Source organism: Ricinus communis, chromosome 1 (assembly GCF_019578655.1).
Source record: "Ricinus communis isolate WT05 ecotype wild-type chromosome 1, ASM1957865v1, whole genome shotgun sequence".
Lineage (NCBI taxonomy): Eukaryota > Viridiplantae > Streptophyta > Magnoliopsida > Malpighiales > Euphorbiaceae > Ricinus > Ricinus communis.
The window spans coordinates 23,718,014-23,790,102 of NC_063256.1; the positions used below are offsets into that span (position 1 = coordinate 23,718,014).

The 72,089-nt window shown below is 36.2% G+C and overlaps 1 protein-coding gene and 3 non-coding genes across 4 annotated transcripts; 1 reads left to right on the forward strand and 3 right to left on the reverse strand.

Annotated features, from left to right (window-relative positions):
* Positions 1–32,239: 32,239 nt before the first annotated feature.
* Positions 32,240–32,899, reverse strand: LOC125369886. Its single transcript, XM_048373191.1, has 2 exons — positions 32,519–32,899; positions 32,240–32,437 (listed from the first exon to the last, which is right to left on the reverse strand). Exons 1-2 carry the CDS (start codon positions 32,897–32,899, stop codon positions 32,240–32,242), a joined length of 579 nt encoding a protein of 192 aa, XP_048229148.1.
* Positions 32,900–33,491: 592 nt separating this feature from the next.
* Positions 33,492–33,598, forward strand: LOC112536331. The gene has a single exon (XR_003080372.1). It is a non-coding gene; the product is annotated as a small nucleolar RNA R71 (small nucleolar RNA).
* Positions 33,599–44,789: 11,191 nt separating this feature from the next.
* On the reverse strand, positions 44,790–44,895 carry LOC112536330. The gene has a single exon (XR_003080371.2). It is a non-coding gene; the product is annotated as a small nucleolar RNA R71 (small nucleolar RNA).
* A 1,611-nt stretch (positions 44,896–46,506) lies between these two features.
* Positions 46,507–46,612, reverse strand: LOC112536332. The gene has a single exon (XR_003080373.1). It is a non-coding gene; the product is annotated as a small nucleolar RNA R71 (small nucleolar RNA).
* Between the last annotated feature and the right edge of the window lie 25,477 nt (positions 46,613–72,089).

The window sequence follows — 72,089 nt, forward strand, 5'->3', positions numbered from 1 at the left end:
TTGACATTGTTGAACCAACATATAGGGAGTTGATCATGGAGTTTGCCAAGACTTTCTTTCTCGCAAAGCCGCCATGGACTTCCAACAACCGGATGCGATCGGGTTTCGGATTAGCAAGGCAAACTTTCACGATGAGTGTACAGCAGTTTGGGGTACACTTAGGCTTGTGGACCGAGGAGGATGCAATTTGGAGAGGTTTATAGTCGTTGTATACACACGCTGGTGTGTCATATCCGCAGATGTGGGCTGAGATTTCCGATGACACCGAGGGTTACAGTGCCGGCCACCCAAGGCATCTAACTTGCCCGAGGGATCATGACTTGCATGCATTCGGCTAGGACCATCAACGGCAGGGGGAGATAGTGGTGGTGTAGTTACCCATCCGGACTGTTTATACTTTACAAGCATGCACGAGCACCACCGGTCGACATGGGGTACTTATTGGCCAAACAGACTGCCTTCGCAACAACTCAAAGAAGGTATTTTTCCCGTTTTGGGACTTACATTACTCGACCGGCTAGGAGCTTAGGAGTTTTGGAGGAAGCGATACCACATTTGACAGAGCTCGGGGGTGATGGAAACGTTGGGACTTCCCGGATGGTTAGTATGGGGATGGTGACTGTAGTGTGGTCTGCTAGGACCAGAGTATAGACTGAGGAATGCTCTCTTGGCAAAGACTCGGAGAGGAGCCGACCGCCCCACGAGCCCATGGTACATGGGATGTCCCACCTTCTTCCGATATTCCGTAGTCTTCCTCCGCACTGCCTACTTCAGCTCCTTCTGGGTCTTCTTCAGCTGTTTTAGGAGTCTCCCTAATTGAGTTTAGAGAGCTACAGCTTAGATGCAGAGGTTGGCAGAGGAGCAGCAGCAGCATTTCATTCGACAAGAGGCTTTTCAACAGGACCTTTTACAGCGTCAAGCTGAGTTTCAGAGCCAGATGATGGCTCAGTTTGAGAGGCAGAGGGCTATGCTTCAAGCCCTGATTGAGCAGGGAGGTAGGTTAGAGGCCTCTATGGCTAATGACATGTTTGATGATATTTTTGCTACAGACTTTGCACCTGCCTGTCCACAGAGCCGGGTTCCAGAGCAGAGCCATTTTGACATCCCTCTAGCGGATGATCCAGCTGGCCCTCCCTCTCCAACTGAGCACCCTTCAACACAGCGACTGATGAGCCTCCTATTGATGCCGCTCCTCGATCCACCAGCTCCTCGCATGTGACACTACTTCCCGATCCTCGGAGAGCGTGCCCACTCCTCCACCATGCACCGCAAGGTTCTCGATATACTGCTGATGCACCTCTTTTCACTTGGAGCCATAATCGTATGATTAGTTTCTTTTTCCTTTTTCATTTCATATATTTTGTACACTGAGGATAGTGTGTCCTTCAAGTGTGGGGTGGGTGATATTTATCCCATCTTAGTTATTTGTTTATTCTTTGTGCAATTTTTTGTAAAATTTTGAAAATTTTTCACCTTGTGTCGATGCTCTTACTGTTGACTTGCTTTTGAAATCCTGTTTATGTCCATGTGATCGGGTAAAACCGATAGTGTTGAGTCTTGCGGAAGAATGTAAGATAATTAGTTTGAGTTTTGCACTAAGTTGCTTTGGTTTATTTAATTCTGTTTTGATGATTTTTGTTTGGAACCTACTCAAAAGCACACTTGTGAGAAATTGAGCCTAAATTGTAAGCATACACTTTATGTGCTTGTATTTAGTTCTTCTTGAGAGTGCCAAGTACTGTTTTTACTTTTAGAACTTGCTCGGTAATGCTTATGAGGGCCACAAGGAGAGTTTAACACTTTGGTATGATAGAGGCACTTAGGTTTTTCATTCTAACCAAATAGCCTTCATTCGTTTATTGATTCTGTAGATAACCCTTTCTTTCACCATTTCTTTTATCATATTCTATTACCACTTAGTTTTATTCTGCTTTGGGTTATGATTTTGCACATGAGTTATTTTTATTGGGAACTTTTGTCTTGGGAATAACTTTAGAATCTTGTAGCAGCTTACTTCAATCCAAAAAGAAATTCACTCTATTATGTGAATGTTCTTCCCTTATGAAAAAAAAAGAAGAAAAAAAAATATAGAAATAGAAGAATAAGAGGGAAAGGTGATGAAAAGAAAGAAAGTAAGTGAGCCAAACATTTGGACTTGATTCCTATTTCCCACCTTGGACTACTGTTCATTGTTTATCCCTTATAATTTTTGTGGCTTGTGTGCAGTCATGTAATTCATTCGCGAACACCATAGGTTCAACTCTGACCAAATTTACCTACCCCTACCTAATCCCCATTACAACCCTTATAAAGACCTCTTGACATGGTTGTTGACTCTCCATAAGTGGTAGGAGTAGGATTTAAGAGCAAGCATATAGTAAGTAAGGCAGTAGTTGATGCATTGAGCAATTAAACACTACCCTTTAAACACTTTGTGTGATTTAGAGTGAATTTGGTGAGGAGTTGGTTCTGAATAATTTTGTTGAGACAGTATTTTGTGAATTATTGGCATCTTGGTTGTGATACTTGAATTGATTGCTTCGTTTCTTTTTGTTTGACTTGTGCTTGTTAAGGATATGTGCAGGAACTCTCTAGCTTGTTTGTCAGTTTAAGTATTGTTCCTTAGTGGTTTATTTTCCTTATTTTACTTTCGATTGCTTGAGGATAAGCAATGAGCTAAGTGTGGGGTTATTTCTACCTAATAACATTCCAACACAAATACTTCATGATATGCTTCTCAAACATCAAAATGCTTGAATTTCTGCTTGTATTACGCTTGGATTAACAAGAAACAACATGATTTCTCCTTTACACGGATGGAATTATGTCTCGTCCTGCTTGATCATTAAGCTAAGTCCCAATGTCACCTGTTAAACTTGTTAATTATGTTCCTATGATTTCTTATGCCAATCCCAATGTCACCTGTTAAACTTGTTAATTATGTTCCCATGATTTCTTATGCCAATCCCTGTGTCATCAATAGTCCTTGGGCCTAAAGGAGGCAGAAATGATGCAGATCCCAATGGTGCAAATCCTGAACCAGATTTTTTGGGCATGCCTCGATTCTCGTCATTCCCTCTTTGCTCCAAAAGATTCATCCACAATCTTTCTTTGCGTTTGTCCAAGCATTGGATCGGTATATATGATTACTGCTTCCATGCACTTTCACTGAATACTCATATTTTTTCTCCCCAAATAAAACCAAACCATCATACTAGATAGAGATTAGAAAAAAAGACACAAAAGAAACGAATAAAAAGAGAAAATAGGTAGATTTTAGATTTAATAAGGAAAGAAATCATAAGTTCTTTGTTCTCTTCCATACGGCTAAGTACAAGGATCAAATATAATTGTTATAAACATAAGATTAGCCAAAGAACACAAAAGAAAGGAAGGACGTGAGGTATAAATCTATGTTCGCTAGCGCGAGTCTTGATAAGTCTGCAAAGTTCTTAAAAGATTCCATAGCTTGATCTCCCAAAAGGTAGAAAATTGAAATAATATACTCACAAGCCTCGAGTATTCGATTGCATGCGGTTTTTATAGCATGAAAGCCCTTATTCCATAAGAATGAGAAACTAGAAGCTAACTATGAATAAATAAATAGAGAAATATGAATAAACTAAACTCATATCAAGAATGAGAGAAGAGTTGGCTGACTGGTCAACAACTCTCATATTCCCAAATTTTAAAAGTTAGCTTAACAAAAATAATAGAAAATTTGCATGGGCTACATAATAACACTCCAACCCAAATTACTTCATTATATGAGTTCCAAACATTAAAATGCAATATTAAAGAAAAGAAACGAAAGTAACCGAGATTTTCAGAGAGAACTTCTAAAATGTTTAAACCAAGCACATCTCTAAAATATAGGATCTCACTCTACAAACACTCAACTAGCCGAATTCCAATCAAACTAGAATTTTTAATTCAACAATTTTAATAAAAATAGGAATGCTATATGAAGATCTAATTTGAGATATACTGAAATTATTTCTAAACAAGGAATATATCTCCAAATCCAACTAGGATTTTGATGTTTTTTGTAATGCAAATCCGAATCTTCCTTGACAATAACCCTTTGTTTTATATGATTACCACAATGGCCAAACTTTGTTTTATATGATTGAAAACCAACAAGACTAAATTTGAATTTTAATGGAAAAGAACAGATTCAATGACAAACTAAATAACAAAACAAGACCAAAAAAATCAAAGAGTAAGTAAAAACAAGAAAAAAGCAAAGATAAGTAAAGGATACACCTGATTTTAGAGCCAAAGCTCTGATACCAAATGTTATAGTTTTGTTTGGACTTTAAAAATTATTTTAGAATCTTAGAAAATATTATTACTATTAGTTTTTAATTATATATAATTTAATTTAATTAGATTTAATTAATTATAACTTAGTTATAAATATTATAAATAAATTAGTATGGTTAATTATTGTTATATTTTGTGATAGATCTGGTTATAAATAAGTTCCATCTTCACAAAGAAAATTCGTTTTAGGCTTTATAAGTCTCAAAACCGTAATCCTAGATTGCTTAGGAAAAATATCTAAAAAAGGATTGAGATAATTCTCCTAACTAAAAGAGATAACTAAAGATAATTCCTAATTAAGCTAAAACACATAAGCAGCCACCCATATGAAGCTATGAAACCCTAAATTAAAACAAGGTATATACATGGGCCTTATTTAAGTATGAGGTAACTAGGCCTAATTAAAGACCAAGAATGGCTTGCAGAACTAGCCCATCTTGTTCTTGGACTTGTAATATATTAAAAGAGATGTGATCCACATTATCTTGTCTCAAATAATCTCCTTGGTCCGCCCACATGTGGAATGCTAAGGCTTGGATATGCTTTGTTAAGGCTTCTTGATACTTCTTAGCTCTTAATTTAGTAATAGGGCCCGCGATAAGGCTATTGAATCCTTGTCCCATTACACTTCTAGTCTTGGCCGAAATTCACCATGTGCTTGCTCATCTTAATCAACTTCATGAATTCCATGTGATGGTAACTAGTCCATATCAAGTCAACTCCTCTCTAGTTCTTGATTTGAGTTTAGTTTATTTATCTTTCTTTATTTATTTATTCATATTTAGTTTCTAGTTTCTTCTTCTTATGGTTGAGGCTAATGAGTATATTATTTTAGTTTTCTATCTTGCGGGAAATCCAATTATGGGTTCTTTCAAGAACTTTGTGGACTTATCAACACTTGCAATAGCGAGCATAGACTTACTGCTCACGTCCTTCCTTTCTTTTGATTGAGTATTGATATCATTCTTTGAATGATCATGAAGGAATCTTTTAAAGGAAAGAGGGAATGACGAGAATCGAGGCGCACCCAAATATTCTTATTCATGAATTGCACCATTGGGATCTCCACCATTCTTTGTTTCTTTGGACACGAGGGCACCTGATGGCATTAAGGCTCAGCTTGTTGATCAAGGAGGATGAGACCTAAATCCACTCACATAAGCGAGAAATCATGTTATTATCAATTAATCCAACCATAATACAATTGAGAATGTGAGCCTTTTGATGTTTAGGATTCATATAATGATGTAATTTCGTTCGAAGTGTTATTAGGTAAGCCCACATGAATTTACCCTTGTATTCGTTAAGCTAATTCTTACATTTTGGGACAATGAGAGTTGTTGACCAGTCAACTCCTCTCTAATTCTTGATTTGAGTTTAGTTTATTTATCTTTCTTTATTTATTTATTCATGTTTAGCTTATAGTTTCTTCTTCTTATATAATGAGGGCTTTCACACTACAAAAACCACATGTAATCGAATACTTGCGGCCAATGAGCATATTATTTTAGTTTTTCTACCTTGTGGAAAATCAAGTTATTGGTTCTTTCAAGAACTTTGCGGACTTATCAACACTTGCGATAGTGAGCATAGACTTATCGCTCACATCCTTTCTTTCTTTTGATCGAGTATTGATATCATTCTTCGAATGATCATGAAGGAATCTTTTGAAAGAAAGAGGGAACGACGAGAATCGAGGCATGCCTAAATATTCTTATTAACTAATTGCATCATTGGGATCTCTATCATTCCTTGTTCCTTTAGGCACAAGGGCACCTGGTAACAAGCTTAATTGACAAGCTTAACTAGTGGCACCGTGGCTCAGCTTGTTGATAAAGTAGGATGAGACGTAAATCCACTCGCGTAAGGGAGAAATCATGTTGTTATCAATTAATCTAAGCATAATACAATCAGGAATGTGAGCCTTTTAATGTTTGGGATGCATATAATGATGTAATTTCATTCAAAGTGTTGTTAGGTAGGCCTACGCGAATTTACCCTTGTATTCATTAAGCTGGTTCTTATAACTTAGGACAACGAGAGTTGTTGACCAGTCAACTTCTATCTAATTCTTGATTTGACTTTAGTTTATTTATCTTTATTTATTTATTTATTCATACATAGCTTTTAGTTTCTTCTTCTTATGGAATGAGGGCTTTCGTATTTTAAAAGCTGCATGTAATCATTTACTTGACGCTAATGAGAATATTATTTTAGTTTTCTACCTTATGAGGGATCAAGTTATAGGTTCTTTCAAGAACATTGCAGTCTTATCAACACTCGCGCTAGCGAGCATAGATTTATCGCTCATGTCCTTCCTTTTTTTATTTTCTTTTTCTACCCTTGTATTTAAATCAATCTGATTTAATCCTTATGTTAGCCATATGGAAGAGAATAAATAACTTGTGATCTCTTTCCTTATTGGATAAGGAACCCTACCTATAATCTCATTTTGATCGTTTCTATTTTGCCTCTCTATCTAATCTCTATCTAGTATGATGGTTTGGTTTTATTTGGGGAGCATAAACACAAGTGTTGAGTGAAAGCGCGTGGAAGCAGTAATCATAAGGACTGATTCAATGCTTGGACAAATACAAAGAAAGAAAATTAGTTGATCGAGTATTGATATAGTTCTTCGAGTGATCGCAGACGAATCTTTTGAAGTAAAGAGAGAACGATGAGAGTCGAGGCATGCCTAAATATTCTAATTTAGGATTTGCACCATTAGGATCTCCATCATTCCTTGTTCCTCTAAGCATGAGGACACTTGATGACACAAGGATTGGCGTAAGGAACCATGAAAATGCAATTAATAAGCATGACCGATGGCATTATGGATTAGCTTGATGATTAAGCAAGACGAGAGGTAAATCCACGTGCGTAAGGGAGAAATCATGTTGTTTTCAATTAATCCAAGCGTAATATAATAAGGAATTCGAGCATTTTGATGTTTGGGATGCATATAATGAAGTAATTTGGGTTGGAGTGTTATTAGGTAGGCCCATGCAAATTTTCTCTTGTTTTGTTAAGCTAGCTTATAAAATTTAGGACTACTAGAGTTGTAGACTAGTCAACTCATATTTAACCCAAATTACATCATTATATGCATCCTAAACATCAAAAGACTCGCATTTCCGATTGTATTACACTTGGATTATTTGAAAATAACATGATTTATCCCTTACGCGCATGGATTTATGTCTCATCCTACATGATCATCAAGCTCAGCCCTAATGCCAATAGTCAAGCTTGTCAATTGCGGTCCCATAATTCCTTATGCCAATCCTTGTGTCATCGGGTGCCCTCGTGCCTAGAGGAACGAGGAATGATGGAGATCCCAATTGTGCAATTCCTGATATGGACCTTGGCAACTTGTGATAAGACCCAACACGTAGAATTTGAATAAGATTCCTAAGAAAGCTAAATCTAAACTTTGATAACCTTGACCCAAAGATAACCTGTAGCTTGAACCTTCGTATAAGAAAGATTATGGACGCCACACTCAAGAAAGGTAGAAGATGAGTAATAAGTCGATGTTGAATGCCACAATATCAAGTTCTTAATAAGTTCACAGTTCTTCCAAATAACCAAGTAAGAATAATACTCACAAATATGTTTAACTCAAGAATATTCATTAACCTTGAATAATGTGGTTACACTTAGTTTATACAGTGAGAGAAATAAATCTAATCCCTAAATAGCATAAAGGAAATGAACTAATTAGGAATTATCTAAAAGATTTGCTAAATAAAAGTTTCCTGAATAATAGAATAGGCAATAGTCAATCTTTAGTAAATAAGAATTAACTAAACAATCAGGCAAAACTTCCTAAACAATGAAGTGTGCGGCTGCTTCCTTATTTCCTAATAAAGAACACTCCAATCTTGCAAAAGAGGAAGCTAAAACGTGCTCCCATGCTTCCTATTTGATTTGACACGTCCCTTTAGCTAAATAGGAAGCTAAAGCGGTGTTTCCCTTATTCTCAAAGTATTAAGCTCTCCCCCTTGTTCACACATATTCAGCCTATGCTTGGTTTCATTAAGCCCATCATATTGAATTAAATTAACAAGGCTAGAAGCCTTAATTAAATCTAACTCTCCATGGGTTAATATATCCTTGGCCCAAATCTCTTGAATGAGTCCATTAAGAGCTTCCTTCCTGCATTTGGCCTTAGATCTTGTAATTGGCCCACTTTGAATGTGTAAAGGATCCCTTGAGCATGGTGTAGGCTTCGGCCCTATGCTTGGCTTGGTTCATTACTAGAGTCTTGAAGCTTGGTATTGTGATTTGCATCAATTCCTAAATCAAAATATTTGGGTGTGTCTTGATTCTCATTGTTCCCTCTTTCATCTGAAAGATTTATTTGTGATCATTCAGAGAATGATATCAATACTCTATCATTATGAGAATGATATCAATACTCGATCAAAAGAAAGGAAAGATGTGAGCACGATTTTGATAAGTCGGCAAAGTTTTTGAAAGAAACCATAACTTGATTTCCCGGAAGGTAGAAAATTGAAATACTATCTTCACTAGCCTTGAGTATTCAGTTGCATGCATTTTTATAGAGTGAAATATCTCATTCCATAAGAAGAAGAAACTAGAGGTAAATGCCACTAGTCAACCTTGTTAATTGCGTTCCCGTGATTCCTTATGCCAATCCTTGTATCATCAACTGCCATCGTGCCTGCAAGAAGAAGGAATGATTGAGATCTTAATGTTGTAAATCTTGAATCATAATATTTAGGCGTGCCTCGATTCTTGTCATTCCCTCTTTCCTCTAAAAGATTCATCCGCGATCATTCGAAGAATGATATCAATACTCAATCAACTAATTTTCTTTCTTTGCATTCATCCAAGCATTAGATTGGTGCTTATAACTACCGCTTCCATGCGCTTTCACTCAATACTCGTGTTTATACTCCTCAAATGAAAACAAACCATACTAGACAAAGATTATAAAGAGAGACATAAAAGAAACAGACAAAATGACATTATAGATAGGATTTCATATCCGATAAGGAAATAAATCACAAATTCTTTATTTTCTTTCATACGGCTAAGCGTAAGGATCAAATCAAATTGATTTAAATATAAAGGTAGATAAAGAACACAAAAGAAAGGAAGGACATGAGCGACAAGTCTATGCTCGCTAGCACGAGTGTTGATAAGTCTGCGATAAGTCTATGTTCTCTTTTTATTCATTTCTTTTATGCCTCATTGTCTAGTATAATGGTTTGGTTTTATTTCAGAGCAGAAATATGAGTGTGGATTGAAAGCATATGGAAGCAGCGATCAGAGGCACCGATCCAATGCTTAGACGAATAGGAAGAAAGAAAATCAGTTAATCAAGTATGGATATCATTCTCCGAATGATTGATGGTTCGCTAAACACGACTAGCAATCTACAGGCAAGTGCACCTATCGAATATAATCTAGCTATGGCAAGTATCAATGTCGTATCCCATGGGAACTGAGAAGCTACTGCTACTACGCTATTCCTATTATCTAACTAATTAAAAGGTAGTAAAGATCATTAACTAAAATTAAATGAGAATGCAAATGAAAACTAAGTTTTAATAAAGAGAATGAAAGTTTGGAAAAGATAATGAGATGAGTTAACCCAATTGGGGTTCCTTTTAGCTAGGCGGCTTAAAAACAATAAATTATGAATTGATTGATTAAGAATTGCGATCTGTGGATAATTTCTCAAATGAATTGACCTCTCTCTCACGTTAACTAATTCCTAATCCTAAAGATCTAAAGTTGGAATCTCTTCCTAACAATTAATTTTAGAATAGCATTAATCTCTAAATTACCACTAATAAGAATGTCTAGTTCTTATTCCAATAAGTTATTACACTAATCTCTAACATGCAAATCACTTAATCATACAAGCAATTGTCCAAACTCAATTAAATTTCTCAATTACAAAGGAGTTCTCAAATCGATTCAACAATGAGGAAGAACAATAGATTTTATTATACTTGAATGAAAACTACAATCATAAATCAACAATCCAATCACTTAAGCATAAAACAAGCCTAGCATGGCTAAAGATCACCCCCAAATGGGTTTAATACGATTAGTTACACATGTTCATGATTAAATTAATACAAGAATCAAATACAAAGTAAACAAGTATCGAGAAGAACATGAACACCCTTTTCTCAAATGGTGACATGTTACCCCCTCTTGAATAACTCTGGATCCAATCTCTGCAGCTCAAGATCTCCTTCTTCTTTCCTTTGAATCTTCAAACCAATCCTTAAGAACAACTATCTGGATGATGTTGAAGTGGAATTCATCTTCGTTTTCCTCTTCTTGATCATCTAGAAGGTTGCTCTCAAGGTTTGTCTTGAATACCTAAAGTTCTCTCTCTATGTCTCTCTTGCCTTCTCTTTCTTTTTCTTTTCTTTGAAATTAGGTTTCAGGATCTAACATGGGTTGAATTTGGGCCGTGCTACTCAACATGGGCATGCTCCTAGCCCTTGTCACTCTCGAAAACTGTGTTGCAAATTGCTTCTTCTCTCTATGAGTAAGGCATTTCAGCACGCCTTTTGACCCTAACCGTGCTCCTCAGCACGAGTGTGTTGACAGGGAGTGTTGAATAGTCTAACGCACCCGATTCATCCGTTTCTTCCCGATTTTGATCCGATTGCTCTCTAGCGTTGATGATGTACCTAGTAAAACACCTAAGACACAAAGGAAACTAAAACAGGGTGATTCTAATACAAAAATAGATAATTTGTCCTAAAAACAACTTAACATCTAGCATGCAAATATGTGTAATAACAAGGATATCAAATCACCCCACGCTTAAGCTTTTGCTTGTTCTCAAGCAATCAATAGTTTAGATCATAAACATGCAATTAACCCTCCTTAAAATTCATGCATTGGATTACAATTAAGCAACATTCAATCTATCCCAAATTGAAACTCAACCAAAAACTAAACTAGCAATCTAAACAAGTGTAATTATCATGTTAGTGTATGAAGAAATTAAATAGTACATTAAACATCAAATATTCAAGAAACCATATGCCTCACAAGGGATCACTTTATGCACTCGGTGTTTAAAAGATAGTCATTAATCCCTCAAAGCAATTATATTCAACTTATTTACCGTAGGCTTGCTCAGAAATCCCATCTCCACTACTGCAAACAATCAAATATCACAATTAAATGATCTATACAAGGGTTGTAATGAGGCTTAGGTTTAGGTATGGAAATTTGGAAGGGAGGTGTAAATTTATAGACTTCTGCAATGCCTTACCCATAATTTCAGCTCAAAAAGGACTAAATGCCAAACAAAGATAATTAAATTCACTATAGTTCCTAAGTCTCTAAAATAAGATGCTCAAAGAGTGAAAAATGAATGAACACTCAATAAAGGACTATTTGTTTATTTTTTTTAGAAGAAACATTATAACAGAATTACTTTGGATTGAAGGGAGCATCTAAACCAAATTTTTAAAGGACTTCGTGAATTCAAAGTACAAATAAAACCAGCATTTTATCCAACAACTCAATGAACTCATTGCAAAAATTTCAAAAATAGGGTAGGCATTAACAAACAAAAGGATTAACAAAGTGTGATGATGAAGCAAAACGGTAAAAATGAAGAAAGTGGATAGGCTCAAACTTGGCTAACTAATGGAAAATATTCACAGATTGGCTTTTGGCTACAATGGTGAATCCTAAGTGCCTTATCATTTCATAACATTTGATTGTTCATGTGACCTCAACAAGTATTATCGAGCAAGTTCTAGAAATAAGAAGAATACAATGCATACTCAAATAAGAAGAAAGGAGAATTTATGATGTATGCTCAATTAGGTTCAAAAACTCACATTTTATGTGTGTACATTTGCATAAGCTGTCCAAATACCATCAATCAAATCATAATTTAATTCATTCATACACAAAACACAACAACTAATCAAATCCAAATTAAATAACTTAAAGAATGGTCAAGTTACATTGGTTTAACCTAGCCACTATGATAAACAGAAATTGCTCAATAATATTCCAAAAGCAACAAATAAGAAGGAAGAAAAAATCATATGCTCATAATCATAACTATCAATCTTTTGAAGATAATTAAAAAGTTAATAAACGTCCTAGGTATCTTAAATATATACATCATCAATAATACAATAAATAATAATAAAAAAAATATAAGAAAAGGAAAAGCCAAAACAATGACTTACCCACCCTACATTTGAAGAACACATTATCCATAGTGTATAAAGGAGTTGGGAAGCAACATAATAAGTACAAAAAAAAAAAAGAAAAGAGAAAAATACAAAGAGATACTACCCTACTCATCTTGCTAGGCTGGTGGCAGTGGTGGAGGTGGTGGTGCTGGAGGAGGAGCATCATCAGCTGCTAGAGGTGGAAAATACTCGTCAAAGTTAGCGAAGTCAAAATCATCCATCCTATTCTACTGCAAGGCTGCCTCTATCCTATCCCCCTGGGCCAACTACCTCTGTAGCAAATCCAGAATTTGCCTCTACATAGCATTAAAGTGTTGGAACTGTGCTCTAGATGGCCGAGGAGCATATGAGGATGAAGGTCGGGAGGGGCCAGGAATATCTGCGGTCTGGGGTGCTCCCCCTGCTCCTCCCGAGCTGCTCGGAGCTATCGCACGAATAAGTTTGTACTCTAGTCCCAAGGGACCTGTCCTTCGGGAGACCATCCTCTTTGCTGCATAGTAGAGAGGCCAGCGAGGGTCATCTTGCCAACAAGCGTCAACTCATCCATTAAAGCTCTATCTAGTAGCTTTATCCTCCTAGCCATCCTGGTCATATAAGGTCTGAAATAGATAAAAGTGTTCTTCGTGGTTCTATAATGATAAGGAAATAAATAATAATAAGATTAGGAATAAAACTCTTAAACTAAAAAGATAACTTAAAACAAGATTCATAACTATTAAAATACTTCTGTAAATGAACAAATACTCATAAAATTCATCCAACCCTAGCCCATTTAATAAACATGACAGTGGGCTTAAGTAACATGTAATCAGCGGCCCATTCTTATATATTGGACTCCAAATAGGTTGACTTGATTATCTTGTCCCTATTTTGACTTATTCATGCCTCCATATATTGAATTAAGTTGATAAGAGTATCTTGAGGCCCATTATCTTAATTAAGCCCAACGTCACTTAGACTTTGGATCTAACTAGGGCACGTAATTGGATTAGGATTCCTAGTGGAAATAGGATATTTTTTTGTCGCTTGAACTACTAATGTCATTTGGACTCTTTATTGGATTAGGATTCCTAGTGGAATTAGAATTCCTTATTGAAGTAGGATTCCTTGAGCAAGTAGGATTTGCATAATTAGGATTCCTTATCGGAGTAGGATACCTTGTGCAACATGGGTTGTAACGCCTGCATTTTCTCATCATCCATGTTATGTGCATTTACATTTAATCATTGGGCATATGATGGTATATCAATGATATTTTTATTTTATGAGAAAATATATATATTAATTATAAGTAGAGAATAAGAAGCATGATATTAGATTATTAATTTAGATAAGTTGATTAAGTACTTGGGTTATGTGTATTAAGCCTTAAGACTTAATTGAACCAATAGTTGAAGGTTGGGTAAATAGATTGGACTTAAAAGATACAATTAAAAGTTAGTACCTATATATGGTTAGTAAGAATTAATTTAGGGTGATAAAAATAGTTTAGTAGGTGGTGGCATTAAGAGAGGAATATTGGAAATTGGAACCATGAGTAAGCTCATTTTACCTCTTCATTTCTCTAAAATTCGTACATGGCCAAAAACACAAAATTTGGAATAAGAGAGAGGAGTGGAATACCTAGAAAAACTTAAGATTAAGATAGGATTTTGCCAACTATTGAAGGAGCCAAGCTAAAGCTAAAGGATTTAAGCATATTAGCAACCCAAAAGCTGAAATTGGTAAGTTGTTACTTGAGTGTTATTAATTTGTCATTAGGGTTCTTGATTACAAATTGGAAAAACTTCATTTGATGCTCTCATTGATTAATTAAAGGTCTGATTATTATGAATTATTAGAGTATTGAATGATTGCATAAAGATTAAGCTTGATTTAAGTTTAAGTATGTTAAGATAGAAAACTGTCAAAATTCCAGCAACCTTGATGTTCTGTATTTTAGGCATAACATGGGTTATATAAGTCCAAATTAAGCTTAATTGGTGTCTATGGAAAGTTTAAAGAGTCCTCTATAACTTTGTAGTTTTGTGATGTTGCTATTTTTGCCGTTTTGGTTGCTTAAATTGAGCAAACAGATTGCTGCTCGGGTATAACTAGCTGTATGACCCTTGCTCAGTAATTTGAAAATAATTAAATCTATAGAAGTCGGAATTGAGTAATTCTTCTTGGAGATGAAACTAGACGCATAAATGGATATGTCTATTTAATATGAGATTTTTTTATTAAGCCAATTTTGCCCAGCAATAAATATACGTTGGTACTAAATTCTGTCTAGAAAACAGAAATGTTGGAGATTAGTTTTATGCAATTTATTGATGTTAATTTGAGTTAAATTGGTATTTAACTAGATGGGAAATGTTTATAGGATATTAAAACAGTAATTGAGAGTCTTAGAGGAAGAGTTAGACCTATGAATTAGAGAGGGGATGATCTTGTAGTGCATTAGAACTCGCATTTACATGAATATTTGTAATATGCATAAAATGTGAATTGGTGAATGTGTTGACAGGTACTCAAAGGCCTGGAAAGGAAGTTGTGGAGAAAGGAGGTTCTTATTTGCTAAAGGAATAAGTATATTTTGAGTAAGTAAATAGTTAATATTTGCTATGTTCATATATTTAATCAAATGTTCCGCAAATGGTTGCGTTTGCTTAATATTGTTTATGTTTGAATGACTGAGATGGAAATGATTGGTGTTGAGTGGAACAATTGTTATTGCTGAAATATGATATAAGTGAAATGATTGAATTGTGATGTTAAGTGCATATGTGCATGTGAATGGTGGATTCCCCTGTGAAAAAAAAAGATATATATATAAAGCCTTGGGAGGCTAAAGCCTAGAGAGGCTATAAAAGTGTATAATGTGAGATGAGGTGGAGCAGCTTACATGTGTGATATGTGAGGATGAGGCGGAGCAGCACATTAAAGGGGATCCACAAGCCGTGAGAACTAACCATAATTGTTGAATTGTATTTCTTCTATGATGGTTGTAATGAATTGAGTAGAATGGTATGACTTTATACCTAAACTATGAATATCATGGAAAGTTATGTGATTGGGTGGAAATTGTATTAAGTGTATGTGATATAGATTATGTTGATTATTTATTTACCGAAATGGAGGCTCACCCCTCTCCAAAATTTTTCTTTCAGGTTTGTAAATAGTAGTGCATTCGTTGGTTGTATGCGAAGTCTAGCTTTTAGCGCTCGCTCAAGTTGGGCCGCTTTGTGAAGTCTCCTCCTGATGCATATTTGTATGCAGTTATGTGATATATATGAAAGTATGCCTTATAAGGCATAAGAAGATGTTTGTAATACTTGTTAAATGATGTTTAAGTATAATCATATGTTTATATGTTAATAACCTTGTGTCTGGATTCTTAACAACCTACATATTGACCTACCTACCTGTAGTATATATTCTACGACGCTTGTATGCTTCCTGGCTAATGTTTATTGGTTAGCATGTGATGGGGGTGTTACATGGGTTCTCATTAACTAACATCTTTCCTTTTTATTGTGTTATTTGTCTACCATTGTGTTTATAATAATTCTATTTGATCCTTATGCTTAGCCATATAGAAGAGAACAAAGAACTTATGATTTCTTTCTTTATCGAATTTGAAATCCTACCTATGTTCTTAATTGTTCATTTCTTTTGTGCCTCTTTATCTAGTATGATGGTTTGGTTTTATTTGGAGAGCATAAACATGAGTATTGAGTGAAAGTGCGTGGAAACAACAATCATAGGCACCGATCCAATGCTTGAATGAATGCGAAGAAAGAATATTAGTTAATCAAGTATTGATATCATTCTCCAAATTATTATGAATGAATCTTTTGGAGGAAAGAGTGAAAGAAAAGAATCGAGGCACACCATAAATTCCGAATCAAGATTTACACCATTGGGATCTCTATCATTCCTTGTTCTTGAGGGCACGAGGACTCTTGATGACACAAGGATTGGCATAAGGAATCATGGAAATGCATTTGGCAAGCTTGATCGGTGGCATTAGTGTTTGGCTTGATTATCAAGCACGATGAGACGTAAATCCATAAGTGTAAGGGTGAAATCATGTTGTTTTCAATTAAAGCGTAATACAAGTGGTTATGCGAGCATCTTGATGTTTGGGACACAAATAATGAAGTAATTTAGGTCTGAGTGTTATTTCGTAGGCCCACACGAATTCCCCTTTTTTTCATTAAGTTGGCTCATAAAATTTGGGACTGTGAGAGTTATTGACTAGTCAACTCTTCCCAAATCTTGATTTGACTTTAGTTTATTTATCTTTCTTAATTTATATATTCATATTTAACTTCCAGTTTCTATTTCTTATGGAATGAGGGCTTTCACATTATGAAAACCGCATGCAACTGAATATTTGAGGCTAGTGAGCATATTATTCCAGTATTCGAGAAATCAAGTTATGGGCTCTTTAAAGAACTTTGCAGACTTATCAACACTCACGCTAGCAAATATATACTCATTGCTCACGTCCTTCCTTTCTTTTATGTTCTTTGTCTACCTTGCGAGAAATCAAGTTATGGGTTCTTTAAAGAACTTTGCAGACTTATCAACACTCACGCTAGCAAACATATACTCATTGCTCACGTCCTTCCTTTCTTTTATGTTCTTTGTTTACTCTTGTGTTTAAATCATTTCAGTTTGATCCTTACGCTTAGCTGTATGGAAGAGAATAAAGAACTTGTGATTTCTTTCCTTATCGGATATGAAATCCTATTTATATTCCCATTTTGTTCATTTATTTTGTGCCTCTCTTTTTGATCTCTATCTAGTTGATGGTTTGTTTGGGCAGCATAAACACGAGTTTTGAGTGAAAGCGTGTGGAAATGGCAATCATAGGCACTGATCTAATGCTTGGACAAATGCGAAGAAAGAAAATTATTTTATCGATTATTGATATCTTTCTCCGAATGATTGCAAAATAAACTTTTTGAGGAAAGAGGGAACAACAAGAATCGAGGCATGACCAAATATTTTGTTTTAGGATTTGCACCATTAGGTCACCATCATTCCTTGTTCCTCTAGGCATGACGACTCGTGATGATATAAGGATTAGTGTAAGGAATCATAGGAGTGTAATTGACAAGCTTAACCGCTGGCATTGGGGCTCAGCTTGATGATCAAGCAGGATGAGATGTAAACCTGTTCATGTAAGGGAGAAATCATGTTGCTTTCGATTAATCGAAGCGGGAATGAGTGTGTTTTGATTTTTCAAAGGCATATAATGTAGTATATTAGGCTGGAGTGTTATTAGGTATGCCCATGTGAATTTCCCCATGTTTTCATTAAGGAATCATGAAAACCCAATTGACAAGCTTGACCGGTGGCATTGGGATGTGACTTGGTGATCAAGTAGTACGAGATGCAAATTCACCCATGTAAAGGAGAAATCATGTTGCTTTCGATTAAAACATGTAGGAATGCGTGCATTTTGATATATGAGAGGCATATAATGAAGTAAATTGGGCTGGAGTGTCATTAGGTATACCTATGCGAATTTCTCCATGTTTTCATTAAGGAATCATGGGAATGCAATTGACAATCTTGACCGGTGGCATTAGGGTGTGACTTGATGATTAAGCAGTATGAGATGTAAATCCACATGGGTAAGGGAGAAATCATGTTGATTTCGATTAAAAAGGTGGGAATGCATGCGTTTTGATATTTGGGAGGCATATAATGACATAAATTGGGGTGGAGTGTCATTAGATACGCGCAGGCGAATTTCATCTTATTTTTATTAAGGTATCATGGGAACATAATTGATAAACTTCACCGATGTCATTGGAGCATGACTTGATGATCAAGCAGGATGAGAGGCAATTCCACGCGCATGCTGGAGAAATCATGTTGCTTTCAATTAATCCAAGCAGGAATGCATGCTTTTTGATGTTTGGGACACATAAAATGAAGTTATTTGGCCAGAGTGTTATTAGCTAGGCCCATGTGAATTTCTTCTTTTGTTCGTTAAGCTGGTTCATAAAATTTGAGACTATGAGAGTTGTTGCCCAGTCAACTTCTCTCTAGTTCTTGATTTGATTTTACTTTAGTTTATTTATCTTTCATTATTGTTTTATTCATATTTAGCTTCTAGTTTCTTCTTCTTATGGAATGAGGGCTTTCATACTATGAGAACCGCATGCAACTGAATATTTGAGGTTCTTTTAGTTCGAGCATCATCTTATTATTAGAACAACTTAGTGTTTAATTTTGGTACAGTGTTTGATCCTTGGCCATATTCTTGCATTACCTGCACAATTCTCCAGCAACTTTCAGCTCACTTTCCATAATTCTTCGTACCCTACCATTAACCCTATTACAACCTGGCTCAAGACCCTTTGATCATGTTTATTGACTATTTCACAGTAGTGGAGATTGGATCTATAAGCAAGCCTATGGTAAGCACTTTTTTTTTGTACTTTTGCGCTGAGAGCTTGGCAATATTCTTCTCACCTATATACACTTGTGTGTTTCGAGTGACATCTTGTAAGGCATGGTTCTCAAATTCTCAGTTTAGATAGTTTATCATTTTAATTTTAGCAGCTTTATTAACTTTGTTCTTTGTCTCAAGGATTTAGTGATTTGGGGGTTTTGAGGAAATTCGTCACGGAGTTTCGAGACTTGTTTTGAGTTAATCTTCTGCAATGTATTTGATTGAGTCATTTGGTTTTTGTTTGAGGAGAGAGTTGTTGAATGCTTGAGGACAAGCAAACTCTCAAGTGTGGGGTAGTTTGATGTAGATGATTCTATGCATGTTTATTGACTGTTTATCAGTCATTTATTCACGTATTTGAGTCATATTTATTCCTGTTTGATCGCACTGTGGTATGTTTATGAATTTTTCAGGTTTTCGGACTCCTCGATAGAGATTGATTGATTTACGGGCAGAAACCAAGCTATTTGGATTATTTACGTGTATTAGATGCTTATCGGAGTCGATTCCTTGTTGGTGCACAGTTTTGAGGCTTTTGGACGACCTCCTTTGGACAATTTCGGAAATTTTGCATTTCATAGAGGTTGGTGCCCATTGCATGGGCCGTGCATATTTGCATGGACTGTTGTATGACACATGGCACGGGCCGTGCATATTTGCACGGGCCATGGCACGACGAAGGCAGTTCTGTCTATAAATAGGCGCATGCAAAACGAGACAAGGTTCCGCTTCTGATTTGTAGATTTCTCTACGCGCGCGACCCCTCACTTCTGCATCTCTGTTCTTGACATTTTGGGAGACCAATGTCAGTTTAAAGGATTGATTTGGAGGATTCAAGCAAAGATTGAAGTTTCTAGACGATTGACCGAGACATCCGAGATCCATACTTGAGGCTGGTTTCAGAATTGGCACTTGCGACATTCCCACTTCGATTTGATAGAAGAGCGGTTATATGTTTCATTTTCTTTTCTGTTATTTATTTCCTTTTGTATTTATTTCTTTCATTATGAGTAGCTAGGACTGCCGAACCCATTGGGGTTTATCTTTGTTGATGGTTTGTGTTTAAATATTAGATTTTTATCTGCCATTTTTGTAATCTTCTTACTGTTTAGTAATAAAAATTGATTCAATTAATTTGAGACGTTAAATTAATTGTCTTTTGGGTTGTTTCTTGACATTGAGAAATGCTTTTTACAACTGGAAATTAAATAGTAAGAACTGGTAGTTAACACTTAGAGATAAGGTTAATTCACTCGCCGGATTAAGAATTAACAACTCTTAATAGTTCTAAATCACGCTTAATGCTAATTTGTAATAATCTGATAGGAAGAAATTCCATCAGGTTAGTGCAGATTTAGGAACTTAGTGAGCTCGAGAGAGGAGCGGAGTTCGATCTGTGATTTAGGCACGGGTAGCAAGATTGGCAGTTTATAAAATCAACCTTAGAATTCCATCACTTAGGTCCCCTTTGGGTTTGCTTCTTTGTTACGGTTGTCTTTCGATTGTCAGTTGCGGTTGTTCCTTTATTTGCATTCATAAGCATTAGTTAATTAGTTTAGACTTCTCACACCTTATTTCAGATTAAATAACATAACAAACAGTAGTAACTTTAGGTTTACCCGATCTCCAGGGATACGACCTTGATACTCACTAGTGCTAGACCGCATCGATAGGTTCATTGCCTTGAGTGTAGGTTGCATAAGTGCACATATCACTTTCATACTATGAGAACCACACGCAACTGAATATTTGAGGTTCTTTTAGTTTTCTACCTTCCAGAGAATTAAGTTATAGGTTCTTTCAAGAACTTTGTATACATATGAAGACTCGCATTAGTGAACCTAGACTTATCACTCACGTCCTTCCTTTCTTTTGTGTTCTTTGTCTCCCTTTGTCTTTAAATCAATTTGGTTTAATCCTTACGCTTAGCCATGGAAGAGAGTAAAGAACTGGCAATTTCTTTCCTTATCAGATACGAAATCCTACCTATGTGCTCATTTGTTCGTTTATTTTATTTTTCTCTTTTTATCAATCATAGGCACCTATCCAATGCTATGACAAATGTGAAGAAAGAAAATTAGTTGATCGAGTATTGATATCATTCTCTGAATGATCACGGATGAATCTTTTAAAAGAAAGAAGGAACGTCGAGAATCGAGGCACACCCAAATATTTTGATTCAGGATTTGTATCATTGGGATCTCCATCAATCCTCAATCCTCTAGCCACGAGGAGTCTTAATAACACAAGGATTGGCATAAGGAATAATGGCAATGCAATTGACAAGCCTGACCAGTGGCATTGGGGCTTAGCTTGATGATTAAACGGGAGGAGATGTAAATCCACATGCGTAAGGGAGAAATCATGTTGTTTTCAATTAATCCAAGCTTAATACAAGCGGTAGTGCGAGCATTTTGATGTTTAGAATGCATATAATGAAGTAATTTGGGCCGAAGAGTTATTAGGTAGGCCCATACGAATTTCTTCTTATTTTTGTTAACCTGGCTCATACAATTTGGGACTATGAGAGATGTTGACTAGTCAACTCCCTCTTGTTCTTAATTTCACTTTAGTTATAATCGGGAATTACAAACATTTAAATGTTTGGGATGCATATAATAAAGTAATCTGGTTCAGGGTGTTATTTGGTAAGCCGAGGCAAATTTTTCCTTATTTCTGCTACGCTGGCGTTTAAAATTTGGAACTACGAGAGTTGTTGACCAGTCAACTCATGTCTATTTCTTGATTTGAGTTTAGTTTATTCATCTTTCCTTTTTTATTTATTCATATTTAGCTTTTAGTTTCTTCTTCGTATGGAATGAGAGTTTTCACACTATAAAAATGCATGCAACTAAGTACTTGAGGCTAGTTAGTGATACGAACCTAACCTATATCAAAGGATTAAACCTGTATGCAAGTTTGATTTCATTGATCAAAATCTATCTAGAACCATATCAATGGAAACCTTAGACCCTTCAAGTATATTAAACTATCTAACCTAAGTATTAGAGGTAGAATACGCCACAATTTAGTATGGATTCTAAATTGATAAGTCGAATTTGAATGCCACAAATAATAAATTACTTGATAAGTTCAAATTAGCTCTAAAAAAGAACTAAGAATAGAGTATAAACTCATAAAATATCTTAATCATTAATCAATCAATCAATTTAAAAATTCGTACTATGCTTTTATAGCCTTTAGAAAATCCTAATTCGAAGCTATTAAGAATTACAACTCAAATAGGATAGAGATAAACATCCTAACTAAGGAATCATGGGAACACAACTAACAAGCTTGACTAGTGGCATTGGGGCTTAGCTTGATGATCATGCAAGACGAGATGTAAATCCACTTGCTTAAGGGAGAAATCATGTTATTTTCAACTAATCCAAGCATAATACAATTGGGAATGCAAGTGTTTTGATGTCTAGGATGCATATAATGATGTAATTTCTCCTTAGGTGAATTTCTCCTTTTTTTCATTAAGTTGGCTCATAAAATTTGGAACTACGAGATTTGTTGGTGAATCAACTCCTCTCTAGTTTTGGACTTGACTTTAGTTGATTCTTCTTTATTTATTTATTTATTCATATTTAGCTTCTAGTTTTTTCTTTTTATGAAATGAGGGTTCTCGCACTATGGAAACCGCATGCAACCAAATACTCGAGGCTAATCAGCATAATATTCCTTTTTCTTCTACCTTGCAGAAAATAAAGTTATGGGTTCTTTCAAGAACTTTGCGGAGTTATCGACACTCATAGCGAGTATAGACTTATTGCTCATGTCCTTCCTTTATTTTGATCGAGTATTGATATCATTCTCTGCATTATCACGAAAGATTCTTTTGGAGGAAAAAAAGGAACAATGAGAGTGTAGTAGGCGACATGACCATGCTTAGCCCATGCTTCATTCTTTATTGAAAGAATAGCAGGTGACATGGCCTTGAGCACGGTCATGCTTCGACCATGCTTCATTCTTTTGAAAGGGAAGTAGGCGACAAGATCTAGAGCACGCCCATGCTTAGCCCATGCTGTCTTCCTTTTGAAGAAAGTTGAAGATTTGACTTCTAATGCCTTTAGTTTGGGTTTGATTAGTCCACATGCCTTCCATGAAGCTTCACAAAAAGCTCCTTCCATCTTCTTAGTCTTAGATCTTGTAAATGGAATGATGAAGATCACAATGGTGCAAATCCTGAATTAGAATATTTGAGCGTGCCTCGATTCCTATCGTTCCCTCTTTCATCAAAAAGATATCAATACTCAATCAACTAATTTTCTTTCTTCGCATTTGTCCGAGTATTGGATCAATGCTTATGATTGTCACTTCCACGTGCTTTCACTCAACACTCGTGTTTATGCTCTCCAAATAAAAACCATTATACTAGATAGAGATTAGACAGAGAGGCACAAAAGAAACGATCAAAATGAGAACATAGGTAGGGTTTTGAATCCAATAAGGAAAGAAATCACAAGTTCTGCATTCTCTTCCATATGGCTAAGCATAAGGATTAAATCACAATTGATTTAAACATAAGGGTAGACAAAGAACACAAAAAGCAGGAAGGACATGAGCAATAAGTCTATGCTCGCTAGCGCCAGTGTTGATAAATCCGCAAAGTTCTTGGAACAACCCAACTTGATTTCCCGCAAGATAGAAAATTGAAATAATATGCTCATTAGCCTCAAGTATTTGGTTCAATGCAGTTTCTATAGTATGAAAGCCCTCATTCCATAAGAAAAAGAAACTAGAAGCTAAATATAAATAAATAAATAAATAAAGATAAATAAGCTAAAGTCAAATCAACAACCATAGTGGAGTTGACTGGTTAACAACTCTCGTAGTCCAAAATTTTAAGAACCAGCTTAACGAATACAAGGGCAAATTCACGAGGGCCTACCTAATAACACTCCGAACAAAGTTACTTCATTATATGCATCCCAAACATCAAAAAGCTCATATTCTTGGATTAATTGAAAACAACATGATTTCTCCGTTATACAAGTGGATTTCCGTCTCATCATACTTGATCGACAAGCTGAGCCCTAATGCCACCAGTCAACCTCATCAATTATGTTCCCATGATTCCTTACGCTAATCCTTGTGTTATCAAGAGTCTTTGTGGCTAGAGAAACAAGGAATGATGGAGATCACAATGGTGCAATTTCTAAAATGGAATATCTAAGTGTGCCTGATTCTCGTTGTTCCTTCTTTCCTCCAAAAAATTCGTATGTGATCATTCAAAAAATGATATCAATACTCTAGCATTTAATTATCTTTTGATGGGTTACTTATGCAACCTACACCTAAGGCAGTGAACCTATCGATGCGGCCTAGCACTAGTGAGTATCAAGGTCGTATCCCTAGAGATCGGGTGAACCTAGAGTTACTACTATTCACTATGTTATCTAGTCTGAAATAGAGTGTGAGAAGTCTAAATTAACTAACTAATGATTATGAATGCAAATAAATAAATGAACAGCAACTGACAATCGAAAGACAATCGCAATAAAAGAAATAAACCCAAAGGGGACCTATGTGATGGAATCCTAAAGGTTGATTTTATAAATTACCAATCTTGCTTACCCGTGCCTACATCCTGAATCAAACTCGGTTCCTCTCTCGAGCTCACTGACTTCCTAAACCTGCACTAACCTAATGGAATCTCTTCCTATCAGATTATTACAGATTAGCATTAAGCGTGATTTAGATCTATTAAGAGTTGTTAATTCTTAATCCGGCAAGTAAATTAACCTTATCTCTAAGTGTTAACTACCAGTTCTTACTATTCAAATTCCAGTCGTAATAAGCATTTCTCAATGTCAAGAAACAACCTAAAAGACAATTAATTCAACGTCTCAAATTAACTGAATCGAACTTTATTACTGAATAGCGAGAAGATTACAAGAATGGCAATTATAAATCTAACAACTAAGCACAATCCATCAACAATAAAGACCCTAATGGATTCAAAAGATCTAGCTACTCATGTTCATAATTAAAGCAAAGTAAGGAACAAATAAGGAAAAGAAAATTGAAGGCATGTACACCCTTCTCTTTCAAGTTGGATGAGAAACCCTAATTTGCCATTTGAATGCTCCCAGATCTTGTTTTGATCTTCAAATCGATGTTGAAACAAGTGTAATCCTTCCTTCAATTGATGAATTTGATCTCCCAAAGTCGATAATTGAGGTCTAAAAAACAAGTGAATTGAGTGTGTATATTGGAATTAGGTCAGAAAAATCGAGCCACCATTCACCAAATCGAATTTTGCCTATATAGTCTCTTCAGCACAACCGTGGTCAAGCCTGTGCTGGTCAGCACGGGCGGAGTCCATGCCGTGCTGAACCTAAGGATTCCGTGGTGTTGACCTCTTCCAGGCCGTGGCCAAGCTAGTGCTGAGCCATCACGGGCCGTGGTGGAGGCTGTGGTGGCTACGGAAACCATGCCAAAATGCCCTCTTAGAAGGCAGCTAATTGGCAATTCAGCACGGTCGGAGTCCAGGTCGTGCTTAATCCTCGGGGTGCTAGTCCTCGTCCAATTTGATGGATTCTGGTCCGTAATCACGCGTATTTCCCTCGATTGTTGATAGTGTCCTTCGAAACTGACCTGAAACGTGAAAGGAAACAAAAGATAGCATAAAACGAGATAATCATGCATAAGAATGTAACACAATTGGGCATGAAAACATGTGTAGTATAATGCCTATAAAATCACCCCACACTTAAGCTTCTACTTGTTCTCAAGCAATCAACAACTCACTCCTCAATCAGATACCAAATAACTCAATCAAATACTTCGCAGGAAGTTAGCTCAAAACTCCATTATGAATTTCCCAAAAATCCCCAAATCACTAAATCCTTAAGAGAGAGAACAAAGTTAATAAAACTGCTAAAATTAAAATGATAAACCATCCAAACTGAGAATTTGAGAACCATGCCTCATAAGATGTCACTCAAAACACACAAGTGTACATAGGTGAAAGAAGATCGCCAAGCTCTCAATGCAAAAATACAGAAAAAAGTGCTTACCATAAGCTTGCTTATAGATCCAATCTCCACTACTGTGAAATAATCAATAATCATGATCAAAGGGTCTTATGCCAGGTTGTAATGGGGTTAAGGTATGGTATAGAGAAATATGGAAAGTAGGATAAAAGTTGCTGGAAAATTATGCAGGTAATGCAAGAAAATAGCGAAGGATCAAAAGCTGTACAAAAAATGAAGACTAAGTTGCTCCAACTATAAGATGATGCTCGAAATGAACTAAAACAATATTAAATTCTCTTTTTTTATATATACTATGTATATATATTACAGCAGCTTATGTAAGAGCTGCGTGGTTATTGACATAAACAATAAGAATGAATATCTAATTTTGGATTGAAGGGAGCATCTACGAAAAATCTAGCAACTCAGTGATTATATATAAAAAGAATGCAAATTGATCCAAAATGAAATGTAGCATAAACTTACATAATTTCCAGCAACAATGGTAGAAAGAATGGTAAAATGAATAGAAGTGATAAAATGAGTGTCAAAGGTGAATTACAGTGAAAAAAAAAGGCTAAGGCTCAAAATTGGTTCACTAAGGGAAAAACAAGGTTAGGCTTTTGGCCAAATTGTGTAAATCTTAAATGCCCAAATCATCTCATAACTATAAAAAATTCATGTAATCTCAAAAGGAATCACAAAGCAAGTTCTAAAAAGAAAGATTCTATACAATGCTCACTAAACAACAACAAAAGGAGCATAAAAAAATTAATGATGCCCAATTTGGCTCAAAACCTCACCATTTGAGTAGGTTAAAATTGCATGAATTCTCAAACCAAATAATAATAAGCAACAATATTAACAGTGTTCTATTTCCAAGATAAAGTAAAATGGAAAAATTAGGGAAAAAGACCAGTTTTACTTGGCTCGATTGAAATTAAGAGATTCGTTCATTTCCTTCTTCCAACAAGATTTGATAAAAGCTGTAAGGGTATCTGTTCAAAAGCGAAAAATCATCAACTACTCGATTGAAGAAAACTCAAGATAATGACAAACTAAGGTACCTACCCCACACTTAAGTATAACACTGTCCATAGTGTTAGAAAGATTAAAACTGTGTAAGCATATGACTCGCACATCATAGTTATTGAAGATCATGCTTAGTTTTCAAATTGGGAATTCTACTAAAATAACTTAACATAAAAAAGAAAAATGAAAGGAAATAACATAAAAATAAGCATACAAAAAGCAAGAAAATAAAATCAAATAAAATAAAGGAAAGAAAATAAAAAGAAAAAGGAAAAAGAAAAGTTGAATTTCTTTTCACTGCTAGGAGTTTGCTGATGGTGTATCCTCACTGCTTGGACCTGCTGGAAGATGAGAAGCAGGGGGCTGTGGTGGGTCAAGGTCCGTGAAGCAGCCTGCCAGATCGAACTCCATATCATCGATGAGCCGCTGATTTTGTGCTCTAGCGTCCATCAATTTTTTCATCTGCTCTACTAAGAAGTCTGTCTGGGTGGCCTGCCTCTCCAACGTTTTCATAAACTGCTGAAGCATGGTGTTCATTCCACAAAGCTGTGCCCCTAGTCACCTCTTGGAACTGCGAAAATTGAGTATGGTGCTGCTGCTGTAGATTGCATACTCGATCTACTCGGTCAGCCAAAGCACTAATCTGAACACTCGATGTCCCTGCAGAATAAGAGGATGAGGCTCTAGATGGAGGTATAAACACTCTAGCTGGGTTGGGAATCCTAACATCCGGGATCGCAGTCGACAGATTTTGGGCTCCTCTACCCGCTGCCTCTCTAGCCTCCCTGACTATTCTGTTCACAAGCCTGTACTCTATACCATGTGGATGTCTAGTAGCCGTGATCATCTACATGTTGATCATCTGTTTGATCCCTAGTGGTGTCATATCACCAATATTTGAAAGCTCTGACAGACAATCGTCCAATACATTCAGTCTCTTAGCTAACCTAGTCACATATGGGCCAAAACAACAATGCATCTTCTTCTAGGCATTTACTATAAATGATCGGACTTGACGAGCCAACAAATATCCCAACTCCAACTTTTTTGATGTTGCATAGCCTAGAGGATGAAGACATCGGTCTGTGTTACCGCTCCAAAACTATCTCCTCTACCTGTAATGGTGTAAGCTAATAGGGTATGGAGATAACAGAGATGATCCAGAAGGCTAGACGCCTTAGACCTGCTTGGGTAGTACATTTCCAGCCTAAGTACAAAAGAGTCCCACATGGTGTCGTAGGATATTAGGTTGATGTAGAGGCATCCCTGATACTCCTCCCCCGAGATCTCCTGTTCAATCCATAATCCCAAATGCATGCCAAATTGTGGGACTGATATTAAGAACTCCCTTCCCCCAAGTCTGAAATAAACTGCATCAGGCTTATGCTAGTTTGTGATCTGTTACTGCAGGAAGAAGGTGCTGAGGAACTCAATTGTAAGCTCATGGTAGGTTGGCTAAATGATGTCAAAGAATCGCACATATGGCAAAGTCTCGAAGAGAGTGTGCACATCCTGAACCAATCCCACTCTTTCCAGGGATACGAAGTCGATGCAACGACCCGCCATCACTTGCTTCCATTTCATGACTTGGAACCGACTCTCATTATCTGCATTAGGGAATGTCTACAATGGATGACGACCAGGTGCAGGTGGGTTCACAGCTGGTGCTCTTCGAGCTCGGACTAGTTGCTGTTGTGGTGCTGGGGCTGGTGCTAGTGCTTGTGCTGGTGCTGGTTCTAGTGCTGTGGAGGAAGATGTTCCTTCGCCATGCGATCGCTTGCTGGTAGGGACGTGTTTTGGTTGCTTCCTACAGGATTGATCGCGGTCCATCATATTACCTGATGAAATGAATCATTAGTTATCCGTACAAGAAATCAAGTTAATCAGAAATCCTACCAAAAATTAAACAGCATAACAGCTATAATTCGACTAATAGAAAACTTTAGACTTAACAAAAGACTAAAGCCTCAATCTCCTAAATAAACTAACTAACTGATACATTCCAACCTACTTTATCGTGCACCAACTAATGCAACTTTATTCTAACAATTATTCATAATAGAATCCTATAAACAAACTATATTTCTGCAAACCCTACACTTATCATTTTCATAATCAACTTCACAGCAAACATAACAACTAATGTAAATTAAATCTAACTAAGGTCATATTAAAGTAGTGTAACAACGTAAAACTACCAAAACATACTAGCACATCCTAAGTAAAGTATATGCATAAAAGAAAAACTAAATTAAAAACAAATAAAAGCAAAAAGTGAAGAGACTTACTTGGAATTGCCGAGAAAGGTAAGAAGGATGAGAGAAATGGAAGAAAACAACACCTTGGAGCTTAGAAAAGGGGGTAGCAAAATTTTTTTGGAAGCCTCCCTTCTTATAGGCACGGGGGTCAGCACGGGCGAGGGAAAGGCCGTGCTGATTAGCACGGCCAGGACTCAGCCCGTGCTAAGCCCTTATGCTCAAATGGTGCACCATTTGGCATGGGTGGGGGCACGGCCGTGCTAACTAGCACGACTTGGTGTTACCGCCTGTGATGCCTTCGGAAGCCGTGATGAACGGCTAAAATCCCCCAAGTCTTCATGTGTCTTTTATCACGGGCTTAAGTCAGGCCGTGCTGATGGGCACGGCCTAGTGTTGTAGCCCGTGATGGCCACGGAAACCAAGTCTGTGCTGGTCAGCACGTGCGAAGTCCAGGCTGTGCTGAACCTAAGGATTCTGTTGTGTTGACCTTTTCCAAGCCGTGCCCAAGCCGGTGCTGAGCCACCACGGGCCGTGGTGGAGGCCATGGTGGCTACAAAAACCATGCCAAAAGGCACTATAAGAAGGCAGCTAGTTGGCAATTCAGCACGGCCGGAGTCCAGGCCGTGCTCAACCCTCGGGGTGCTAGTCCTTGTCCAATTTGATGGATTCTGGTCCGTAATCATGCATATTTCCCTCGATTGTTGATAGTGTCCTTTGAAAATGACCTGAAACATGAAAGGAAACAAAAGACTGGTGATTCTAGCATAAAACGAGATAATCATGCACAAGAATGTAAACAATTGGGCATAAAAACATGTGTAGTATGATGCCTATCATCTTTATTCGCATTTGTACAAGCATTGGATTGGTGCCTATGATTGCCTCTTCCATGCGCTTTCACTCAACCCTCATGTTTATGCTTCTCAAATAAAATCAAACCATCATACTAGATAGAGATTAGATAAAGAGGCACAAAATAAACAAACAAAATGAGAAAATAGGTAGGATTTTGGATCTGATAAGGAAAGAAATCATAAGTTATATGTTCTCTTCCATATAGTTAAGTATAAGGATCTAATCAAATTGATTTAAACACAAGGTTAGACAAAGAACATAAAAGAAAGGAAGGATGTGAGCAATAAGTCTATGTTTGCTAGCGCGAGTGTCGATAAGTCCATAAAGTTCTTGAAAGAACCCATAACTTGATTTCTTGTGAAGTAGAAAACTAAAATAATATGTTCACTAGCCTCAAGTATTCGGTTGCATGTAGTTTTTATAGTGCAAAAGCCCTCATTCCATCAGAATAAGAAACAAGAAGCTAAATTTGAATAAATAAATAAAGAAATATGAATAAACTAAAGTCAACTCAAGAACTGGAGAGGAGTTGACTGGTCAACAACTCTCGTAATCCAAAATTTTATGAGCCAACTTAACAAAAATAAGAGAAATTCACATGGGGCTACCTTATAATACTCTAGTCCAAATTACTTCATTATAAGCATGCCAAACGTTAAAACACATGCATTCCTGCCTGGATTAATCGAAAGCAACATGATTTCTCCCTTACGCGCATATTTGGGTCTCGTCCTACTTGATCATCAAGTCACACGCCAATGCCAATTGTGTTTCAATGATTCCTTACTAAAATCCTTATGTGATCAGAAGTCCTCATGCCTAGAGGAACAAGGAATTTTCTAGATTCCAATAGTGCAAATCCTAAATCGAAATATTTAGGCATGCCTCGATTCTCATTGTTCCCTATTTTCTCTAAAAGAATCGTTCGTAATCATTCGGAGAATGATATCAATACTTGAGTTGACAAAGAACACAAAATAAAGGAAGGACGTGAGTGATAAGTCTATTTCCGCTAGCGTGAGTTGTGATAAGTCCGCAAAGTTCTTAGAAGAATCCATAACTTGATTTCTTGTAAGGTAGAAAACTAAAATAATATGCACACTAGCCTCAAGTATTCTGTTGCATGCAGTTTTTATAGTGTGAAAGCCCTCATTCCACAAGAAGAAGAAATGAGAAGCTAAACTTGAATATATAAGAAAAGAAAGATGAATAAACCAAATTCAAACTAAGAACTAGGGAGGAGTTGACTAGTTAACAACTCTCATATTCCCAAATTTTATGAGCCAACTTAACGATAACAAGGGAAAATTTGTGTGCTCCTACGTAATAATACTTTGAACCAAATTACTTCATTATATCCATCCTAAAATATTCCTAATTGTATTATGCTTGGATTAATTAAAAACAACATGATTTCTCCCTTATGCAAGTGGATTTATGTCTCGCCTTGCTTGATCATCAATCTAAGCCACAATGCCACCTGTCAAGCTTTTCAATTGTGTTCCCATGGTTCCTTATGCCAATCCTTCAATCATCAGGTGTCCTTGTGACTAGAGGAACAAGGAATGATGGAAATCCTAATGGTGCAAATCTTGAATCAAAATATTTGGGCGTGCCCCGATTCTCATCATTCCCTCTTTTTTTTTCTTTTGCATTCTCTGACCACCCTTGTGTTTATAACTATTTAATCCTTATGCTTAGCCTGATGAGTGAGGGAATGATGAGAAGCCCAGCACTTCCCAATATTCCGATTCAAGATTAGTATGATTAGGATCTCCATCATTTCTTATTCCTCTAGGCACGAGGACTCCTAATGGCATAAGGATTAGCATAAGGAATCATGGGAACGAAATTGACAAACTTGACTAGTGGCATTGGGGCGTGACTTGATGACCAAGCAGGACGAGACTTAAATCCACGAGCATAAGGGAGAAATCATGTTTCTTTCGATTAACCCAAGTGGAAATGCACAGGTTTCATTACTTTGGCCCTAGGATACTTAACAGTGCTATCAGCTAACTATATGCTCATCCTACTAGGTTTAGTCTCACCCAGCCCCAACTTGGTAAACAAAATATATGGCATTAAATTAATGCTAGCTCCTCAGGCAGCTAAAGTATTGCTAATTGTCAAATCACCAATCATACAAGGAACAGTAAAACTCCCTAGATCACGCTTTTTATCTAGCAATTTGTTCTGAAGTATAGTCAAACACTCCTCATTTAGGGTCACAATCGCCAAGTCCTCTGACTTCCTCTTATTGCTAAGGATCTCCTTTAAGAACTTCGCATATCTAGGCATCTGCAAAATAGCTTTAACAAAAAGTAAGTTAATTTGCAGTTGTTTAAACAAGTCCAGAAACTTATCGAACTACTGATCAACTTTTTCCTGCTTTAACCTGGCAGGATATGGGATCAGGGGCTGGTATTCCCTCAAAGGACTCTTCTCCTTGCCCTCTACCTTCTCTAGCTCCATCACCTTGCTATCTCCATTTTTCCTATTTGAATCTACCTGCACAACATCATCATCATCAAGAATAGGAATAGAACTAGATAGTTGCTTACCTGATCGCAAAGTGATAGCCTTCACGTGCTCTCTCGGCTTGGACTCCGTATTATTGGGCAAAGTCCCTAGCTGCGTCTCAGCCATCATCTTAGAAATCTGGCATATCTGATTCTCCAAGTTATGAATGGAGGCCTGTTGATTTCTAAGAGCTGCGTCCGTCTGCTGGAATTTGGTCTCTAAAGTGGACACAAACTTCATCATCAGCTCCTCTAAATTAGGCTTTTTCTCTTAAATCTGTGGAGACTGAGGTGGGAGAACAGATTGTTGCGGCTGTTGACGTAGTTGCTGAAACCATGGTGGCTCCTGGTTGTTGTTGTTCCTCCATCCAAAGTTCGCATGATTTCTCCATCCCAGATTATAAGTGTTGCTATAAAGGTTGTTCTACTGCATAGCCTGACTGCCCATATTGTCTACTTGCTCAAGGTTAGATGAAGAAGAAGCAAATATACCTCCCGACATATAGTTACTACTGAAATGCGGGCCACCATAAAACTCACAACCTGCTTGAGCTGCTTGGACAGGCATCTGGAGTTGATCAATTTTCTTGGATAATAACTCCACTTGAGCCGCCAAGGCTGTAGTGGCATCCAACCGGTGTATACTCCCTTGATGTCCTGTCCTGCTCCTAGTAGTGTGCCACTGGTAATTATTTGTGCCCATCTCCTCTATCAAGCTTTGGGCTTCCTCTGGTGTCTTGCTACTCAAAGAACCACATACAGCTGCATATACCATATGCTTTGTAGCCAAATTCAAACCGTTATAAAAAGTTTGTACCTATAACTAGATTGGGAGTCCATGGTGTCGGCAGCATCTAAGTAGGTCTTTGAATCTCTCCCAGGTTTCGTACATCGACTCATCATCAAACTCCATAAAAGAAGATGTATGATTTCTAAGTTTAGGATTTTTAGAGGGAGGAAAGTACTTAAACATAAATTTTTTCTGCCAAAGAGTCCCAAGTAGTGATAGTGTTTGGAGTTAGCGAATGTACTTACCGCTTTGCTCTATCCATCAAAGAAAATGGAAACAAGTGGAGACAAATTGCATCGTCTGCTGTCCCATTAATCTTGAAGGTATCATAAAACTCTAAGAAACTTGCTATATGCGCGTTAGGATCCTCATCTAGAAAGCCTCCGAACTGAACCGTATGCTACACCATTTGAATCACATTAGGCTTTATTTCAAAATTATTTGCAGCGATAGCCAGTCTCGTAATGCATGTTCGCATCCTCTCCAATGACGGTTTTGCAAAATCATACATCATCCGATTATTCTCATTGTTGTCGTTGGCGTCTGCCATCTCTATTCTAGTGTCTTCCGGTTCACTCTCGTCTACGGCTTTCCCAACTTAAATCTCTTCCTCCTTTATGTTTAACCACTTTCTCAACTATTTGAGGGATCGTTCTAGTTCTGGTAGAGGGTCTACTAGATCATGATTGGACCTCCTGAAATCAAAGAAAGTAATCAAATGAACAAGACTTGATTAGAATAAAGAAAAAGCGAAGTATAGGCTGCCGTAATTATAAAGGAATGGTAACAATTGGGATTCAACAAGGAATCACATTTTATAGTTACAATGCCACTGCCAATTCACTTTTCATTCACCGAACAACAATGTTTCTTATCTTAACTAGGTGCAAATAGAAATTGCATGAACTCCTTTTTTGGAATATATGCGGAACGATGGAGTTCCCAATGGTGCAAATCCTAAATTAGAAATAATTGGGAGTGCCTTGATTCTTCTCATTCCCTCTTTCCTCCAAAACATCCATCTGTGATTGATGCTAGCTAAACACGACTACAATTTACAGGCAAGTTTATCTATCGAATGTAATCTAGCTATGGCAAGTATCAATGTCGTATCCTACAGAAACTGAGAAGCTACTGCTACTATGCTATTCCTATTATCTAACTGTCAAAAGGTGGTGAAGATCATTAACTAAAAATGATTAAGAATGCAAATGAAAACTAAATTTTAACAAAGAGAATGAAAGTTTGAAAAGACAATGGGATGAGTTAACCCAATTGGGGATCCCTTTAGCTAGCCGACTTAAAAAGAATAATATATGAATTAATTGACTAAGAATTGTGATATGTGGATAATTTCTTAAATGAATTGGCCTCTCTCTCGAGTTAACCAATTCCCAATCCTAAAGAAAGTTGGAATCTCTTTCTAACATTTGATTTTAGAATAGCATTAATCTTTAAATTACTCGTAATAAAAATATCTAGTTCTTATTCCAGTAAGTTATTACACTTATCTCTAAGATGCAAATCACTTAATCACACAAGCAATTGTCCAAACTCAATTGAATTTCTCAATTACAAAGAAGTTCTCAAATTGATTCAACAATGAAGAAGAAATAATAGATGTTATTATACTTGAATGAAAACTACAATCTTAAATCAACAATTAAATCAATTAAGCATAAAACAAGCCTAACATAGCTAACGATCAACCCCAAATGGATGTGACAAGATTAGTTACACATGTTCATCATTAAACTAATACAAGAATCAAATACAAAGTAAACAAGAATTAAAAAGAATATGTACACCATTTTCTCAAATGGTGGACATGTTATCTCCTCTTGAATAACTTTGAATCTAATCTCTGTAGCTCAAGATCTCTTTTTTTTTCCTTTGAATTTTCAATCTAATCCTCAAGAATAGCTATCTGGATGATGTTGAAGTGGACTTCATCTCCATTTTCCTCTTCTTGATCGTTTGGAAGATTGCTCTCAAAGTCCATCTTGAATACCCCAAAGTTCTCTCCCTTCCAAATCCCCCTTTCCCTTTCTTTTTCTTTTTATTTTAGATTAGGTTTCGGGATCCAATACGGCTTGGATTTCGGCCCTGCTAACCAGCACGGCCTGGATCCATGCTGTGTTGGGCTAAAACTGTATATTTGGCTTCTTTCAGCATGACTTGGATTTGGGCCATGCTGCCCATCACGGGCATGCTCCTAGGTTGTGTTACTCTCAAGAACTGTATTGCAAATTGTTTCTTCTTGCCACGAGTAAGGAATTTCAGCATGCTCTTTGACCCTAACCGTGCTTCTTAGCATGGGCGTGTTGAATAATATAACGCGCCTGATTCATCAGTTTCTTCCCAATTTTGGTCTGATTTATCTATAACTTTGATGATGTACCTTGAAAAACACCTGAGACATGAAGAAAACTAGAAAATGGTGATTCTAATACAATAACATATAATTTGCCCTAAAAATAACTTAAAATTAAGCATGTAAACATATGTTATATCAAGGATATCGATGATCATTCAAAGAATGATATCCATACTCGATCATTCGGAGAATGATATTAATTCTTGATCAAAAGAAGGGAAAGATGTGAGTGATAACTCTATGCTTGCTAGCACAATTATTGATAAGTTTGCAAAGCTCTAAAAAGAATCCATAACTTAATTTCTCGCAAGGTAGAAAATTGAAATATTATGCTCACTAGCCCTAGGTATTTAGTTGTATGCAATTTTATAGTGCGAAAGCCCTCATTCCAAAAGAATAAGAAATTAGAAGCTAAATGTGAATAAATAAATAAAGAAAGATGAATAAACTAAAGTGAAATCAAGAAGTAGAGAGGACTTAACTACTCAGCAACTCTTATACTCCAAAATTTTATGAGCCAACTTAATGAAAACAAGGGATAATTTGTGTGGGTTTAGTCATCTTTCCAACATCTCTATGTTAAGAAGGTATAGGAGTGATCCTAGTCATATTTTACAAGCTCAACATTTAGAACTAAAGGATAATTTGTCTTATGAGGAAAGATCGATTGCCATTTAAGCTAAAAAAGTTAAAGAGTTAAGAAATAAGACTATTCCTTTAATGAAATTGTTATGGAAACATCATAGAAATGAGGAAGCAATTCAGGAGTGGGAGGAGGATATGAGAAACCAATACCCTAATCTGTTTAATTTCGAGGATGAAATTTCATAAGGTAGGGAAAATTGTCACACCTATACTCTAAGTATGTATTCATCCTTTTAGCATTGCATTTTCATATAGTATCTTAATTGAATTAAGGTAGTACTTAACTGTGTTTCATAATAAATAATAGTGGGACTTAATTGAAATGAAAGAAAGACGGTGGATTGAATTAGGATGAAAGAATAAAAGTTAGATGGTTCACAAATAATATAAATAATTCATTAAGGATCTAAGGGGATATTTTATAACTAATCTTATCCTAAACTATGTCTAGAATCATCCACTCTCTACTCCTAAGTCTCGATATACATATATGTTTACACACACATTTAACATAAGAAAAGAAAAGAGAGGAATTGAGAGAGTTTCTTCATTAAACAACCTGGTCTAATCTTTTTCCAAGAGGAATTTCAAGGTTTAGCACTTTGTTAGCTATAATCTTCATCTATAAAGGCTTTAAAGGTTATTTGGTAAGTATTATAAGAGTCTAGATTGATTTGAGTTAGGATTAGTGAGCTATATTCTTGGGTTGGATTCTTTTGATTTTTTCAACATTTGTATTTATTTCATATCTTAAGCTAGAAAACTACGAATTAGACGTGGCTTGATGCGTAGAAAACTTTAGAGATTCCTCTATGAATTTTAGTTTTACATTTGTGCTAGTTGTGTCTATATCTTTATAGAATCAGACCATACAATTTATTGCTCATTCTGTCAAGATAGCTTGAGCTCATCATGTTAAGTTGTGCTTAACTTCTTCTATTGTTATGTAATTGAAGTGAAACGTTTTCTACATATTTTAGATTTCAATTTCTAGAAGTATATAAAAGATAAGCCTCAAATACATCATATGTAATTCCCAATAATTTTTCAAAGTTGAGCCCAAAATCTACCCTATCATGGTTGTTGAGATAGGAATGTAAAGTTGAGTTTAAAAGCATAATTTGCATATCATTTGGGGGCTGCATGATAAGAGAGCATAGAGGAGTATTATTTCATTGAATTGTAAGTGAAATTTATGAATTAGGTATTGAGAAAGGCAAGAAAAGTGCAATTGCAACGTAGATATTTTGTTGAGCTAGTTGGGTATAACTAAAGGCCACTTTCGGTGAGTAGATATTAAGCCTTTGCAAAGTTGATCTCTTTGATTTCAAAACTAAATATTAAACTTGGATAAAAGAAAATTTAAAGTTTTTATTTTAAGCTTATTAAATTTCAGATTGGTACTTATTTCAAAATATATTCAATTGGTTTTACAAATTTGAAGTATAATTATCAAAAGTACGTTGTATGTGTTGCAATTTACATGTGATGATTTTTACAATTCAACAAAAAGAATATTTCAGCTTTTGATAATCGATATATAATGTTAATTAAAGATCTTGCCTTTTCCTTGATGATCACAAACATTGATAGCCTTAATTTTATAGATTACACATTACTTATATTTCACAATTATGGTGCAGTCTGATAAAGTTTCATTTTAATGTTAAAAAGAGCATTCGTACAATGCCTTTGAGCAAGTGAAAGTGTACTATGTTTTCAAGGAATGTCTCCTCACAATGATGTGTTTGAAATGTGCTGAGATTGATATATGCACATGTGATTTGTTTGTGGTTGTTAAAGCACATTAGACAACGAGGCACTTGATTGCAGGCCGGTGAAGGGAGAATGGCCGAACCATGATAATGTAGAGGAAGAGTTAGCCATCAAGTGCGCCTAGAGTGGGCTTTTGAATGATGGTTGATTGGTGATAATGGTTGTGAGGATGGTTAAAATATATGAGACTTTTTATACCATTTAAAGTATATGTCAATAATTACTATTGCTATTTTGTATGAGTGTTAGAATAGTTTCCGTAGTGGTGTTTTCTTACTTGACAAAGATTAATTGCATGAGGAATTTGATTCACAATGTATATATTTCGCATAATTATGTGGTTTTCTTCTCCTTACAGTTATTTAAATTATTTTCTGGTTGTATATATATTCACTGAGTAATTTTATACTCATTCTACTCTTTTCATAAATTTTATTCAAGAAGCAATGCTTGATAGTAGGTGTTTGAGCTAGTAAGTGTGATTAAAGGCGAGAGTAAGGTTGGCCAACATTTCTCGTCCGAGGAGTCATATACACACTCACTATAACTTGTAGATAAATATTCATCCTTGTTTCATACCATGGTGGTTATGTACATGTAAAAGGCTATGTTATAAAGTTAATGTTTAAAGGCAAACTTTGTATATTAACTTATTTAATAATGTTTAATAAAGGAATTTCTAGTTATAGTCCTTAAATTAAAACATCATATTAAAAAGTTATCTATTTTTCATAATTATGATTTCAAATATGTTATTACATATATATATTTAAGTACGTTATAATTCAACTAAACTAAAAAGCTTATTCTAAGTGTTTGGTTCTAAATTTCAATCTCGGGTTATTGTGAGATGAAGTGTGACAAATATACTGATTAGCCTGAATTATTTAGTTACATGCAGTTTTTATAATAGGAAAGCACTCTTTCCATAAGAATAAGAAACTAGAAACTAAATTTGAACAAATAAATAAAAAAGGATCAATAAACTAAAATCAAACCAAGAACTAGAAACGAGTTAACTAGTTTACAACTTTTGAAGTCCTAAATTTTATAAGCCAGCATAACGAAATAACGGAAAATTTGCTTGGGCCTGCCAAATAGCACTACGACCTAAATTACTTCATTATATACTTCCCGAACATCAAAACGCTTGAAATCCCGCTTGTATTATGCTTGGATTAATCGAAAATAATATGATTTCTCCCTTACGGATGTGGATTTACGTCTCGTTCTGCTTGATCATCAAGCTAAACCCCAATGCTACCTGTCAAGCTTGTTAATTGTGTTCCCATGATTTCTTATGCCAATTCTGGTGTCATCTAGAGTCCTAGATGAACAAGGAATGATGGAGATCCCAATGGTGCAAATCCTGAATGGGAATATTTCGGCGTGCCTCGATTCTCCTCATTCCCTCTTTCCTCATAAAGATTCATCTGCAATCATTTGGAGAATGATATCAATACTTGATTAACTAATTTTATTTCTTCGCATTCGTCAAAGTATTGGATCCGTATGATGTGAACCTTGGCAACTCGTGACAAGACCCAATATGCGAAATTGGAATAAGATCTCCAAGAAAGCTAAATCTGAGCTTTGATAACCTTAAAACTCATAGATAACTTGTATCTTGATTCTTGGTATAAGAAAGATTGTTAACGCCACACTCAAGAAAGGTAGAAGGTAAGTGATAAGTTGATGTTGAACACTACATTCAAGAAAGGTAGAAGGTAAGTATTAAGTCAATGTTGAACACTAAATACTTGAGGCAAGTGAGTATATTATTTTAGTTTTCTAACTTACAAAAAATCAAGTTATGGATTCTTTCAAGAACTCTGTAGACTTATCAAGGCTCGCGCTACTGAATCACGTCCTTCCTTTCTTTTGCATTCTCTGTCTACCTCTGTATTTATAGCAATTCTACTTGACCCTTATGCTTAGTCGTTTGGAAGAAAACAAAGAACTTATGATTTATATCCTTATCGGATATGAAATCCTACCTGCATTTTCTTTTTATTCGTTTCTTTGTATGCCCCTTCGTCTAGTATGATGGTTTGATTTTATTTTGGGAGCATAAACACGACTGTTGAGTCAAAACGCATGGAAGCGGCAATCATAGGCACCGGGTGGAGCTGGCTGGACGGATTATCTATTTATGAAAATACTCAATTAATAAGATATTCTTAATTTTTTTAGATCTAGACTCCTAGATTAGACTGCCTAAGAGATTTAGACTCGGAGATTCTATCGAAAATTCGGCAGAACCTCCTCTAAAATATGGACATTTATGCCCCGTTACTTCGAATATTCTGCAATTAATTAACGAGAGTTGGGCCATCAAAACTACATTATTTTTCTCAACTCCCCAACACACCACAGATCACAATTAATTATGGACAGTCCGATAATAATATTTATTTTGACAAACAACCCACATAAAATTTTCCGGCATTTAAACTAATCTAACCCAACCACATCTACAATAAAATAGAACAATAATTAATCATACCAATTAATTTATAATATTTATATCTAAGTCATAATTAACTAAATCTAATTATATTAAATTATCTATAATTGATAATTAATAGCAGCAATATTTTCTAAAATTATAAAATAATTTTTAAGGTCCTAATAAAATTATACTGAGCCAAAAATCCAAAATTCTGCCCGTCTGAAAAACACCAGGGTCCGAAAGCCGATATTGCCAACGGTGTCGGAATTCAAATCCGGCAGCGTAAGTGGGAGGCGGCGGAGGAAGGAAGGGAAAGAGGAAGGAAGGAGAAGGAGAAGAAGAAAAGGGAGGGAAGGAAAAAAGAAATATTTTTTAGTTCAATATTATTTAATTTAATTTAATTTTTATTTAATTAATTTTTTTATTATTATTATTAGGGTATTACAAGTTCTATTTTGATTCTTATGGTTACTTGTATGGAAAAGAAAAAAGAACTTTTGATTTCTTTCCTTATCGAATCTGAAATCCTACCTATGTTCTCATCTTATTCGTTTCTTTTGTTCCTCTTTGTCTACTATGATGCTTTAGTTTTATTTGGGGAGCATAAACATGACTTTTAAGTGAAAGCACGTGGAAACAACAATCTTAGGCACCGATTCAATGCATGGATGAATGCGAAGAAAGAATATCAGTTGATTGAGTATTGATGTCATTCTCTGTATGATTTCCAATGTATCTTTTGGAGGAATGAGGAAATGATGAGAATCGAGGTACGCCCAAATATTCCAATTTAGGATTTGCTCCATTGGGATCTCCATCATTCCTTGTTCCTCTAGGCACAAGGATTCCTGATGAAATAAGGATTGGCATAAGGAATCATGGGAACACAATTGACAAGTTAGACCGGTGGCTTAGCTTGATGATGAAGCAAGACGAGATGTAAATGCATGCTTGTAAGGGAGAAATCATGTTGTTTTCGAGTAATCCAAGTGATATCCTTGATATTATACATGTTTGCATGCTTGATTTTGAGTTGTTTTAAGTGCAAATTATGTGTTTTTGTATTAGAATCACCCAGTTTTAGTTTCCTTTGTGTCTTACGTGTTTTTCTAGGTACATCATCAAAGATAGAGAGAAATCGGATCAAAATCAGGAAGAAACGGACGAATCGGGCACGTTAGACTGTTCAACCGCTCTGCGAATAGGTCCGTGCTGAGAAGCACGGTTAGGGTCAAAGGGCGTGCTGAAATTCCTTACCCATGGCGAGAAGAAACAATTTTCAACATTGTTCCTAAGAGTAATACGGCCTAGGAGCATGCCCGTGCTGAGCAGCATGGCCCAAATCCAAGCCGTGCTAAAAGAAGGCCAGATGTATAATTTTAGACCAACACAACATGGATCCAGGCTGTGCTAGTCAGAACGGCCCAGGTCCAAGCTGTGTTGGATCCCAAAGCCTGATTTAAAAGAAAAGAGAAAGGGGATTCTAGAGGGAGAGAACTTTAGGGTATTCAAGACAGACTTTGAGAGTAACCTTCGAGACAATCAAAAAAAGGAGAACAGAGACGAATTCCACTTCAACATCATCCAGATAGCTGTTCTTAAGGATTGGATTGAAGATTCAAAGGAAAGAAGGAGGAGATCTTGAGCTGTAGAGATTGGATTCAGAGTTATTCAAGAGGGGATAGCATTTCCACCATTTGAGAAAAGAGTGTACATGTTCTTTTCGATTCTTATTTACCTTATATTTGATTCTTGTATTAGTTTAATTATGAACATATGTAACTAATCTTATTAAACCCATTTAGGGGTGATATTTAGCTATACTAGGCTCATTTTATGCTTAATTGATTTCGTTAATGATTTAAGATTGTAGTTTTATTCAAGCATAATAAAATCTATTGTTTCTTCTTCATTGTTGAATCAATTTGAGAATTCCTTTGTAATTGAAAAATTCAATTGAGTTTGGACAACTGCCTATGTGATTAAGTGATTTGCATCTTAGAGATAAGTGTAATAACTTACTGGAATAAGAACTAGATATTATTATTAGTGATAATTTAGAAATTAATGCTATTCTAAAATCAATTGTTAGAAAGAGATTCCAACTTTAGATCTTTAGGATTAGGAATTGGTTAACTTGAGAGAGAGGCCAACTCATTTAAGAAATTATCCACAGATCGTAATTCTTAATCAATCAATTCATAAATTATAATTTTTAAGCCAGCTAGCATAAGAGATCCCCAACTAGGTTAACTCCTCTCATTGTCTTTTTCAAACTTTCATTATCTTTGTTAAAATTTAGTTATCATTTGCATTCTCAATTATTTTTAGTTAATGATCTTCACCACCTTTTAATTGGTTAGATAATAGGAATAGCGTACTAGCAGTAGCTTCTCAGTTACCGTGGGATACGATATTGATACTTGCCATAGCTAGATTACATTCGATAGGTGCACTTGCCTGTAGATTATTAGTCGTGTTTAGCTCGCATCAAGTCTTTGGCACCGTTGTCGGGAAATTGTTTTGAGAAATAATGTGAATTGTGTGTTCTTGTTAATTTAGCCATTTATTCTTTGTTCTTTCTTTATTTTTGTTTGATATTATTCTCTTATTCATTTGTGTTGTTCGCTATTTGTTATTTCAAGTATTGTATGATCAGGAGGTCCAATCCTGATCTAGTAAACCCTCTACCAGAACTAGAGCGATCCCTCAGGCAGTTGAGGAAGCGGTTAAACATAGAGGAGGAAGAGATTCAGGTTGGAAAAAACGTAGACGAGAATGAATGGGAAGACACTAGAGTGGAGATGGAATACACCAACGACAACAATGAGAATAACGAGACGATTTATGATTTAATGAGACCATCGCTGGAGGGAACGTGAACTTGCATTACAAGACCTGCTGTCGCCGTCAATAATTTTGAAATAAAGCCTAATGTGATTCAGATGGTGCAACAAACGGTTCAGTTCAGAGGCTTGCTCGATAAGGATCCTAACATGCATATACCGAGTTTCTTGGAGATTTGTGATACCTTCAAGATTAATGGCACAACAGAAGATGCAATCATCTCCGCTTGTTTCGATTTTCTTTGAGGGATAGAGCAAAGCGGTGGCTACTGTAGCACCCCAACTCAAACATCCAATTGTATAGCAACATATATATAATTAACTTTATAAATATAATTTATTACTTAGTTATAATATACATTCATACAATTTAAGTGGCATAACATACTTAATATACATAAGGAATATTTATACATTAGTTTAATTCACACAAGTACCCAAAATGCCCCAATGCTTGAGATAACTCCTCTAGCCCACCTGATAATATTGAATGATGCAAAGAGAGCAATGCACAGCTAAGGCTATCTACAACTGCATTAACCTGGAAAAGATTGCTAAGGAATGAGCTAGCGACTCAATAAGCATTTAATTTACTAAACTGTAGTATTTTAGGCTAGACTTATCAAGTCTTTATCAAATACAGAAAATTATATCAATACTTAACTGATAATCACAAAATCAACCATATCTTCTATTCTCATAGACAAATAATTTCATCTCATATAATGCAAATAATCTCAAACTCAACCAAGTCAAATAATTCAATTCCACATTATTTCTATCAAATTAGGATCAGATGACTTATCCTCACATTTCCTTACATTTTCAAATTTCAGTGACCACTTGACAAGACTATCCGCTCGGCTTAGTCTTGCCATCTCACATACTCAGGTAGCTATCCGCCCGGCTCAGCTTTCCCGATCACACAATATCAATTTAAGAGTCATCAATCCTTAATCACAATCAATTCACTTCACAACACATCACAATCAATTCACTTTACAACAGGCCATAAACATAACCAATATCAACTCAGTCAACCAAGAGATTATCAAGTAATCAAATGTAGCAGTTCCTACTTAATATACACAAAGTTCAGTCTATTAAATACTTACAAAAAATTTATAGGATAACAAAGTAAATTCATTGTGACAGCTACAGTCGCTACCTCTACACACTATCAGTACTTGGGATTTTTGGGTAGAAAAATTTATGTTTAAGTACTTTCCTCCCTCTAAAACTATTAAACTTAGAAATGACATATCTTCTTTGTGCAGTTTGATGATGAGTCTATGTACGATACCTGGGAGAGATATAAGGACCTACTTAGATGCTACCCTCACCATAGAGTACCAATCTGGTTACAGGTACAAACTTTTTATACTGGTTTGAATTTGGCTACTAAGCAGATGGTAGATGCATCTACAAGTGGTTCTTTAAGCAACATGACACTAGAGCAAGCCCAAAGCTTAATAGAGAAGATGGCCACAAATAATTACTAGTGGTACACTATTAGGATCAGGACAGTAGGAGACTGTACCCTAGTTAGATGCCACTGCAGCCTTAGCGGCTCAAGTGGATTTGTTGTCTAATAAGATTGATTAGCTCCAACTGCCTGTCCAATCAGCTTAAATAGGCTGTGAGTTTTGTCTGGTCCGCATTGTAGTAGCAACTGTATAACAGGAGGTATGTTTAATTCCTCTTTTTCATCTAACCATAAACAGATGGACTATATGGGGAGTCAGTCTAGGCAGCAGAACAACCCGTCCAGCAACACCTACAATCCGGGATGGAGAAACCATCCGAGCTTGGGATGGAGGAACAATAACAACTAGGGGCCACTAGGATTTCAACAACTACATCAACAACCACAACAATCTGTTCTCCCACCTCAGTCTCCTCAGACTCAAGAGAAAAAGCCTAACTTAGAGAAGCTGATGATGAAGTTTGTGTCCACTTTAGAGACCAGATTCTAGTAGATGGATGCAGCCCTTAGAAATCAATACGCCTCCATTGAGAACTTGGAGAATCAGATTGGCTAGATTTCTAAGATGATGGCTGAGAGGCAGCCAGGGACTTTGCCTAGTAATATGGAGTCCAACCCAAGAGAGCACGTGAAGGCTATCACTTTGCGATCAGGTAAGCAACTATCTAGTTCTATTCCTACTCCTGATGATGATGATGTTGTGCAGGTAGATTCTGATAGGAAAGATGGAGATAGCAAGGCTATGGTGCACTTGCCTGTAGATTGTTAGTCGTGTTTAGCGAACCATCAAGTTTTTGGCACTGTTGCCGGGGACTTTAGTTTGAGAAATATTATGAACTGTGTGTTCTTATTAATTTAGCCATTTATTCTTTATTGTTTATTTGTTTTTTGTTTGATTTTATTCTTTTATTCATTTGTGTTGTTGGTTATTTGTTGTTTCAGGTAGTGTATGACTAGGAGGTCCAATCCTGATCTAGTAGACCTTCTACCAGAACCAGAGCAATCGAACATAGAGGAGGAAGACAGTTAGGTTGGGAAATTTATAGACGAGAGTAAACCAGAAGACACTACAGTAGAGATGGTAGATGCCAATGACAACATGAGAATAACCAGGCAATGTATGATTTTGCAAAACCATCACAGGAGGGGACACGAACATGCATTTCGAGACTGGCGGTTGCTGTCAATAATTTTGAAATAAAGCCTAATGTGATTCAGATGGTGCAGCAAACAGTTCAATTTGGAGGCTTGCCAGATAAGGATCCTAACGCACATATAGCGAGTTTCTTAGAGATTTATGATACCTTCAAGACTAATGGGACAACAAATGATGCAATTCATCTCTACTTGTTTCCATTTTCTTTGAGGGATAGAGCAAAGCAGTGACTACAGTCACTGCCTCCAAACAATATCACTACTTGTGATTCTTTGGCAGAGAAATTTCTCTTTAAGTACTTTCCTCCCTCTAAAACTGCTAAACTTAGAAATGACATATCTTCTTTTATGTAGTTTGAAGATGAGTCAATGTATGACACTTGGGAAGGTACAAAGACCTACTGCGATGATGCCCACACCATGGACTACTAATCTCACAGGTACAAACTTTTTATAATGGTTTGAATTTGGCTACTAAGCAGATGGTAGACATAGTTGCAGGTGGTTCTTTGAGCAGCAAGACACCAAAGCAAGGCAAAAGCTTGATAGAGGAGATAGCCACAAATAATTACTTGTGGCACACTACTAGGAGCAGGACGGGACGTCAAGAGAGTGTACACTATGTGGATGCCACTACAGCCTTGGGGCCTCAAGTAGAGTTATTATCTAAGAAAATTGATCTACTCCAGATGCATGTCCAAGCAGCTCAAGCAAGTTGTGAGTTTTGTGGTGGCCCACATTTTAGTAGTAATTGTATATTGGGAGGTATGTTTGCTTCTTCTTCATCTAACCATGAACAAGTGGACTATATGGGGAGTCAGCTTGGGCAGCAGAACAACCCGTATAGTAACACTTATAATCCGGGATGGAGAATCATCTGAACTTAGGATGGAGAAAAAACAATAACCAGGGGCTACCAGGGTTTTAGCGACAACATCAGCAGCTGTAATAATATGTTCTCCCATCTCAATCTCCTCAGACTCAAGAGAAAAAGCCTAACTTAGAAGAGTTGATGATGAAGTTTGTGTCCACTTCAAAGACCAGGTTCCAGTAGACGGATGCGGTTCTTAGAAATCAATTTAGAACTTGAAGAATCAGATAGGTAAGGTTTCTAAGATGTTGACTGAGAGGTAGCTAGGGACTTTGCCTAGCAATGCAGAGTCCAACCCGAGAGAGCACGTGAAGGCTATCACTTTATGATCAGGTAAGTAACTATCTATTTCTATTCCTATTCCTATTCCTAATGATGATGATGTTGTGTAGGTAGATTTAGATAAGAAAGATGGAGATAACAAGACAATGGAGCAAGAGAAGGTAGAGGGCAAGAAGAAGAGTCCTTTGAGGGAATACCAGTCGCCGATCCCATATCCTGCCAAGTTGAAGTAGGAGAAAGTCGATCAGTAGTTCGACAAGTTTCTTGACTTGTTTAAACAACTGCAAATTAACTTGCCTTTTATTGAAGTGATTTTGCAGATGCCTAAGTATGTAAAGTTCTTAAAGGAGATTCTTAGCAACAAGAGGAAGTTAGAGGACTTGGCGATCGTGACCCTAAATAAGGAGTGTCCGGCTATACTTCAAGAATAAATTGCCATAGAGTTTATTTACCAAGTTGGGCCTGGGTGAGACTAAACCCACTAGGATGAGCATATAGTTAGTTAATAGGACTATTAAGGATCCTAGGGGTTTTGTAGAGGATGTACTTGTTAAGGTTGAAAATTTTATATTTCCTATTGACTTTGTGATCATGGACATGGACAGCGACAGTAATGTACCTCTGATTCTAGGTCGACCTTTGCTTGCAACGTCTAGGGCTATTATAGATGTTTATGATGGAAAGCTTGAACTTAGGGTAGGGGATGAAACTGTCACTTTTGATTTGAATAGTTCTGTGAGACAGTCCTTAGATCATGATGATACTATGTTTTCTATTGATGTATTGATGATGTTCTTGATACACAGTTGCAGGAGATATTGCTTGATGATCCTTTACAAGTTGCGTTGCAGGCAGAGGATGAGCATGAGCTATCCAATGAGAGTGTGTTGGAGTAGCTTGTATTTTTGTTAGCTAATGAACCAAGTAAGAATACTGATAAGTTTGTTGAGATTGACACGGTAAGTGTGCAGAAATTGAGGCCATCACTTGAGGAACCACCAGTCCTTAAGTTGTAAGAGCTCTCATAGCATCTCAACTATGCATATCTGGATGAGGACAATAGGTTGCCTATCATTCTAGTAGCGGACTTGACACCCGAGGAGGGAGATGACTTTAGCCTCTTTTAGGAAGTACTAGAAGGTGTTTGCTTGGATAATTGTTAAGATTCTTGGGATTAGTCCTAGCTATTACTCGCACAAGATCCTTATGGAGGACAGTTATAAGCTAGTGGTGCAACCACAGCGCAGACTGAAGTCGAACATGAAGGAAGTAGTTAAAAAGGAGGTAATTAAACTTCTTAATGCCTGTCTGCCAATAGTCATGTTTTATGTTGTGTGGCGGAGTTGGGAAAAATAATGTAGTGTGGTGGCTCGACTCCTATTAAATAAATTTTTGGATTATTTAAAGTGTTTTCTGGCAGGTCCTGGACCCGTAAGACGGGGGATAGACGTCCCTATTTAAGGGAGGTTCTGCCCGATTTTCGGTAGACTTTACTCGAGTCAAAATTTTTTACACAGTTAGTCCTAGGAGTCTAAGCCTAAGTTTAATTGTCAAATATCTTACTTTTTTCTGATTTAATTGTCCTTGTGATTAGATAAATCTTTCAGTTCGTCTCGCTTTATTCGAGGCATCAGAGTAGAGCTAGGAGGTCGTCAGAACTGTGAGTTAAAGTCATATATCTGTTTACATATGTCATGCTGAGATTTTTTGAAATAATTTTGATTATATGATTTAATATTTTAATTATTTATTTAATCAGTATTTATATATGTCTCATTTTCTGCATTATGATTTTATTGATTGCGAGTTGACTTGGGATGGGGCGAGAGTAGAACATGCCACTTGATGGATTGCATCAGGACCGCGTGCGCACCGATAAGAATTTGAGACAGATAGTAAAAATGGTAAATTTAAAAATGTAAATTTAGGACTTACCCTGGTCGAGCATTGCTCTCTAGGCTGAGTAGAGTGAGTTTGCCGGAGTAAAGGTCCTTGGTTGAGCATTGCTCTTTGGGCGCCAGCTTATTTAGAAACCTAAGTGACCAGACTAGACTTAAGGACCCTGGTCAAGCTTCACTCTCTAGGCGCCAGTCTTATTAGAGTAAGAGAGTCGAAAGGCTAAGACTGATATTGAAAATTAAGTGATCGGATTGGAGTTAAGGACACTGGTCGAGCTTCGCTCTCTAGGCACCAGTTCTGTTGGAATGAGAGAGTCGAGTTGTTAATGTTGGGATTAAAGTTCTACTAAGGTACTTCGTCCCGTGGTATGAAATAAAAATTTATTTTATTTTTTTGCAGAAGCATAGCATGACATGTATTTTTATTTTAAATTAAGCAAATATTTTATTAAAGTGTTTATATTCGCTTTTGGGATATATGATTTTAACTCACTCTTGATACTGACAGTCTCAATTTAACTGTTTTTCAGGTGATTGTTAGTCTTCCTGCAGTTCTTATCTAGTAGCCCGACTCATTCATCATCAGGTTGATGTAATTGGATTTTGTATGTTTGACTTGTGAAATTCTAGATTTTCCATAGTAGAAATTTTAGACTTATCAGTTTGTGATTTTATATAAATTCAAGTCTCGCCTAATTATGCTGGCGGACCGAATTTAATTTATAGTACCCATTGAACTAAGGTTAAATTGTGGAAAAAGTGATTTGGATTGTGTCTGGTTTTCAATTTGATTGAGATAATGAATACTCAGGTTACTACGGGATTTGGTGGCCTTAAGCCTACCCATTCCATAGTGCCGGTCACGGGCCCACAGATCGGATTGTGACAATTTCTGTGAATTTTATTGTTTCTTATTTTCATCAATCTTCTTGCTAATTTTCCTGTTTCATTAAATTCATCACTTTTGTTGAGTTTTATTCATTATTTTGTTGAATTTCTTGCTTTTCTTTTAATTTTGATTTGCTATTATTGCTTTATTATGCTTTATTCATTATTATTGTTCATATTTTTTATTTCTTCTTTTCTGCCTTTGAATTTCCCTTTTGCTGTTGTTTTGTATGTTCAAACTTGCTAGATTATGAGCTGGTTTGGTGAATTAGTCATTATGTTGCTGAATTGGAAATTGACTAATGCAAGTGTCTGAGAATGTATAATGCAAATGTTATGCTGCTTTGATGTTGTGTTATGCTGCTGTGATATTATGCTTTATCATTTTACTGTTTTGCTATGCTGAAATGTGTTGAGATTGCATAATGTAGATGTGCTTATGATGTTAAATTGTTGTTAAACTGCTGTTGTTATTGTAATGATTGTCTATTTCGTGCTGGAATTACTATTTTGGCAAGAGTTTTGATTAATTTCCATGTAGGTACTATAGCTGATCAGTAGGAGAGACCCCAAAAGATGGTTGTCCCCAAGAGAAGGCATACAAGCGAGACCTCTAGACTTGTGAGACCACCTCCGCCTGTACAGCCTGCACCACCTGCACCTCAAGCACCTGCCCCATTTGCCTTTAGAGCTACAGCTCCACCTCTAGCTCCCGCACGACACAGAATTTTACAGTTTCAGAACCTCACTCACGAGGCTCGTTACCAATAGCTGTGTTACAGACAGTTAGGTTGTGGGAGATGTATAGACTTGCAGGCATTGGAGACAGTAGGACTAGCTGCTAAGGTTCGAGAGCTTCTTTATACACAGCCTTTTGAGGCCTTTTTTAACATATTGGAGCCTACCTATAGAGAGCTCACACTTAAGCTCGCCTCCACCTTCGTCCTCTAGAGTCAAATTAGAGACTAGTCTCAGTCAGAGTCTATTTCATTTAGGTTAGGGAAAATATATACATAATGAGCATTCCCCAGTTTAGAAGAGCATTGGGACTATTTATTGACCAAGAGATTGCATTAGACGACTATAGAGCCTTTCTATACAACCCAGGAGTTTCTTCTGACAAGGCCTCGGAGACCATATCAGAGGTGGACGAGCCTTATTACCCGAGAGTCAAAGGCGTCTAGCCTCTCTAATAGCCTTCGATATCTTCACTCCCTGCTAGCATATACATTGACAGGTCGAGGGGACAGTTTTACAGTGGTCACCCAGCCTGATGTATTCTTTATAGGCCCTGCATCAAAGGAGGAGGGTGGACATAGGTTATGTGTTAGCCAAGCAGTGCAAGACTGTTATTAGGAACCTGAAGAAGACTTTTCTCTACTATGTCGCATAGGAGATGGTCACCCCAATGAAAGGGCCCCTGGGGCCAGAGTATAGACTTATTTGTTCAATAGCCTGAGCAGCTTGGGAGGAGCAGGGGGAGCACCTCAAACTTGTAGATATTCCTAGCCTGATGCAATAAAGACAAGAATTACAAATGATCCTTTAAGCTTTCAAGGAGGTCCAATGACAAGATCCAAGTCCAAAAGTATGCAAGAAGCTTTGTTGGGCTTAATTAAAGACATTTGGAGTGTTCAAACACAACAAGGCTCAGTCCAAGATTTAGGATTGCAAAAAGGATCCAAAATCATCAATTTAGTGCAATAAGTTTGGGCTGAACTCATAGGTCCAATAAAATTCATTTGAAGCCTTTTTTTTATTTTCATTTTATTAGGTTTTTCTTAAGTTATGGTGTGATTAGTTGTCTTTTAGAGTTACAAAATAGATGCACATAATTAGTCATAATTTGGAGTTACAAAATGGATGCACATAATTAGTTGTCATTTGGGAGTTACAAAAATGAGTGACATCAATGTAAAAACAGCCACTTTTAATAAGTTTTAAGGGGAATTAAAGGGAAAAACGTGGGGAAGCTCAAAAGACATCCATTTAGGTTTCTTTGTCTTGTTTCGGCTATAAATATCAAAGCCAAATCCATTTGTAAAGATAGAATTTTGAATGATAATCTTTGTTCGCTCTTTGTGAGTGTTTTTGCTTAAGTTCTTGCATGAACTTTGAACTTATCAAACTATTTTTAGTTTGTGGCGTTCTCTAACCAAAATCTTGTGTTTGATTCTTAACTTATCAAATCATACTTGGTTTGTGGCGTTTGGAGTTGAATTCAAGTGCTAGTTTCATTGTTGGAACTAGTTTTTCCTAACTTCACTTGATGAGATCCTTGAGTTTTGGAATCATCTTGATTGGAGGGTGTTTTCTTGCATTCCATATGTATCATAACTCATTAGTTATTGGGGTGTGTGGTTGCTAAGATGATGATTTCCTATCATTTGGTATCAGAGCTTGCTTCAAGTTGAGGTTTGCTTATCTTTGTGTTTTGTGTGTTATTAAAGTTTCTCATCTTCTTTATTTTTTTTTGTGCCAAATTCTTCTTGTTTCAATATTTTCCTTCTAAGTACTCTTTATTTTCAAAGTTTACACCTTTGTGCGCATAAAGTAAAACTTCATTGTCCCTTGCTAAAAAAAATTGTGTTGTTCATAATTTCTTTTCACTTGTGTTATTATCATTAAAAAAAAAAGAATCAGAAGATCAAAAAAAAAAAGAGAAAGTTTGGGCGGCATAGAAATCCTATTCTATTATTTTATTTTATTGCTTTCTTGTGTCTAGCTACTTTAAATTTGGCCTGACCTAAAACTTAATCTAGACCAGCCTTTTTTTTTTCTTTTCACTCCATTGAATTGCCATAATCTGATTTGGTTTGTTTAGGTGATTAGTTCATCTAAGAACCTAAAGCAAAAGCAAGAGAGGTAAAAGGCAATAGTGGTGAGACTAGCATCGAGAAAAGCCAAAACTTTGAGTGAAACACGAGCGGTGTGACATTTTAATTGAGAGACACACGCGAGCGAGTGTTTTTGTGAGGCTATACTAACTTGTTTTTCAGGTTTTTCGCGCAATGTCAAAAGAACAAGTTTCAAGTAGTGTTGGAGCATCCATTGAGCAAACTTTGCAAGCAATGCAAAAAGAGTTTGAAAGAATGTATAGGCGAATGGATGATGTTGTTGAAAGTGTGAGAAGGCAAGGTGAAACTATTACAAGAATTCAAAACGAGCCTAGAAGAGAAAGGCAACTAGCCTTTGAACAAGAGGATTATGATGCCGAAGCTGATTTGGAGGATGACCAAGCAACCACTTTTGGTGGAGATGACCATCCTAGGAGACACAATAGGAGATCAAGGCAAGATGGTGTAGATCACAACCTAGGCAGCATCAAAATGAAAATTCCTTCCTTTCAAGGAAAGAATGATCCTGATGTCTACTTGGAATGGGAGCAAAAGGTGGAGATGATCTTCGAATGCCATAACTATTCGGAGGAGAAAAGGTAAAACTTACTGCCGTTGAGTTTTGTGATTACGCTAGTGTTTGGTGGCATCAATTGTGTAGGAAAGGAGACGAAATGGAGAAAGACCCGTAGGGTCATGGATGGAGATGAAACGCATCATGAGGAAGAGGTTCATTCCTAACTATTACTATAGAGATTTGCATCAACGATTGCAAACTCTAAGGCAAGGAACCATGAGTATGGAGGAGTACCACAAAGAAATGGAAATGGCTATGATTAAAGCAAATATGGAGGAGGATAGAGAGGCCACCATGGCAAGATTCTTGAATGGTCTAAACAAGAATATTGCTGATCTTGTGGAGTTGCAACATTATGTGGAGCTTGAGGACATGGTGAATGTAGCCATGAAAATTGAAAGGCAACTCAAGCGAAAAGGTGCAAGTAAGTTTGATTCTAAATTTAATTCGAGTTCTAGTTCTTCTAATTGGAAATCGAATTGGAGTAAAAAGGATGATAAATTTGCTAAGCCTAAAGTGGATGAGAATAAGAATAAAAATGAAATAGGCAGCAAAAACAAAGTTGAGAATCAAGCTAATCAATCTAGAAGCTTGAAGTGTTTTAAGTGTCTTGGACATGGTCATTATGCACGTGATTGACCTAATAAGAGGACCATGATTGTTAGAGATGGAATTGTTGAATCTGAAAGTGAAAATGAAAATGATGATGAGAATGATGACATGCCAACTTTAGAGGATGTTAGTGATGTTGAGTATGCTAAAGGGGATGTGTTAGTAGTACAACGCACACTTAGTTTGCAATGTAAACACGATGAACATGGAGAGCAGCGTGAGAATTTGTTTCATACTCATTGTTTAATTGCTAATAAGTTGTGTAACATGATTGTTGATAGTGGAAGTTGTACTAATGTTGCTAGTACTTTGCTTGTGGAGAAATTGAAATTACCAACTACCAAACACCCAAGGCCTTACAAGTTGCAATGGTTGAATGATAGTGGTGTTGTGAAGGTAAATAAGCAAGTGCTAATTTCTTTTTCCATTGGGAGATATAAGGATGAGGTGCTTTGTGATGTGGTTCCCATGTATGCCAGACATGTTTTATTGGGAAGACCTTGGCAATATGATAGGCGTGTGATTTATGATGGGTTCAAGAATCGATATTCCTTGATTATTGATGGAAAAAATTTCAATCTTGGACCATTACCTCCCAAGGCCATTTTTGATGATCAAGTGAGAATTAAACAACAATATGAAGAGCTTGAATCTTCATATGGGGAATATCAGGGGAGGGAGCAAGAAATAGTGAAAAAAGAAAAAGGTGAGGTAAGTGGTAAAAGTGAGTGTAATGGGAAACACAAGGTGAGAGAAAATAAGGGAGATGAGAGTGAAAGAAAGATGAATGTGTATGCAAAGCCAAGTGATGTGAGGAGAACACTAACCTTGAGGCAGCCCTTACTTGTACTCATGTACAAGGAAGTTTTGATGATTTCTAATGATCTTAATAAGGATTTGCCTTGGGTTGTTCTTGAGCTTTTACAGGAATATGAAGAGCTATTTCCCGAAGATGTGCCTAAAGGATTACCACCAATTCGAGGAATTGAACATCAAATTGATTTCATTCCGGGTGCAAGCATACCTAATAGGCCAGCATATAGATGCAACCCTGAGGAGACAAAAGAAATCCAAAGGCAAGTGAGTGAGCTTATGGATAAAGTGCGTAAGAGAAAGCATGAGTCCTTGTGCGGTTCCTGTAATTTTAGTGCCTAAGAAAGATGGTTCATGGAGGATGTGTGTTGATTGTCGTCGTCAACAAAATAATTCAGTAAAGTATCGCCATCCTATACCTAGGCTAGATGACATGTTGGATGAATTGCACGGTGCTTGTGTGTTTTCTAAAGTGGATTTAAAATCTGGATATCATCAAATAAGAATGCGTGAGGGTGATGAATGGAAAACCGCTTTCAAAACAAAACATGGATTATATGAGTGGTTAGTCATGCCGTTTGGTTTAACTAATGCTCCAAGTACTTTTATGCGATTGATGAATCATGTTTTGCGCGCTTTCATTGGAAAGTTTGTAGTGGTTTATTTTGATGATATTCTTGTGTATAGCAAATCTTTAGATGAGCATGTAATACACTTAAAGCTCGGTTTTTGATGTGTTAAGGCAAGAGACATTATATGCTAATCTTAAGAAATGCACTTTTGCACTAATGAAATTACTTTTCTTAGATATATTGTTAATGACAAGGGAATTCATGTTGATCAAGAAAAAGTAAAAGTAATTAGAGAGTGGACAAAACCTACTAGTGTGCATGATGTTAGGAGTTTTCATGGTCTTGCTAGCTTTTATAGGAGATTCATTAAGGATTTCTCTACAATTCGCACCTTTAACTGAATGCATTAAAAAGAATGTGGGTTTCAAGTGGGGAAAAGAACAAGATGATGCTTTTAACTTGCTAAAAGAAAAACTTAGTTCAAAGCACCTTTACTTGCTTTGCCTGACTTTGCTAAAACCTTTGAGGTTGAGTGTGATGCAAGTGGAATAGGTATTGGTGGAATCTTGATGCAAGAAGGAAGACCAATTGCATTCTTTAGTGAGAAGCTAAGTGGAGCAAGTCTAAACTACCCAACTTATGACAAAGAGTTTTATGCTTTGGTAAGAGTTTTAGAGACATGGCGTACTATCTTTGGTATAAGGAATTCAATATACACACCGACCATGAGTCTTTGGAAATATCTCGAAAGGACAAGGGAAGCTAAGCCGTAGGCATGCTAAATGGGTGGAATTTATTGAATCCTTTCCATACATCATCAAGTACAAACAAGGTAAATAGAATGTTGTTGCCGATGCTCTATCTAGAAGGTATGCTCTAATTTCTACACTTGATGCAAAATTATTGGGTTTTGAGTTCATTAAGGAATTATATAATTCAGACCATGATTTTGCTAATGTATATGGGGCATGTGAGAGAGGGGGGTTTGACAAGTTCTATAGACATGATGGTTTTCTTTTTAAAGAAAATAAGTTATGCGTGCCTCAATCTTCTTTAAGAGAGTTGCTTGTGAGGGAGGCACATGGTGGGGGTTTGATGGGGCACTTTGGTGTGAGAAAGACTTTAGATGTTTTAGAAAATCATTTCTTTTGGCCACAAATGAAAAGAGATGTTCAAAAAATATGTGAGAGATGCATCACTTGTAAACAAGCTAAATCTAAAGTGATGCCTCAAGGGTTGTATACTCCACTTCCCATACCTAATGAACCTTGGGTAGACATTTCTATGGACTTTGTTCTAGGATTACCTAGGTCAAGGGGAGGGAAAGATTCTATTTTGTTGTTGTTGTGGGTTTAGCAAAATGGCACATTTCATTCCATGCCACAAGACGGATGATGTAACTCATATTGCGGGGTTATTCTTCAAAGAAATTGTAAGATTGCATGGGGTTCCAAGGACAATTGTCGTTGATAGAGATGTCAAGTTCCTTAGCCACTTTTGGAAGACACTTTGGAGCAAGATGGGAACAAAGCTTCTATTCTCAACAACTTGTCATCCACAAACGGATGGACAAACGGAGGTGGTTAATAGGACTCTCTCACAACTATTGAGGGCAATAATTCAAAGAAATTTGAAGAATTGGGAAGAATGTTTGCCACATGTTGAGTTTGCATACAATAGGAGTATTCATGGTACAACAAATTGTTCACCTTTTGAGATTGTATATGGGTTCAATCCATTAACTCCAATGGATTTATTGCCATTACCCATTGATAAGGCTAATTTTGAAGGCAAGCAAAAGCTGAATTTGTTAAAAGCTTACATGAGAATGTGCGTACTCAAATAGAGAAAAGAAATCAACAATATCAAAAGCAACACAACAAGGGGAGAAAGAAAGTTGTATTTGAACCGGATGACTGGGTTTGGGTACATTTGAGAAAGGAAAGATTTCCAAGCCAAAGGAAGTCTAAATTAATGCCAAGAGGGGATGGGCCATTCCAAGTTCTTGAAAGAATTAATGACAATGCCTATAAGATAGATTTGCCAAGTGAGTATGGCAATGTGAGTGCTTCTTTTAATGTTGTTGATCTTTCTTTATTTGATGTAGGTGATGAAGTTGACAATGAGGCTGATTCGAGGACGAATCCTTACGAGGAGAGAGGGAATGATGCAATAAAGACAAGAATTACAAATGATCCTTTAAGCTTTCAAGGAGGTCCAATGACAAGATCCAAGTCCAAAAGGATGCAAGAAGCTTTGTTGGGCTTAATTAAAGACATTTGGAGTGTTCAAACACAACAAGGCTCAGTCCAAGATTTAGGATTGCAAAAAGGATCCAAAATCATCAATTTAGTGCAATAAGTTTGGGCTGAACTCATAGGTCCAATAAGATTCATTTGAAGCCTTTTTTATTTTCATTTTATTAGGTTTTTCTTAAGTTATGGTGTGATTAGTTGTCTTTTAGAGTTACAAAATAGATGCACATAATTAGTCATAATTTGGAGTTACAAAATGGATGCACATAATTAGTTGTCATTTGGGAGTTACAAAATGAGTGACATCAATGTAAAAACAACCACTTTTAATAAGTTTTAAGGGGAATTAAAGGGAAAAACGTGGGGAAGCTCAAAAGACATCCATTTAGGTTTCTTTGTCTTGTTTTGGCTATAAATATCAAAGCCAAATCCATTTGTAAAGATAGAATTTTGAATGATAATCTTTGTTCGCTCTTTGTGAGTGTTTTTGCTTAAGTTCTTGCATGAACTTTGAACTTATCAAACTATTTTTAGTTTGTGGCGTTCTCTAACCAAAATCTTGTGTTTGATTCTTAACTTATCAAATCATACTTGGTTTGTGGCGTTTGGAGTTGAATTCAAGTGCTAGTTTCATTGTTGGAACTAGTTTTTCCTAACTTCACTTGATGAGATCCTTGGGTTTTGGAATCATCTTGATTGGAGGGTGTTTTCTTGCATTCCATATGTATCATAACTCATTAGTTATTGGGGTGTGTGGTTGCTAAGATGATGATTTCCTATCATAGCCCCTCCCGACCTTCATCCTCATCAGCTCATTGCCCATCTAGTGTGTAGATTGATGAGCTGACTGCGAGACTTGATTGGATCATCAACATGCAGTAACAGCACATAGACAGGTTTGAGAGGTTCGAGTAGGAGGTTAGTGCAGCTCTAACACTTTGATGCTACGTAGAGGCAGATTCTGGATTTGCTGTAGAGGCAGTTGGCCCAGGGGGTCAAGATAGGGGCAGCCTAGGATGGATGATTTTGACTTCCCTGACTTTGGCAAGTATTTTCCATTTTTAGCAGCCGATGATGCACCTTCTCCAGTACAACCACCACCACCACCAACTCAGCAGGATGAGTAGGGTAGTATTTCTTTATATTGATCTCATTTCCTTTTTGCACTTATTATGTTGCTTCCCAACTCCTTTATACACTACGGGCAGTGTGTCCTTCAAGTGTGGGGTGGGTAAGCTGTTGTTTTGGCTTTTTTTTAATGTTTTCCAATTGTTGTTTATTGTATTATTGATAATGTATATATTTAGGATACTTAGGATGTTTATTAGCTTTTTTTTTTATCTTCGAAAGATTGATAGTTATGATTATGAGCATGTGATTTTTCCTCATTGTTTGTTCCTTTTGGAATATTATTGAGCAATTTTTAGTTTATCATAATGGCTGGATTAAACCACTACTGTTCAGTCAAGGTCGTTGTAGCAGCAATCATAGGCATCGATCCAAAGCTTGGACGAATGCAAACAAGGAAATTTAGTTTATCGAGTATTGATATCATTCACCGAATGATCACCGATGAATCTTTTGGAGGAAAGAGGAAACTGCGAGAATCGAGGCACTCCTAAATATTTTAATTTAGTATGTGCACCATTGGGATTTCCATCATTCCTTGTTCGTCTAGGGACAAGTACTACTGATGGCACAAGTATTGGTATAAGGAATCATGGAAACACAATTGACGAGCCTAACCGCTGGCATTGGGGCTTAGCATGATGATCAAGCAGGATGAGACGAAAATCCATGCGCATATGGGAGAAATGGTATTGGTTTCGATTAATCCAAGCATAATGCAAACAGAAATGTGTGTGTTTTCATGTTTGGGACGCGTATAATGGAGTAATTTGGTAGGAGTATTATTAGGTAGCCGCACGTGAATTTCTCCTTATTTCTTCATTATGCTAGCTCATAAAATTTGGGACTGCGAGAGTTATTAAGTAGTCAACTCCTCTCTAGTTCTTAATTTAACTTCAGTTTATTCATCTTTCTTTATTTATTTTTTTCACATTTAGGTTCTAGTTTCTTCTTTATAAAATTTGGGCTTTCGCATTATTAAAACTGCATGCAACTGAATACTTGAGGCTACTAAGCATATTATTTTAGTTTTCTACCTTATAGGAAATCAAGTTATGAGTTCTTTCAAGAACCTTACAGACTTATCAACACTCGTGCTAGCGAACATAGACTTATCGCTTATGTACTTCCTTTCTTTTGTGTTCTTTGTCTACCCTTTTATTTATAGTAGTTCTATTTGATTCTTATGAGTAGTCGTATAGAAGAGAACAAAGAACTTTTGATTTCTTTCCTTATCGAGTCCGTAATCCTACCTATGTTCTCATCTTATTCGTTTCTTTTGTTCCTCTTTGTCTAGTATGATGCTTTAGTTTTATTTAGGGAGCATAAACATAACTCCTGAGTGGAAGCACGTGGAAGCGACAATCTTAGGCACCAATCCAATGCATGGACGAATGCGAAGAAAGAATATTAGTTGATTGAGTATTGATGTTATTCTCTGTATGATTCCAAATGAATCTTTTGGAAGAACGAGGGAATGACGAGAATCGAGGTACACCCAAATATTCTAATTTAGGATTTGCTCCATTGGGATCTCCTAATGGAGGAATGAGGGAATGATAAGTTGGACTGTTGGCTTAGCTTGATGATGAAGCAGCACGAGATGTAAATTCATGCTCGTAAGGGAGAAATCATGTTATATTTTATTAATTCAAGCATAATAAAAGCGACAATGCGAGCGTTTTGATGTTTGGGATGCATACTGTGAAGTATTTTAGGTCAGAGTGTTATTATGTAGGCCCGCATGAATTTTCCCATATTTTTTTAAGTTGGCTCTTAAAATTTTAGACTACGAGAGTTGTTGACCAGTCAACTCCTCTCTAGTTCTTGATATGACTTTATTTTATTCATCATTTTGTATTTATTTATTCACATTTAGCTTCTAGTTTCTTCTTCTTATGGAATGAGGGCTTCGCACTATAAAAACTGCAAGCAACTAAATATTTGAGGCTAGTGAGCATATTATTTTAGTTTTCTACGTTAAGGGAAATCAAGTTATGGATTCTTTCAAGAACTTTGCAGACTTATCAAGGCTCGCGCTAGCGAATCACGTGCTTCCTTTCTTTTGCATTCTCTATCTACCCTAGTGTTTATAACAATTCTATTTGACCCTTCCACTTAGTCGTTTGGAAGAGAACAAAGAACTTACGATTTCTATCCTTATCAGATATGAAATTCTACCTACATTCTCTATTTATTCGTTTCTTTGTGCCCATTCATCTAGTGCGATGTTTCAGTTTTATTTAGGGAACATAAACACGACTGCTGAGTCAAAGTGCGTGGAATGGCAATCATAGGCATCGATCCAATGCTTGGATGAATGCAAAGAAGGAGAGTTAGTTGATCAAGTATTGATATCATTCACCGAATGATCCTCGATGAATATTTTAGAGGAAAGAGTGAACTACGAGAATTGAGGCACTCCTAAATATCTTGATTCAGGATGTGCACCATTAGAATCTTCATCATTCCTTATTCCTCTAGGCACAAGTACTACTGATGGCACAAGGATTGGCATAAGGAATCATAGAAACACAATTGACAAGCTTGACCGGTGGCATTGGGGCTTAGCTTGATGAACAAGCAAGACGAGATGAAATCCATGCGCGTAAGGGATAAATCATATTGTTTTCGATTAATCCAAACATAATATAAGCAGGAATGGGAGCGTTTTCATATTTGGGATGCATATGATAAAGTAAGCCTAAATGGCATTACAAGCCACTCATAAAGACCATACTTAGTCTTAAATGTTGTTTTTCACTCATCCCCAACTTTCATGCGAATTTTATAATATCCTAAACATAAATTAATCTTAGTAAAGTAACATGCACCATGCAACTCATCAAGCATATCATCTAACCTAGGGATAGGATGACAATACTTTACTATTATTTTATTAATTGCACGGTAGTCTACACACATTCTCCAAGTTGCATTCTTCTTTGGAACCAAAATAATCAGAGTAGCACCAGGACTTAAGCTGTCTCGCACATACCCTTTAGACATTGATTCATCCACTTGCCTTTGAAGCTCCTTTGTCTCCTCTAGGTTACTTCTATAGGCTAGTCTATTTGGTACGATAGCCCCTGGAGTGAAGTGTATTTGATGCTCAATCCCTCTTTGAGGTGGTAAACCACTTGGTGTCTCCTCGGGAAAGACATCAGCAAATTCCTGCAAAAGGTTAACAGATGCACTCTACAGGGAAAGACCAAGTTCAGTAGTGTTCAAGTAAAGATCTTCATAAGTAACTATAAACAACAACTTACTTGAGTGAAATGCATGTCTTACCTCACTTTCCCTAGCCAAAAAGCTCCCTTTTTTCTTCTTTTTCTCTCTAGGCGAACCTCACTCTCTTTTGTATCTTTAACACTCCTTGATTTTTCTCCCTCAATTTTGCTACATTAGTCATTATACACTTCTTTTGGAGAAAGAGGTGTAAGTGTTCTCCCATCTTTTACAAAAGAGTACCTATTGAGGAACCCATCATGGACAACCCTTCTATCAAATTGCTATAGCCTACCAAGCAAGATATGGCCAGCATGCATTGGCATTACATCATATAGCACTTCATTTGCATACCTCCCAATATTGAAAGTCATAGTAACTTGCTTATTCACTTTTATCTCACCATAGTTGTTTAACTATAATAACTTATAAGGTTCTGGATGTCGAATGAGATGTAATCCCAATTTCTCTACCATCAAAGTGCTAGCAATGTTTGTACAACTATCACTATCAATAATGACCTTGCATGTCTTACCTTGCACATGGCATCTAGTGTGGAATATTTTATCCCTTTGCTGCTCCATATTATTCTTATGTGAATCTAGAACTCACAAGCAAAGATTTAAGAAAAATTGTTCAAGAGTCAAGAAAGTATTTTTAGTCAAGAATCTTGAAGTCCAAACCAAACAGCAATAAGAAGAAGAGTTTAGTGTTCAAGAATGTTAGAAAACTAAAAAATATTCAAAGAACATGAAAAAGGAACAATGTAAGATGTAAAAATTTAAGGAAATTCGTTCAAGATTGACAGTTACCTCTTTGATCAACAAGAATGCCAAATCTGCCCAATCTTGAAGAGAAAACAAAAACAAAAATTTGCATAGGAAAAGCACGAAAACAATGAAGGAGAATCACCCTAAAAATGTGTGTATAAGTATAAAAAACAATAGGAAAGAGTATTAGGTAGTTCTCTATAAGCCAACCACCTATTCCCTTATAAATAGGGATTCCTTTCAAGATATAGTGTATCTAGCTTAAGAATCCTTTAAGGATTAGGAAACCTATAAATTCCAACAATTTTATGACTCATAACAATCTAATATCATCATGAAACACAGAATTAGCAATAGAGTTTCATTAAAACACTAATTGAATTCAAGATGATGTGAACCTTGGCAACTTATGACAAGACCCAACACGCGAAACTGGAATAAGATTCACAAGAAAGCTAAATCTGAACTTTGATAATCTTGATCCAAAGATAACTTGTATCTTCAACCTTGGTATAAGAAATATTATTGATGCCACACTCAAGAAAGGTAGAAGGTGAGTGATAGTCGATGTTGAATGCCACAAGAACAAGTTCTTGATAAGTTTGAAGTTCTTTCGAAGAACCAAGCAAGAATAATTCTCACAGATATGTTTAACTCAAAATATTCATTAACCTTGAATAATGTGGCTACACTTAGTTTATATAGAAAAAATAATAAACATAATTCCTAAATAGCATAAAGGAAATAAACTAATTAGGAATTAACTAAATTAGATGCTAAATAAAAGTTTCTTATATGACAAAATAAGCACACTAGTTGAATAGGCAATCTTTACTAAAGAATACTTGACTAATCAACTAAAGATATTTTCCTAAATAAGGAGATATGCGTCTGCCCATTTAGCTTCCTCTTTAGAAAAGTGGCACCTATTAGGTTTAGCACACACATAAGAGTCGTCTAGCTTGGTTTTCTCTTTAAGCTTCTTTTCCTTTGTTTCGTCATGAAGGAAATTTGTCCCCCCCTTTTCCTTGTGATTATTTTGGCCTAAACTAGCTTTTCTCAAGGCTCAACATGTTGAATTAGATTATTGAATAAGCCCATTTAAGGCCTCCTTCATTCTCTTAAGCCTAGCTCTTATAATTGGACCTCTTTTGATGAATAATGGATCCTTTGAACTTGTAATTGGACTTGGAGTAGAATTCGACCCTTGACTTGGATCATGATTTGGCTTTAGCTCTTGATTCGCATTACAAGATAAAGTCAATAACCTTATCAAAAATCAAGATTCTTCAAGAACCATACTTAGAGATCAGATTCTTTCAAGATTTGATTTCTTTTTCTTTCTTTTTGTCTTTCTTTTTCTTTCTTTTCTTTTTTAACAATCAAGATTGTTATCAAAAAATAAATCAAATCACTTGGAAACTTAAAGAACACAATGAAATAACATTAAAGAAGGATAAGTAACCTTATTCAAGAGCCAAAAGCTCTGATATCAAATGTTAAAGAACCTCTGAGAATAGAACCCACGAACTCTAATCCTTATGATCCTGTGAATCACTAACTTGAAAACTCAAAGAAAAAATTGAAATCAAACCCTAGGATCATCTAATCAGATTGTAAGATGATCAAGAATTAGAACCTAAGAAAAACTAAGTCCCTTAAACCCCAATCCCAAGACGCCATAGTGATAGATCAACTTCTTGATAAGTAACTTTTGCATTCAAACAAAAACATAAGATACAAGCCCATTCCTTATAGATTTCATTTGGGCCGAATTCTATTGGACTTCCATTGTTAGCCCACTATTACATATAGCCATTTAGGACTCTTGAAGCTTCTTGGCCCTTGATTTTGTTATTGGAGCTTATGGCACACTTAACGGATCCTCCATTGATTCTTTCTTGTTGCCCTCGTCATCAAGCCCATCCAAATCAACATCTTTAAGCCTTGGCGATCTATATTAGGTTGAATAATTGTGATGAGATTAGAGTTGCTAAGCAAGTGATGCTGGCTAAACATGACTAGCAATCTACAGGCAAGTGCAACTATAGAATGTAATCTAGCTATGGCAAGTATGAATGTCGTATCCTACGGGAACTGAGAAGCTACTGCTACTACACTATTCCTGTTATCTAACCGATCAAAAGGTGGTGAAAATCATTAACTAAAAATGATTGAGAATGCAAATGAAAACTAAATTTTAATAAAGAGAATGAAAGTTTGGAAAAGACAATGAGATGAGTTAACCCAATTGGGGATCCTTTTAGCTTGCCGGCTTAAAAACAATAAATTATGAATTGATTGATTAAGAATTGTGATTTGTGGATAATTCCTTAAATGAATTGGCCTCTCTCTCGAGTTAACCAATTCCTAATACTAAAGATCTAAAGTTGGAATCTTTTCCTAACAATTGGTTTTAGAATAGCATTAATCTCTAAATTACCTCTAATAAGAGTATCTAGTTCTAATTCCAGTAAGTTATTACACTTATCTCTAAGATGCAAATCACTTAATCACACAAGTAGTTGTCCAAACTCAATTGAATTTCTCAATTACAAATGAGTTCTTAAATTGATTCAATAATGAAGAAGAAACAATAGATTGTATTATATTTGAATGAAAACTACAATCTTAAATCAACAATCCGATCACTTAAGCACAAAACAAGCCTACTATGGCTAAAGATCAACCCTAAATGGGTTTAATAAGATTAGTTACACATGTTCATGACTAAACTAATACAAGAATCAAATACAAAGTAAATAACAATCAAAAAGAACATGAACACCCTTTTCTTAAATGATGGAAATGCTATCCCCTCTTGAATAACAATCAAAAAGAACATGAGGGCTTTCGCAATATAAAAACTGCACGCAACCAAATACTTGAGGCTAGTGAGCATATTATTTCAGTTTTCTATCTTTTGGGAAATCAAGTTATGGGTTCTTTCAAGAACCCTATAGACTTATCAACACTCGTGCTAATGAACATAGACTCATCGCTCACGTACTTTCTTTCTTTTGTGTTCTTTGTCTACCCTTGTGTTTGTAATAGTTCTATTTGATTCTTATGCTTAATCGTATGGAAGAGAACAAAGAATTTTTTATTTCTTTCCTTATCGAATCTAAAATCCTACCTATGTTCTCATTTTATTCGTTACTTTTGTTTCTCTTTGTCTAGTATGATGCTTTAGTCTTATTTAGGGAGCATAAACATGAATATTGAGTGAAAACATGTGGAAGCAGAAATCTTAGGCACCAATCCAATGCATGGATGAATGCGAAGAAAGAATATTAATTGATTGATTATTGATGTCATTGTCTGTATGATCTCGAATGAATCTGTTAGAGGAATGAGGGAATGATGAGAATCGAGGTACACCCAAATATTCTGATCCAGGATTTGCTCCATTGAGATTTCCATCATTCCTTATTCCTCTAGGCACAAGTACTACTGATGGCATGAGGATTGGCATAAGAAATCATGGAAACACAATTGACAAGCTTGACTGGTGGCTTAGCTTAATGATGAAGCAGGACGAGATGTAAATTCACGCTCGGAAGGAAGAAATCATATTGTTTTTTATTAATCCAACAAAATCGAAGCAAGAATGCGAGCGTCTCGATGTTTGGGATGCATATAGTCGAAGTGTTATTATGTAGGCCCACGTGAATTTTCCCTTATTTTTGTTAAGGTGGCTCTTAAAATTTAGGACACGAGAGTTGTTGACCAGTCAACTCCTCTCCAGTTCTTAATTTGACTAGTTTCTTCTTCTTATGGAATGAGGCTTTCGTACTATAAAAACCACACGCAAATAAATACTTGAGACTAGTGAGCATATTATTTCAGTTTTCTACCTTATACGAAATCAAGTTATGGGTTCTTTCAAGAACCTTATGGACTTATCAACACTCATGGTAGCGAACATAGACTCATCGCTCACGTACTTCCTTTTTTTTTTTGTTTACCTTTGTGTTTATAACAGTTCTCTTTGATCCTTACGCTTAGCCGCATAGAAGAGAACTAAGAACTTTTGATTTCTTTCCTTATCCGATATGAAATCCAATATATGTAATCATTTTGTTTTTCTCTTTTGTGCCTTTCTTTTTAATCTTTGTATAGTATGATGATCTGGTTTTATTTGGGGAGCATAAACATGAGTGTTAAGTGAAAGCGCGTGGAAGTAGGAATTATAGGCACCGATCCAATGCTTGGACAAAAGCGAATAATGAAAATTAGTTGATCAAGTATTGATATCATTCTTCGAATGATATCAAACGAATATTTTGGAGGAAAGAAGGGAAGAGGAGAATCTAGGCATGACCAAATTTTTCGATTCAGGATTTACACCATTGGGGTCTCCATCATTCCTTGTTCCTCTAGGCATGATAACTCCTTCTGATACAAGGATTGACGTAAGGAATCATGGGAATGCATTTGACAAGTTGACCGGTGGCATTGGGGCTCATCTTGATCATCAAGCAAGATGAGATGTAAATCTGCGCACGTAAGGGAGAAATCATGTTGCTTTCGATTAATCCAAGCTTGAATGTCACACCTCGTCTCACGTAGCCCGAGATGGACATTTAAAACCAAATACTTGCTAAAATATTTTTAGTTTAGTTGAATTATAACATACTTAAATACATATACGTAATATTGTATTTTGATGTTTAGGAGGCATATAATGAAGTACATTAGGCCAGAGTGTTATTAGGTACGCCCACGTGAATTTCCCTAAGTTTTCACTAAGGAACCATGGGAGCCCAATTAATAAGCTTGATCGGTGGCATTGGATCGTGATTTGGTGATCAAGCAGCCCGAGACACAAATCCACCCGTGTAAGGGAGAAATCATGTTACTTTCAATTAATCGAAGCGGGGTTGTATGAGTTTTGATGTTTGGGATGCATATAATAAAGTATTTTTTACCGAAGTGTTATTAGGTAGGCCCATGAGAATTTCCCTCATTTCGTTAAGCTACCTTATAAAATTTGGGACTACGAGGGTTCTCTAGTCCTTGATTTGGCTCTAGACTTATTGTTCACATCCTTCCTTTCTTTTATGTTCTTTGTGAGGTGATTCTTGTAAGGAATTATAGGAAACGCGTTACAGAATTGTTGCCAAGAACGTCTAAAGTCAGATTCACGAACAATGACCTCGACCCAACACTTTACTAGAAGTGTGAACCTTAGTATAGAAAAGGTTTTAGATGCCACACTCAAGATTAGAAAGAAGGTGAGTGATAAGTCTCAACAAACACCATAAGAACAAGTCTTGATAAGTTCACAAGTTCTTAGAAGAACTAAAAATGGAATTCTCTCAATGGAATCAATAATGAAAATGTTCATTCATTCATTCATTAACTTGTGCCATTTGACTACTTATGATTTAAATAGACAAAGACATTACCCTAATTTCCTATTTGCATAAAGGAATTAAACTAAATAGGAATTAACTAAAGCATATGCTAAATAGAAGTTTTTCTAAATAAATAAAATAAGGAACTATGCTTAATTAGGAAATAATAATAAACCTATTCTGAAAGGGAATAACAAAAGACTTCCAAAAATATAAACAAATTTAATGAGAGCCCAATGGTGCAAATATGTCCAAGTACAAAAGAAAGGAAGGAAGTGAGCGATAAGTCAAGGTTCGCTAACCTCAAATATTCAATCGCATGCGGTTTTCATAGTGTGAAAGCCCTCATTCCATAAGAAGAAGAAACTATAAGCTAATTATAAATAAAAATAAATAAATAAAAAAAGATGAATTAACTAAAATTGAACCAAGAACTAGAGGAGTTGACTGGTCAACAACTCTCGTAGTCCCATATTTTTTTAGCCAACTTAACAAAGGCAATAGGAAGTTCATGTGCATTTGCATCTTGTGCTACTTAATCATTAAGTCACGCCCCAATGCCACCAGTCAAGCTTGTTAATTGCGTTCCCGTGATTCCTAAATGAAAATAAGGGAAAATCCGAGTGGGCATATACCGAATAACACTCCGCCCTAAAATTACTTCATTATGTGTGTCACAAACATCAAAACAACACGTTCCTGCTTGGATTAATTGAAAGCAACATGATTTCTCCCTTACATGTGTGGATTCGGGTCTCGTCTTGCTTGATCATCAAGTCATGCCCCAATTCCACCGGTAAACTTGTCAATTGCATTCCCATGATTCCTTATGCCAGTCCTTGTATCATCAAGAGTCGTCATGCCAAGAGCAATAAGAAATGATGGAGATCCCAATGGTGTAAATCCTAAAATGGAATATTTGGGCGTGCGTTGATTCTCGTTATTCCCTCTTTCCCCCAAAAGATTCGTCCGTGATTATTTGGAGGATGATATTAATACTCGATCACCTAACTTTCTTTCTTTGCATTTGTACAAGCATTGGATCGGTGCCTATGATTGCCTCTTCCATGAGCATTCACTCAACACTCGTGTTTATGCTCCCTAAATAAAACCAAACCATCATTCTAGATAGAGATTAGACAGAGAAGCACAAAAGAAATGAACAAAATGAGAACATAGGTAGGATTTGGGATCTGATGACGAAATAAATCATAAGTTATTTGTTCTTTTCCATATGACGAAAGAAATGAACTAATTTAAACAAAATGGTACAAAAAGAACAGAAAAGAAAGGAAGGACGTGAGCGATAAGTCTATGTTTGCTAGAGCAAATCCTGATCAGTCTGTAAAGTTCTTGTACGAACCCAAAACTTAATTTTCCCTAAGGTAGAAAATGGAAATAATATGCCCACTAGCCTTAAGTATTCAGTTGCATGCAATTTCTATAGTGTGAAAGCTCTTATTCCATAAGAAAAACAAACTAGAAGCTATATATGAATTAATAAATAAGGAATGATGAATAAACTGAAGTCAAATCATGGACCAAAGAGGAGTTAACTGGTCAACAACTCTCGTAGTCCCAAATTTTATGAGCCAGCTTTATGAAACCAAGAGCAAATTCGCATGGGACTACCTAATAATACTTTGACCTAAATTACTTCATTATATGCATCCCAGACATAAAAATGCTTGCATTCCCACTTGTATTATGCTTGGATTAATTAAAAACAACTTTATTTCTCCTTAATGCACATGGATTTACATCTTATCTTGCTTGATCATCAAGTCACACCATAATCCACTAGCCAAGCTTGTCCATTACGTTCCCATGACAACTACTTGATCATCAAACTAAGCTCCAATGCCACTGGTCAAGCTTTTCAATTGCATTCCCATGATTCCTTACACAAGTCCTTCTGTCATCAAGAGTCCTCGTGCCTTGAGGAACAAGAAATGATGGAAATCCCAATGGTGCAAATCTTGAATTAGAATATTTAGGCGTGCCTCGATACTCGACATTCCCTATTTCCTCTAAAAGATTCGTCTACGATCATATGGAGAATGAGATCAATACTCGATCAATTAATTTTCTTTCTTCACATTTGTCCAAGCATTGGATCGGTGCCTACGAGTGCCGCTTCCACGTGCTTTCACTCAACACTCGTGTTTATGCTCTCTAAATAAAACCAAACCATCATATACTAAACAGAGATTAGAAAAAGAGACACAAAAGAAACAAACAAAAGGAGAACATAGGTAGGATTTCAATTTGATAAGGAAAGAAATCACAAGTTCTTTGTTCTCTTCCATATGGCTATGCATCAGGAACAAATTGAATTGATTTAAACACAAGAGTAGACAAAGAACACAAAAGAAAGGAAGGACGTGACGGATAAATCTATGTTCATTAGCACGAGTGTTCATAAGTCCATAAGGTTCTTGAAAGGACCCATAACTTAATTTTCTGCAAAGTAGCCTCAAGTATTCGATTACATGCAGTTTTTATAATGCGAAGGCGTCATTCTATACAAGAAGAAGAAAGTAGAACCTAAATATGAAAAAATAAATAAAGAAAGATGAATTATCTAAGGTCAAATCACGAACTGGAGAGGAGTTGACTAGTCAACAAGTCTCGTAGTCTGAAATTTTATGAGCCAACTTAACGAAAAAATAAGGAGAAATTCACGTGGGCATACCTAATAATACTCCTATACAAATTACTTCAATTTATGCATCTCAAACATGAAAGTACTCGCATTCTCGCTTGTATATGCTTGGATTAATTGAAATAATATGATTTCTCCCTTATGAGTGTGGATTTATGTCCCATCCTACTTGATCATCAAGCTAAGCCCCGATGCCACCAGTCATGTTTATTAATTGCGTTCCCATGATTCCTTACACCAATCCTTGTGCCATCAATAGTACTTGTGCATAAAGGAACAAGGAATGATGAAGATTCCAATGGTGCATTTCCTGAATCAAAATATTTAGAAGTGCCTCGATTCTCGTCAAAGAATGATATCAATACTCGATCAACTACTTCTCCTTTCTTGCACTCGTCCAAGCATTGGATCGGTGCGTATGATTACCGCTTTCATGCACTTTCACACAACACTCGTGTTTATGCTCCTTAAATAAAAATCAAACCATTATACTAGAAAAAGAGGCAAAAACACAAATAAAAAGAGAACATAGGTAGGGTTTCATATCCGATAAGGAAAGAAATCATAAGTTCTTGGTTCTTTTCCATACTACTAAGTGTAAGGATCAAATATAATTGTTATAAACACAAGGGTACTATTAAAGAACCTCCAAGAATATAACCCACAAACTCTAATCCTTGTGAACTCGTGAATCACTAACTTGAAATCAAACCCTAGAATTATCTAATCAAATTGTAAGATGATCAAGAATTAGAACTCAAGGCAAACTAAGTCCCTTAAATCCCAACCCCAAGTACACTACAACGATAGTGTCACGACCTGATCTGTGGGCCCGTGACCGGCACTAGGGAATTATCATCAACTTCTTGATAAGTAAGTTTTGCATTCAAACAAGAATACAAGATACAAGCAATTTTGGCTTGAAAGAAAGTAAACACTTTTATTAATCATAATTTGAAAAAGGCATACGAATTTGACATATTTTAAAGACATAAGCCCTAAGAAGAATAGTACTCTTACTAAACTAATATGATCTATTATAAGTTTCCTTATAAGCTTAGAAAACTCTAACATCTAACTAAATAGGATACTAAGAGCTAAGCAAAGCCTTCGTAAACTTGGATTTAAAGAACATTAAACAAAGCCCA

What these genes read in the sequence shown, in the direction of transcription:
- LOC125369886 (XM_048373191.1), bottom strand. Translation starts at nt 32,899, where the DNA reads ATGAAGTTTGTGTCCACTTTAGAGACCAAATTCCAGCAGACGGACGCA. An exon ending in CCAGGTTAAAGCAGGAAAAA is followed by an intron (nt 32,438 to 32,518) that starts GTTGATCAGTAG and finishes GCTATTTTGCAG; the next exon opens with ATGCCTAGATATGCGAAGTT.